Source organism: Seriola dumerili, unplaced genomic scaffold, assembly GCF_002260705.1.
Source record: "Seriola dumerili isolate Sdu_G_001 unplaced genomic scaffold, Sdu_1.0 BDQW01000200.1, whole genome shotgun sequence".
Lineage (NCBI taxonomy): Eukaryota > Metazoa > Chordata > Actinopteri > Carangiformes > Carangidae > Seriola > Seriola dumerili.
In genome coordinates, this window is record NW_019174455.1 from 1,390,107 (window position 1) to 1,462,195 (window position 72,089).

Below are 72,089 nucleotides of genomic sequence, written 5' to 3' on the forward strand. Positions count from 1 at the left end.
AGACAGGTCAAAACAAACACTCATTTGACTCAGGTTTGCTCCCAAGTCTCTTTATATGTTCTTTCCTCCTCTTTATATTATGTCCTCCACTAAATCACTAAGAAATCTTACTTTGCCTCTAGATTATGTTTAGATGTAAAAGAAGCTGTGAAGAAAAAAAATAACTTCAGATTTGAGCTCTTCTTATGAGTCAAAACATTATGACACCCCCTCATAACATGCTGCCATAGAACAGCAACACATTGATTACAAGTACTGACTGTTCACTTACCATGTTAACGGTTCAAGATTTCACTTTGTCCACAACTTTTATTCATGACCAAATACCTAACTAATATCAGCCTCAGTGCCTGTACAGCCTGACAGAGCGTCAGTCCATGTCAGAGATGGTCTGTGTGAATGCAGACACTCAAAATAACATGCACACATCAGCATGTATGTCTTCTGTCCTCGTCCATTTTGAAGTAAGTCCTTCACCTTGAAGTTAAAGCTTTAATATCATGCACAAATCTCTTAATGGTTTTGTAGAAAGCACGCATGTAGACATCAAATCGGACACAGTAAGTTGTTTTGAAAATTTTCACACAACTTAAAAAAAAATTGAAAACCTATTATTAATTTTACAGTGTGTATATTGCTGCAGAGAAATAATGAGCAAAAACTGACGGGTTGATTTCATATTTCATGGTGACTTTAACAATGAACACAATGGATTTGTCAGATCATTTGTATTAGGATCTTTTACAGCTGTGAGGAGAGGTGACGGCTCACAGATAGGTGTTAAATATCCAGCAGGAAAATGGGTTTGGGACCTGGCAGCTCACTTCAGGTCCATACACAGGTCAAGTGACAGTGGGGTGTCCCACAAGTTAACCCGGCTGTGAACAGGCTTTCTCCAGCGGACAAGGCCTCCATACATGGCAGGCAGGGGCCACTGTCAGCTGAGGGCCCTGCAGGAGCTCTGATGGAGGCTACTGTTTCTGCCACTGTCAGTGAGATGGATGAGGTCGGAAACACAGACAGAGGGAGTCTATTTAGGCCCGGTGACATCTTAGACTGTGTTTGATAGGTGAACACAAAATCTCACACCCCCCCAACTTCACTTTGTCCTGCACAATGAACATATGGTGTCCCCGAGCACTTAAACACATATGCAAAAGAAATTAGATCAGCAGCGATGATGACAACCAAATTAGATTTGTCACACTCTCACGTGGGAATACAGAGTGCTTTGCACACATGAGGCGGGGGGCAAACATGAATGCACACACACACACACACACACACACACACACACACACACACACACACACACACACACACACACACAACACTACACACACACACACACAAACGCACACATACAAATACACGCATACACACACACGTGCCATACAAAGGTTGGAATTGTGCACAAAGGAGTGAAGGGATGAAGCCATACTGTGCCACAGACAAGCAGCATGATGGATATGATGGATCAATCACCCTCTCCTTTTAATCAGGACATCAGTCACTGAATGGATGGGATGGGGTGATGGGTAAGGTGGGAGGAGGGTGAGTGTGAAGCGAGGTGGGGGTGGGGGCTAGAGGTTTTTTATAACCACAATTAACCCCTGATAGGAATCTTTATGTGCTGATGGAATGAGGATGGGGCATATTAAAATTGGTGACAAGCGCACACTGGTCCTGCAGGGTGGATTCAGTTAACACAGGGGGAGGTGAGAGAAGACCTTGTGGAGGGTCACAGAGAAGGTGAACTGGTTGGAGTTACTAATGGAAAATATAACAGCCGCTGTTTCTGTGTCTTTTCATACTAATGCAAAAAGGAGAAGAGATTCACATCATGGCATGTGCTGTGATATTTGAAGTCGAACATTTACAACAGCTGGCAGCTCACTGTAGTTTGAGCCCCATAATGTATAAACATAGGGAAATCAACCTAATCCTGTCCCCTATGCCTTACAACACACACCCACACACACACACACACACACACATACATACAGATGCAGTGTTTTCTCCACTACTGTGCTGAGACATAAATCAAGTCGTACGTGTAGGACGATGGCTGTACTCTGATCACCTGTATTGACAGCTCTGATTTCCCTCGTCTCCATTGTGAGACTGGTTGATTGTCAGTGCTGTAAATACTGACGTCATGTCCACAGAAATTTGGCAGATTTATAGCAATGTAGGGGGAGTGTAAACAAACATGGTGTGTATTTTAGAAAGATTCCAGTACTTTCAGAGTCCATATATTTAAATCAGACTCATTTTATGGAAAGGATTATATTTCCCAAAACACTGTATGACTGGCAGAGCAGAGTGAGCAGGGCTTTAAATCACATGTGGGTCTTCATGAGACAAAATAACATTCACAGAAAATTACATATTTGAATAAATATGAATATTTTAAAAAATGATTTTTCTGTGTCTGCACTTGGACTCATGACCTTAGTATTTAAGAAACATAGATTTCTGATAAGCAGAACGTTACCTTAGTATGTACATGTGTGTGCCAGATTTACTGGCAATTAGACTGAGAAGAGCATGAAATAAGAAAGCAAGGGGCTGCATTGGTGGGGATGCATAAAGCTTACCAGACGCTAAAACACTGCAGAGGTTGATTTTACTATAAGGAAAGATTTAACAGCTCCAGAAAGTTACAGTGTCAGTCATTGTCATGTTTGAGGGGAAATACTTTTAGAATAACAGGAAGTGTTTTTAAACAACCTTGTGGGTTTTTCAGACAGTGCCAATGAATTACTCCTCCGCACCAGCGACAGTCAGAGACAGAGGCATTATGTTTTCATGTTGTCTGTCCATCTGTCCCATTCTCATTACGATGATACTGTATCTCAGTAAGGTCTTGAGGGAATTTTGTCAAATTTGACACCAATTTGCACTTGGACATAAGGATGAAATGATAAGATTTCAGTGGTCAAAGGTCAAAGGTCACCTCACAAAACACATCTTTGGCCATAACTAAAAAATTAATTCACTAATTATGACACAATTTAACACAAATGTCTGATATGATAAAATAAGTGATAACATTTTATATCCAAAAGGTCGAAGGTCAACTTCACTGCGACGTCATAATGTTCTGTAAAAATTATGAAGTGCCGTAACTTAGGAAGGAGAGACTGTGACTACATTTCCTGCAACTTGTCTGGTTGGCGGAGGGATACAACCACAAGGAGGTAATTCTAGTTATTTTTTAGAGAATCCTATGGCTTCATCTCTGCATGTTAATGCATGAGAGACACAACCTGGTCCAACCACAACCCTGCATTGCACGGTGTACTGTGTACTTGAGTGCACAGGCTCAAAAGTGTAGGTTTTATTTACACATTTTTTTTAAAGGAAAAACACACAGATAATGTAGAAGTACTTTTTCAGCCCTGAGTTGCGTCTGCAGTCTTCCTCTCATGCTGCATCTAACAACAAGGTAGGACCATCACAAGAGAGACGGCATACAGCCTGAAAGGAAAAAAAAAAAAAAGTCAATTGCAATCACTCGCTCTTCTCACTGCTGCTGTGAACTCATGGTAACAGAAGGTGACTGATGAGCACATCAACATCTTAATCATTTTCTTTCCTGCTCTGTCTAGATTCTGTAGCTCGTCAGAGAAATCAGCCTGAAACTAGAGGACAAAGAGGGGACAAAGATGGGCTTTTGAAATGTGAGGGGGACATATATCCCCTTCCCCAGTGGAAATCAGGCCCATGCCTGGACTTAATTGAACACATGTGGGGGCTGGGATTTTGTTTTGGTGTGTTTGGCTGTCTGAACTCAACCACAGCTTACATAAACAGATCCTCTAACTTATCTCACAGCACTGAGAGGTGACACACAAACACATCTGCCCTGAACTCATGGAACCCCTTCTGATTCGTGTCTAATAAGAGACTGGATGGTGTGGGAGGATCAGCATGAGCTGAACTCATCCATTCATGCTAACCGTCACAGCCGTCAGTGCTTTGTGAGAATGACAGAGCAGCTTCTTTTGACTTAAAGCTGATGTAAATGAGAGCTAGCTCCACAAAGAGAGGCACAGACCTGACAATGCCTGAGGGGGCACAACACCTTGTTCACTCTGATGCACTTGCTGTTGCTCTAAAGATGTCAAACTAATAGATTGAGTCTGAAGCCTTCAGCGTTAGGTGCTTTCATCTTGGTATGAATAATTATCCCTCCTCTAACCTGGGAGTGAATGTGCTGCTAATGCCAGTCAGAATGAAGTGATTCCTGAATAGCAGCCAGAAAGTCCATATCTGAGAGGTGAGGCTGTTCCACCCTGAGAATCTACTGCGCTGATTAAACTGAGTCACGCTGTATTCCAGGGCAGTGAGCTGCACCTTCCTTTGCGTAATGCTAAGATGAGTGTTGAGGAAACAGTGTTTGAATACGACTGCATTTCTCTGGTTGTGCGGGCTCCTGAAGAACGGTCTTGTGAGTGATTGCTGGGTGTTGAGTAAGACCTTGGCTCCTTCCTATTCTCCGGTTCTGGAGCTTTCACATACTATGACCCCGGCGTTCAGGAAACATCCATTGTTACAGTGGAGACCAGCGAGCAAGGAGAGGGGATTGTGAACTGTGTGCATGCGGTGGCAGGCTGAGGCTTGTGATGGATGTGTCTCTCATCCTGTTTGTAGTTTCTCAGGAGTACTCTTTTTCCCATGCTGTGAATCGCATACACACACACACACACACACACACACACACACACACGCTGGCAGGCTCTCTCCGTGCACGCTGTGGGAGAAAAGCCTGCGCAAGAAGAAAGAGAGAAGGGAGATGAAAGAGTCGCAGGAGTAAATCTCATTCCCCTCAGACCAAAGGACACGCCAAAGACACACTCAGGAGGGCTGGAGGGTCTTTTAAGTCAAATTCTTTATTTCCCCATGTTTTGACATGAAACTGCAGCCGGTGTGCCGGCACACAGAGCAGCTCAGGTTCCTGTCAATCCGTTGCTCTTTCATACATCTTTTCAGTTGAGCAAACATGGACGTATCCTCCTGCACTCACTCACAGTTTTTAATTTCAGCTGATAATTGCTCCGATACCAAACCTCTGCTCATTCAGGTCTGAATGAGCAGAGAAGTAAGCGAGCTCCAAGACGAGAGGAGAAGCAGACTGCTCGTCTGAGGATGATGAGGACAGAGGCAACAGCTACACCAGATCAACTTACCTGCCGGCCACTACTTCAAACCCGACCCTTGACCTCTCTGTTTGGCCTGTCAGAATCCCCCGTCCTCCTCTCTGTCTTCTCATCAAGGCCCCTCAAGAAAGATGATCTTCGCCACTGACCACCGCTTGTCACATAGACGTGGTGGTGACAGCCAAGTTCCCACAGAGTCTTTTGTCACAGAGGTCATCTCTGAAGCTCCTCTAACACTTAATTACATCTCTAAAGAGGAAGGGGACATGGCTGTCACAGGCGAGGTGGACCCGAGCACTTCACCAGCCCTGACACCAACACCCTGTCAGGAGGGAGACATTAGGCATATGGCGGTCGTGGTGAATGGGAGCTCTTTTAAGGGTTAGTGGTTTTGAATTGAGTGTATCATCATGATGGCCACTTCTTGTGTAATGGTCATTATACGATGGACATCTGGTCGGTGGTTGAGCGGAGGTTGTCAAGGTCTGCAGCAGCAGAGAGTGTGACGGTAGAGGAAAGTGGCAGAAAGAACATCGCCTTTGATTAGAGCCTCATTAGACTTAGACTTCAATTCAATTCAATTTTTTCAATTCATCAGGATTTATTAACATGACATTTTCACTGTGTTGCCAAAGCAAAGTTACAGACATTGAATGGAATTTAATTATCAAAGAAAGAAAAAATGCCAATAACAATATTAATACAATACAATATACTATTAATAGAATTAATTGAATACATTGATAATCAAATAAATAAAAGGAAAAAAGTAAAGCAATAAAATTATATACATATACACATACATACATATATATATATGTATGTATATATACACACATATACACACATACCTACACATATGCATATATAAACATATACATACACATAGCCCTTTCTTGCACAGTAATCAAGACCAGCTTGACAAAACCAAACACATAAGTAGTAACATATACAGTTATTGCATGTGACAATTCAGTGTTCTGTACATGGAAGTTTGGATCATCAGTTCATATTCCCAAGCGGAGTACACACACACACACACACACACACACACACACACACACACACACACACACACTTTCTCTTTTCAAAAGACAGTTGTGAGCATTCTGGAGAAGACAATGTGATGATTGTAACTTCCTTTTCTTATTTTAGCCAAACAGAAATATCCTGAGCAAAATCACAAAAACTGCAACTTTCAAAAAAACCTTTCAGTCAACTTTATTTCATTTTTAACCTTGCAACTTTATAAGTCAGTGGATCAGACAACAACTCTGTAGACCAGCTGGTTTTCATTGCTGCTAAACTGGTACAAATATGCACCATGACATGGATGTGGCTCGACCACTGATATAAAATTATATAAAATGAATTTGATTTAAAAAATCAATTTTAATTGTCACCCCACATAATGTGCCGAGACAGCATCAGTGCAATTAGCTGCATGTTAACTAGTGCAGTTATTAACTTGTGTGATGGACCTGTGGAAAAACAACCCAAATCCTACATGTATCAGTTCTTCAGTATTCAAAATATAAGTCAGTCTTTACTGCTAACTAAGAGTGAGTCAAGGAAAGTGATGAAAAGCTGAGTGGGTGACAAGAGAGGACATGGTGTGTGATCCCAGAAGACATCACTGGTCAGTGCTGTAACCCAGGCAGACTCCCTGCAACTTCCCCCTCCACTGAGCTCCTAAACCACCTCCTCCACTCCTCTCCTCCTCCCCTACACATCCTCATTCTCTTCACTCTCCTAAAATCTCTACCTCCACCATCCTCCCCCTTTGTCTCCATCTCCACCTCACCCCTCCCATGAAAGAACTGTTCTCATCGGGTGGGGGATGGACCTTTCTGACAGAACCCCTGGGCCACATGACAATGTGACAATATAGCAGGGCTTCTTAAAAGAGATCCTGTGTTAAGTGTTTTTCCCCCTGAGGAGACACCACACCGGGCGCGGGGGGGGGGGGGGGGGGGGCTGGTCAGAGGACCTGGGAGAGGAGAACCAACTTTGAAAGTGATGGACTTTTTGATTCTTTAGGTCTGAGTTCTAAGTATGAATTTTGAAAACTTGTAGCCTACAAATGAGATGTTCTTAGAGTCTTACCAAGTCTGACTTACTGTATGCTGAAGAAACTTATTTAATGTCTTTGAGTCTCTGCGCGCAGTTTGAAATGATATTGACTATAGTGAGATTATTGATTATTTATTTGAATCATGGATGCCAGTGGGATCAGTAGAGGCTATCCTCACAAGTAGCAGTATACTTTGGAACTACAGTTTCCACTGCTGCAGTGGATGCATCTACGCAGGAAGTCATGTCATCTCGTGTAACAGTTCATAAGGAAATTAGTGACTTTACAAACCTAAATTACAGCATGTGGTTTAGATCAACCAGCTGTTTAATTCTCACTATTCTGACACTAAAGAACAGTCATGGACTGTGAATGCTGTGAATTACATGAATTTTAGCCCCAAATCACTGCCACTCCCAAACTAAATGAATTATTGTATATACCACTGAAGAATCACAGACATTAGTTACATTTAAAACTGTATATAAATATAACCCGTCTGAGTCTTCACTTGTTTGTTCATAAAACTGCTTCAAATGCTCAAACAAACTGGCTTCAGCAGTAGCAGATGCATCTGTACCTCTAGCACCAGCCAAGCTGAGCCGTGTCTATGGAGACGACATGCGGCGTGCTGTAAAACTGTCGTGAAAACGCCGCTCTCGTTCATCATTTGTAAACTGATTCTTTCAGTTCAGTGTTCACAAAAAAATATGCACATCACTGATTAGTTGGATCACAGCAGCAGGATGTCAGTTATTTCTGGTTCCACAACAGTTTTAAACTATGTCCTAAATTCCTTATACTGACCATACGCAGTCCACACGCATACTGTACTTGTTTTGACTCAATCCCACATACACCATTCGCCTGCTGGAATAATCACTAGAAATGTGTATTAATCCGCAGCTGAAAATAGTTCCCAATTACATAGTGTTTGAAGATCATAGGATCTTTTCCTCGTGCTCTCAGAGTCCCTTAAATGTTGTTTGGTGAACTCTAAGCAGACTGTGTGTCTTACTCAAAGTGTCTCCTGTCCGGTCTCTATCGTAAAGGCTGGACTGATGGAGAGCTGCTGAGATGGTCGTTCTTCCAGCAGCCTCTCCATCTCTGCAGAGGAACGTTGAAGCTCTGTTAGAGACTGTTGGGTTCTTGGTCACGTTCCCTAAACCAAGACCCTTCTTCCAACTCTAGGAAGTTCAGAGTCATTGAGGCCTCTGTGCTCCTGGGAACACCCAAAGCTTTAGAAATGGTTTTAATCTCTGAGTGTTCCCAGGGAATTCCTTGGTTTTTGTGAATTGCAGGACCAGGTGTGAGAATTTGTAAACTATGTTCAATCAGTTCAATTTGCCACAGGTGGACCTGAGTCCAGTTGGAGACACATCTCAAGAATAATAAAAGCAAAGAGGATTCATTTGACCACAGTTTGGAGCCACAGCAAAGGGTCTGAATACTTTTGTAAATGAGAGATTTCATTTTTTAAGTTTTGATAAATTGTCACTATGGATTATTGAATGTAGCTTGACGGACAAAATGGCGGTTCTATCAATTTAAAATTGAATCTACAACAGAACAGAGTGTGAAAAAAGTGACATGGTCTAAATACTTTCTGAAGCCACTGCATTTCCCAAGTGAAACAAGCTTATTCCCCCTGTGAAGCATGACTAACTGAACTTTGTGCTTAAAAGAAAAATCTCAATCAGGTTATCCTTGATCGCTTTTAACCCTTGTGTTGTCTTCACATTCTGTATTCTCCCCTTGTCCTCCTGGTCAAAAATGACCTGCCTTCACTAAACCCCTAAAATATAGAAGCTTAATTGAATTTTTAACACCAAATGTAGTTTGCATGAAGAAACAACCTGCCATTCATCACAATATCTGAGTTTTCCCTCTTCACAGTGCAGAAAGACTGCATTTATTCAGTGGACCCCACTCATTTTTATTACAACACTGCTGTCATAATTGTCTTCTTTACTAAAGTAGAGGTTTATTGTTAATATTATCATTTCTTAAGGTACTGCAGAGGTGGTAAACAATATTTTTTATCAAGAGATGATACTTGTATAGCCTAAGAAAGTAGCAGAAATGTAGTTTTGAATGCATTTCATTGGAGGCGTTCCCAATAACAGTCAGGGTTTTTTGCCAGTGAACAGTTATATATTCTTTTCTGTACAATTAGGAATTAAAGTACACAATATATATGTCCCCATTTTTTAACCATTGCTACCACCCAATAAGTGTGTAAACACAACAAACAATAATTATCCATAAAATATACAAATAAAATGTGAACAACATAAATTAATCAACTAATTAGCACATGTAGGGCAGTACACAACTGTGTGTGCATGGACTTTGCACATATATTTTTTCACATGTGCAGCACACAGTATGTGTTTTACAGTCCTTCATTGGTGGGCAGACCTGACAATTCTTACTTGCCCCAGCAAGTAAGGCTGGGGCAGCTGGATCCTCAGGTAGATCAGGAAAAGATCCAGCCCCCTGAACAGCTTGGGTGGTTCAGGTTATGGTTAGTATTAGGCTGTTCAGCAGTAAAACGTGCACTCATGGCTTCAGCACAGAGAGAACTCGGGGTACTGTCATCTGCAGCACCTTTCCAGCCTCTGAATGTCGAGGTATTAGTGAACAATTCTTTCAAGGAATCTTTATTTTTTGTCTGAAATTGTTTGAACTTGAGTCATGTCTGGGGTCGTGGAAAGATGATGCTGCACTTGCACGAGAAAGTTGTACTTCTGTCTAAGATCAATCAGTAGGACACAAACTCAATTGCTTGTGTGTGTGTGTGAGTGTGTCTGTTGTTTTCTAAATAAATTGACAGTGATTAACTCAGTGACCAAGTCTGTCATCATTTTGGCTAAAACATCTCCAAAGAACTTAGTGGTACTCCATTGACACTTTAAGCCTTGACTGACATGTGATTATTGGTGAAATATATAGATTGTTTCTCCTCAGATGATCTTTGGCATCCTTTCAAATACAGATTAGAGAAATTTGAAACCTGCTCTCTGGGCTCTTTGAATCCCTCTCTAACAGTCCCATCTTCCCCGCTCATGTTTTTGCCTCTCCTCCGACACTCACCCCAAACCACCCAGGAGCAAAGCAAACAAGCTCTGCAAATTCTCTCAGTTACGCATCCACTGCTTCTCCAATTCAGCTTATTTTTTCCCACCAGAGCAGCGCTGGAACTCTTTTCCTCTTCACCTCCATGAAACATTTTCTATTATTCATCAAAAGGGGCTTTAAGCAGTTCTCCCTTCCCGTTACACAAGCGAAAAACAAGACATCTCTGGCTCTTTAATGCCAATTCCTCTCATCTCCAGGAACAGGATTCGTGGATCATTAAAATAAAAGAAAAACCTCAAGTTACAGAATAAAATCTATTCTTTGGCTTTGAGCAGAGGTGTAAGAGGTGTGTGTGTGTGTGTGTGTGTGGGTAGGGGGGGGGGGGGGGGGGGTGTTTCCTGGATAGATGAACCAAGACCTTCCTTCAGTGTCTGGCAATAAAATCACATAATTTCTGTCTTTGCTTTATTCTGAGCAGATTTATGTTTATGTGGTGGCGCTCACACTCAATCTGACAATACAGGCTCACAGATGAATGTGCAGTTACTCAGCACAAAAGTCCTTTTCATCTGTGTGGGTATGAAGGCATTCATCTGACAACTGTTATCAGTTCAAAGCAGCTAAAAGTCTTCTTGATCTACAATCGAAGCTGCACGCAGCCCGTCTCCATGTGAACAAATTATTTCTTTCTTCTAAATTTAGACTCAGAGAAACTGTAAGCTGCAGGTAATAAAAAAAATAAACTAAATGACAAAAAAGTCTTTCTGAAGTTGGAGCACTTTCATTTTTATTTTGAGTGGTGTGACCTTTTTAAAGTTGAATCACTAAGCTATTGAGCTATGTGTTTTTAAATAAAGCAATGCCAGTTTATTCTGAGCACAGCACTCTGGGGAGAGTTCTCACAATGGCCTCATTTTGCCAGAGTAGGATGGCAATCTTTTTGTGTTGGACTGTGTCATTGTAATGTTGTGTTTTTTCTGTCTTCTGGTTGGTTATCTGATGCTCCTGTCACTACATTTACAAGCTCAGATGAAAGCATCATTTTAGTCCCTGATAGTGCATGAAAACAATATTTAAAAATGGACACAGGTCAAGTAGGGACAAGGATTGAAATCAGTGTCAAATTCTGCTCTGCTTGCTGTCAAAAGCTTCTTTTAAACAGAGATCCCGCCGTTAAGAAGACCCCTCGTTGTCATTTTGTTTACACTGAACCAAACAGAGTCTGCATATATCAACACAAACCCACTGTGTGATTTTAGATAACATGCTGACGTTCTGGAATCAGAGGCCTGATGTGTAACATGCTTGCTGTGTCTGTCCTGCCATAACGGCTCTCCCTTTTCAGGGGTGGACATTAACTAAGTAAATTTACATGAGTACTGTACATAAGTATATTTTCAGTATCTGTACTGTACTTGAGTATATTTTTTTTAGGAATGCACGACTTTGATTCAACCACATTTCTATGAAGTAGCTTTCAGTCAGAGCATTGAATGTTCTTTTATTCTATATAGTGATAGACCATGTTCACCACAGGAGAAAAACCAGTCACAGCCACCTCCACCACTGTCAGTCATGTTTGAACCTGTCTGTGTCCTGACCTGATGTGAAGTCCACGTTTGAAAGTTTAGGAATAAACCCCTCCTCCCCCCCCCCCCACACCCCCCCCCACCCCTTCGCAGAAACATTATTTATTTGCACAAATAGATGTTATTTAAAAAATGTTATGTTTATCCTTCATAACTCTGTCCTGGCTCAGTAGGATTGACAGTTAAAATGGATTTTAACCTGACCATGGCTGTATAACCTGGCGAACAAGTAAGAAACACACAATCTGTAAAGGTATGGATAGTCCACAGGACAGACTTGTGATTTTGGAATGTAGGCTATATAAAAATGTCTGCAGTAGGCACACGCCAATTCAAGTTTTTCAAGTTACCATTAACTACAAACATTTTATAACGGTTTGCTCCAAATCCTGTGGAAACAGCCACATATTTCCCAAAATATTGTTTACTGACTATTTCCCAAAATAATTTCTCTTGAGAAAGTTAACGACATGTTTGGGAACTGTATCCGAAGACCGCCGGAAAATACCGAGAGCCGCAATGCCTGCTGGGAAACTACAAACTCGACAAACCGCCATCTTTCTTTATAGCAAGTTATCAGAGCAAAACAGTTACCATATTCGAATGATTATTTCTCCAAAACAGAGGCGCTGAAGCAGTTCCATTTGGTCAGTTACTGTAAATAACAAGTTTTAAGAGGAGCTGGTGGGACGGAATTTCAGATATTATTAATATCCCAGCTATAAGACAGTTTGGTGTTAGCGCTCGACTAGTGGAGGTGGTTAACATGGGCCGCTCTCGGAGCCGCAGCTCGTCTCGGTCCAAACACTCCAAAAGCAGTAAGCACAGCAAGAAACGGAGCCGGTCTCGGTCGCGGTCCAGAGACAGGGAGAGGTCAAAGAAACGGTCCAAGTCCCGAGAATCGAAAAGGAGCCGGCGCAGAGAATCTCGTTCACGTTCTCGATCCACTACAACTTCGTCCCGTAGAGACAGAGCAGCTTCGCCGCCGGAGCGCATCGACATCTTCGGCAGGACGCTGAGCAAAAGAAATGCCCTGGACGAGAAGCAGAGGAAGGAGGAGGAGGAAAGAAAGGCAGAGATGGAAAGACAAAGGAAGATGTGAGTATATTTTAACTAAAGACTTAGTGCATAAAACGTTACATAACATTACCCGCATTGAACTTCAATATGAGCTAAGCTAAATGCTAGGGTGGCTGCATTCAGTTGTATAGATTACATTAGCTCTTTGCGCTAGCAAGCTAATGCTAACAAGCTACCCGCCGAAGCATGCTAACGTCAGCTAGACTCTGCAGGGCCCTAGCTACACAGGGGAGACTATTATCCCTGTCAGAACCGACAGTTTCCCACGGGGGCCAACTCACCTCTTCACTTTGATTGTACCTCAAGTTTTAGTTTTACTAAAAGTTTTTAATATGCTTATATCTGGTTATATTTACTAATATTTGGATCTTAATAGAAAAGACTCAACGATATTAAACTAATTCAAGTAATGATTTGTAACCTTACCAGGCAACACAACTTTGTTCAGGTTGTAATAATAATAATACATTTTATTTAAAGGCGCCTTTCTTGGCACTCAAGGACACCTTACAGAGTTACACAAATTGACATTAAAAACACAATAAGAAGAAGCAACAATAAAAATGAAATGTAAAAATAAAGACAATACAGGTTGTAATGTATTTGTTGTTTGAATACCTTCAAATGTAAAATAAAACAAGGAGTAAACCTAGTATATAGCTAGACTGTGTTTGGGTGTATGCAGGGTGTGATTTCTAATAAATTCATGTTACTTATAAATTTAGTGAAGAATTTCTCTCCTGGTCTGACCATGTGCCTGGTGCTTTCCTTATGTGCACATATGGGGGATGCGATCATACACAATAATAGTAGATTTTAAATGCCAATTTAACATGTCAGAATTAAGCCCCCCCTTAAACTTCCTTTCAGTACCATGGATAGTGCCACTTGGCCTAAACACTTATTGATAAACTTCAATAATTAATAGCAAATGTTCTCAAAATGCAATATAACAACATGCTGTCGACAAAAATAAATAGGCTATTGTCACAGGAGTGTAAACGCTGACAGAGAAAGCCTTTTTCCGTTTCTGTTGTTGTTTGCACTATAGACTGTTCCATGGTTGGACTGGCCATTTGGAAATCTGAAATGCCTGCTAGTGCAAATGAGACATTAAAGGGTTTCTGTCCACTGAAACCCTAGAGGTCCTTTAATTTGAAATGGCCACGGGTTAATACAAAATATAGATTTTTGTACGAAAAATACAAAATATTGATTTTGTATTAACACATAATGCAGTTTAATCCATAACCAAGTATACATATCAAACAGAGGGAATTAAAAAAAAAAAGGCCTGTTACCTTCTACAGGTGAGGTAATTAAAGGCCCATGTCCCCCCTTGAGGACATATACTAGAAAAAAACTGTTGTTGTTCTGCTCTAAACCACCTCAATGATTTTAATAGAAACTGTTTGCACCAAATCAGTTTGAAAGACCAATAGTCAATGGAAAAAATCCAACACTTTGCCAACTGACCAAAGGTGTGACCTCACTCCCTCAGTGGTTAGAAAATAATTTATAGTTTTGATAGTTTTATAAGTCATTTATCAAGCAACAGTGAGAGAAAACAATTTATACCATAAATATAACTTTTATCGTGTTTTGGGCGCTTGTTTGATTTAGATAAGGCAGTAGAGGCTTTTCTGAGGGATTGAGTAGATATCAAATATTAAAGACAAACTGAAAAAACATGACAAATGCACAAGTCTCTGTGGAATAGTAGTCGTTAGCAGACTTACATGGAGGAAAAAAAAATATATAAGAAATATGGGTGTAATGATTCTAAAACTGGGACTGAAACCGCAATACAAATATACATGATTACATGTACGTACATGACATGGTTATCAGGCGGTGCTAATAAAACTCAACACTGTCACCAATCTACATCTTAAAATACTTGAGTGGTTGCAACACATAATGACCACTGCCCTTTTGTTGTTGGACAGGGAAGCTGCAATTGTGTACGTGTGTGTGTGGTAGCCAGAGGCACACAGACACCTGAGATCTGAGGCACTGTCTCCACACCTGGCCTCCTGAGTGGCTCTTTGTTTTTTTTCCTTTCCTGTGTAATGGCCACAGGGCCACTTAAACAGGCACACAAATGTACATATCAAGATCCAGAGACTTGCTAGAGAAGGAAGGACTTGGTCCTGGGTTGAGTAAGGATGCTGGTTTCCTACTGGCTGACAGGATGAAATCAAATCCAGGGAATGTAGTTTGTGTGTTTACAGTTGTCAGAGGCAATTTGAGAACACACCTCCTAACTCCTAATAGCTTCCTGTTCATAGTACAGTTTTGGGGAAAACAAGAACAATTCAAAAGCATTTTGGGTAGGTACACAGGATGACAGGTGACCTACATTAACCTTCCAGTCTGCTGCTGAACTGGACAGGTTCATTCACTCACACATGGGTGGTAGGCTGGCATAGGAACTGAAATTTCCTCGCGTTTGGAATACTTCGACTGTGCTGTATGCACCCAGCCTTGGATTTAGACACAACATAGGTGATTTTACATACGTCATCTGTGAATGTCATGGTAAACATGGAGGTTAAAGATTTGCCCAGTCTGCTGAAAGCCCCTGTCCCCTACAGCTCTTCAAATTACCAGTTCATTGGGGCTGCATTTACTTTTACCACATCTCCTCTTTCAACATCTGTCATTGATCCTCTGGCAAATTAGCTCTGAAAAATGTCCCGTTGCCACACTTATAGTAAAAGTATACAGTATGTGCTTTATATATTATAGTTGTGATGTAATACATGCAGTGATGAATTCTAATTTAACATGAACTTTTCTAAAGGTTGAGTACTCATTGTTTTTTTGCCCTATAGCTCATTACCGTTGACAATTTCTTTTAATATTTATCATATGTTAGCATCTGCTCCATTTCATTTGTGCAGTACATTGGGAGAACAGTGTACATCAACAACACAATCAAAAATCAAACACATTTAGTCTGTATACACAATTATGTAGCATATGATGCCAGACAGAGCTAATCTAAATACAGATTTTACATTGGACAGGAGCTAGCTAAGGTTGATGTTCAGTTTTTCTCCTGCTCTGTGTTCTAGCCGGCAGCAGGAGATCGAGGAGAAGTTAATTGAGGAGGAGACGGCGCGGCGAGTGGAGGAGCTGGTGGCCAAGCGGGTCGAGGAGGAGCTCGAGAAGAGGAAGGACGAGATCGAGAGGGAGGTGCTGCGACGCGTCGAGGAGGCAAAGCGCATCATGGAGCGACAGCTTCTAGAGGAGCTAGAGAGGCAGCGGCAGGCTGAGCTGGCGGCGCAGAAGGCCAGAGAGGTAACGCTCGGTCGTTTGGAACGCAGCCCCTCCCTTCCCTCCATACCCCTGCACCCTCTCACCTCCCTGTCCCCATCTCCCTCCCAGTCACCTGCTCTGACTGGTGCCTACCTACAGGACATGCAGGGTTGGTGGAGGTGGAGGGACCCCCCACCCCTCCCTGTTTACTTTTCTGAATGTAACCCAGCCATGGTACAAGTTTCACTGCAGGGAGGGTAGATGCAGAGCCTGGAAGTTCATCCTACAGGGAAATAATGTATTTATTGGTCAATAAAGTATTACCAATAATTCATCCACACACAACGAACTAAATATAATATATTGAGCAAGTGGAACCATGTTAGTTTGAGAATCTCTTTACTAATAAGTACTGCCTGGAGCTGTAGCTGTAAAAATTGATCCTGGCGTCAGTGTTCTTTAATATGAAGTTTGTGTGTGTGTGTGTGTGGGTGTGTGTGTGTGTGGGTGTGTGTGTGTGTGTGTGTGTGTTAATAAATACATGGTCATTTCTCACAATTTCAAATACGAGAGATGAGAAACTTTATAGGACCACTTGTTACTCACTGCGGAGCAAGGCTACCAATTATTCAAAAATAATCCAACTTTATACAGAGTGTGCACACAGTAGAATCTGCTCCTCAGCTGGTGTTTCCATAGTATATTTATATTTAATTTCCTCGCAGCCTCTGCAAGGCTTCAACCGAGAAGCTAGAAGTACGGGACTTCTGGTTTTTAACTGCTTCATACTTGAAGCAGGTATGTGAATGTGGCCACTGTTAATTGTAGTGTCTCTAGGGGATTTCCTAATGTGCCGGTGAGAATTTGCCATGGCAGGGTTACAAAAACTGACTGACTCTCATTCTTTTTCATCTTTTTTTCTCTGATTCGGTTTGATCTTTTACTTTGATATTTGTATGTGTCTCTATTAATGTCTGTAAATAAGAGCTTTCTTTTTTTTAAGATGACGCTTGTATTTTCCAGTCACTGTCCATCACTGGTCATTTTTAAACATTTCCTGAATTCCTATAAATTGACAACTAGCTTAGATGAAGTTGTTTTTTTTAATGCACAAAACAGCCATGTTTTTATGTGTCAGTTCAGCCAACCTACGTTCTAGTAAGAAGGCCAATCCCTTACCGGCCTGTATAATACAGTTGTCAGAGGAACCGTCCCAGGATTCCTTGAAGCTAATAAAAGCCCCTTTGCTTCTTTTTCTTCCCCGTTTTTGGACAATAATGGTAGACATCTGTATGACAGACCCTGTCTCCCACCTCACCAGGCGTCATTAAGAAGAGGGGGTTTGTTTACACAACAGTAATAATGTATTATAGATGAGAGGGACAGCTAAAGCTCAGTGACCCTGACTTGCACAGGGTGCAGCCAGTGGCTTGGTACTAATAGGGTGAGAAATGTAGTCTGAGCGTGCCACCTTTACCTACTTGGACTTATTCGCTCACTTCTCTCCTGCCTTTGGCTCTGTTGCTACCTCACTGCTCTTTGTAAATCTCCCACTCTCAGTCCTAGACACTGTTTATCGATGCAGCTCGTAGCTTTAGCAAAGCTATTCTATAACCAAAAGGTCAAATTCAGCCTTTAAGTATTTAGTTGATTAACGGTCAACTACATGCCAAAAATGTAATCAACACAACACCAGTTTAGTCTTTAATGGGAGTTTTTTGAAATATGATTGGAAATTTCCTGTCTCTGTTACTCTCACGTTTCAGTCCAATTTTCTGTGTAGAACTGTTAATCACATTTGTTTAATTCACAGACAGTTTGCCCTGTCCAGCTTCTTTGCCACTCCCTTACTTTCTCTTTAACACTCCTTATTTTGAGAGTCTTCTGTTACATGGCATCTGCTTTGGGATACATAATGATGGACCACTACATTTCCTGTTTCCTGTTTGACAACATTAAGTATCTGTGGTCTAACTTTTATCTGTTAATATATATTCTTTCTAATTTTCATTATTTCATTCAGATAAAGAGCCTTTTCTCCCTAGAAAAACTAATGTACTGTGTTTTTTTTTACTCATGACTTGCTTCTCCTATAGGGCTGCTGCCAAGTTTGATATTGTTATTTGTAAATACATTTGTGTTGTTTTATTTTGGAAACACAACTCACCACCTTCCTAACTAGCACTTGACCTGAGCTGGCCTGCAGCCTTTCAGCTCACCTGTGACTTGTGTCCTGTACTGTAAGTGTACCGTGGTCCGGTCCTCCTCGAACACACACAGACACCTATTTGTACTGTCGTCACCTTCACTCTGGCATCGTCTCAGTGGGGACTGAACCTCTGTAAAGAAAAGGAAAATAAAAAAAAAAGCTGCAGGCACAGGCTAAGCAGTACAGAGATCAGAGTAATAAAGAGGAATACCACGGGCGCGGTATGGCAGAATCCCCCATACCTACTTACCCTCCCTCCCACCCCAGGAGCGCTTCTCTGTCTCTGCAGGGGCCACACAGTCCGGACGAGACAGTAAATATTCAACCGTTAAATGCCGAATGGTTTCACCAGTTGTGTAGGTACACAGGCAAGGAAAATGCGTAGGTATACGTGCATTGGTGAGCCAAAACTATTCCCTCCTTTATTTGTATCCTTTTTTCTTGCTTATAATGATGTTAAAAACAGCAACTGTATTTTCTTCTAGATTGTATTGTCTCTCAGTTTATATCTGTCTTCTGTTTATGAGTGTGATGAGTGGGTTTCCCCCCTTTGAATTCTTGTGTAAATTTTAATGTCTTTCACAGAAATGCAGAGAGTGCCCTAGGTGTGGCTTAGCTTTTAATTTTTCCAGGAGGGTATTAACAGCAGTAGAGGTAGGGGGAAAATATAGCGGGTCCATTTTTCACCCACAGTTTCTTTATGCTTTTTGCCTCCACTATGTATTTTTAAAACAAGTCAGGCTGCAAAGAATGCCACAGTGTGGTCATGTGCGAGAGGCTAAACAAAGTTCTCTGTGGTGTGATGAGTTAGGTGTGTGTGTGTGTGTGTGTGTGTGTGTATGTATGTGTGTGCTGGTGGTGAGTGTGTCTGACAATTAGAGGGCAAGCGTGTGTACGTATGTACATAAAGTGCTTTGTGGCTGTAGCCTCTTCGTGCACTAACATGGCACTGTGTCACCCGTTTAGGAGGAAGAAAAATCTAAGCGGGAGGAGCTGGAAAAAATCCTGGAGGAGAATAACCGCAAGATCGCCGAGGCTCAGGCCAAGCTGGTACGCCCTGCTCTGTGAACAGCAGCTTTCTGGACATTTCTCCCATTTGTCAAACTCATAACCCTCAGTGTAATTGTTTTTGCATGCTGCGTTGATCACAGACCAAATGAGTAGCACTATTCATCCTTTCTGAACACAAATACGTCAGTGGTTTATACAGCATTATAACAACGATACGGTCGCTTCCTCACTTGATTTACTTTTCATTTTTATATCATATTTATATACAACATTTTTTTTGGGTGTAATTAATTTTGCTGATCACATCCAGTGATTAATAACGTCACTCATTAAGTGCAGTAAGAAAACTATACATAAAAAAAGAAAAGCAGACTCTAACGCTGGATCTTAAGGGGGGGTAAAGAAAATGCTGGCGGCTTGTGGGCTCTTGGTTTGAAGGACATTGTTCTCTGTCCTTGTCTGACCTTACTGTTTATGCCTTGCATTTGCTTCTCTGTTTTCTGACAGGCTGAAGAGCAGTTGCGAATTGTGGAGGAGCAGAGAAAGATTCATGAGGAACGCATGAAGCTGGAGCAGGACCGTCAGAAGCAGCAGAAGGAGGAGCAGAAAATAATCCTTGGCAAGGGCAAGTCCAGGCCCAAGCTCTCCTTCTCCCTCAAGGCTACTGAATGACACTGCTCCCCCTTCGTCCACATGTCATGCCCTGCCTTCATCCCCATCCAGCTCTCCCTCCTCATCATCCGACCCCCATCCTCCTCCTCTGTGGAACGCTCGCTTCGTTTTGGAAGTGCTGAAGGAAGGCCGAGGAAAGGGGTGCAAACCAAACTTGCTCGTCCTCATGAAGGCCCCTGTCCCTCTCTGGGCTTGAAGAGGAGGCAGCTCTTCGCCCTCAAAGGACCTGACTGCTCCCTCCATCCTTCCCATCCCGACCGCACAGATGACTTGTTTGCTTTTTTTTTCAGTTTTATTTTCATTTTTAGGGAACTCGAACTTTTGATGTAGAATGCTATAACATGTCCCTTGCCCTGTAAGTCTTAACTCTGGTGTAACAGCGAGCAACTGCGCACCTGTGCTCTTCTTACATGTCTCTGCAGCCAGCAAACTACAATAGAATGCCAGTCCCTGATATAGAAGAGTATTGTCTAGTTTGTCTAGTTCAGCTTACTGTAAAAGCTCATGTGCAGCCTGGGAGTTGGCGTGTGGTTTTCCTGTGTTTTTTTTTTTTTTTTTTTTTTTATATATAAATAAGATCCTTAAAGTGGCCCACGCAGTGGTAACAAATCACAGCACGGCCTTTAAAAGCACAGTGAACTTCCCATCCAGCTGACAGGTTTGTGTCTTCCACCTTACTTCCTGTGCCCATACGTTCTGCTCACCATGATAAATCTACAGCTTCATCTCTGTCTGCTGTGTATATTCTTTTTTTAAATGACATAGCAGCATGTTGTCCGGAGAGGAAACGTAAAGCTGTTGTTAGATTCAGAGTTGCTGCAGTGTGAGTGAACCCAGTCTTGACTCCCAAGCTGCCCATGACTGAACCACAAACCTTCAACAGGATACGTGTCTCATCTATGATAAGGGGGCCTGTGGGTAATGGGGGAGAGAGGACATTTCCTGTATGATGTAATGTTATTAGCCTTGCTGTGATGTGCTGACTCCCACTCCCCACTGCTCCCCAAGTTAAGATTTTGTTATGAAATTGATCCACACTTGGAAAACAAAAAATGACAGTCATGGTAAATACTTGAGCTTTGTTTTATCAGACTCTTTGGGAAAAACGGTGAATTGCACGAAAACTCCCGACCATATACTTGATGTTCTGTCCCTGAGTTTTGTTGTAGTAAATTAACCAGGCAATGCGCCGCACTTGGTAAGTCTTGATTCGTAGTGGATGGACAAGTTCAGGTAAGATCAGGTTTGGGGTTGGTGTGAGTGTAAGTGTGTGCGTGTGTGCGTGTTTGTGTGTAAGAGAGAGAGAGAGAGAGAGTGAATGAGTATGTGTGTGACTGACTGAGGCTGACCTCAGGTGGGTATAATGACTTTTGTTTTGTCGTGGGATTTTGAATTTGTCATGTAATTTCCCCCCCAATTGTCAAGGGACTGAACAGTTGAGTAAATTCATCGAATGCCTAAACTGCTCTGTGTGTGTGTATCAAGTTCTTCATTCACTGATCAGCTATTCACTGAGGGTTTAACTACAATAACTGAAAGTTAGAGGAAGTGGAGAGATAACACACCTGAACCCGGTTCACCAGACACACCTGAAGTTGTCTTTTTGACCTGGTTAGTGACTACATTGAATGGTTCTAGTCTTTTGGTCAGCGGGCTGGTGCTGACCAGCGTCCACTCTCTGACCCTGAGCCGTGCAGGAGCGTCATCGGCGTCTGGTTAGAGTCCTCAGGTGCAGTTGGAGACTTGTTCCGCCGCTGAAAAAAGACTGAAATCATCTTAAACCCGCCGTGGGTTGTTGAAACACGGCCTCCTCTCCTGGATTAAAGTCGACAATTACCTCAGCAAACACACGGCTTTCAGTCTGCCGACCGACCTGCAGTCTTGATTTAATGGGAAAAAACCCGACTCTGCAGAGTCCGGATCTAAATGTGGATTGGTTAAGGTGCAGCTGAAGATATTAATGTGAGGAGTTATTAATCTCAGATCACCACACTAACTGTCCCTTAGTAAATATGAGCCGCATTTGACTTTTTAAATAACCGTCACTCCGCCGTCCGTGAGACCGGCGGAAAAGAAGCTGGAAGTCCCGCACCCGGGGACTCACCGACCCCGCGGAGCCCGAGCCGCTCCGGTGCGCTGCTGAATAAACAGAACTGCACCGCGGCCCGTGTTCTCTCTGTCCCACCGCTGTCAGTCCCTCTCAGCGGCTCAGCTCAGTCCAGTCGTGTAAATAAAACCAAGGGTTTTAGTTTTAAAATACAGCGGCCTGTGAAAAGTTTTCTCTCTCCCACAAACGAAGAGAAACAGCTGAAATCTGAGTCTGGTGTTTGAGAATTAAAGAAAAAAAAATGAAGAAAGGGTCAACTATTTTTGAGGTAGGCTTCCGCAATTATAACAATAATTAATAATGTTATTTTTAAATGTAGCAACTGAAAGTCATTCAAACTTTCAGTTCTTGGATATTTGTGCGCTTAACTTGAAGTGAATTAACAAAGTTAGTAACGAGGAGAACTCACATTGAATCAAAAAGTCCTTTCCTGTTTCGAAGTGTCAAGCCCAAAGAATTAGCAGGTAAGTGATTGTGTGTGTGTGTGTGTGTGTGTGTCGGCCGCGCTGGTCTTCAGCAGGAAAGATCCCGCAGCAGTTGTTGCCTGTCGGACGGGTCGTTTGAGCCTCGCGCAGGCAGGGAGGAAGAGATTTAAAAATAAAGAAACTCGAGCTGCTGCTTCGCTGTCATCCACAGTTTTCACTAAAAATAATTCAAGGACACAACAAAACTGTAAAACTTCACATGCAATTAAAATACAGAGACTCTGAGCTCCACGACCCACAGTCCACACAGTTAAGACACTTTAAATGAGACTTCAAGAATAAGCATGTAGGAATATTTCAAAGTGAATAGGCCATATATATATTTATACTAACGGGTTTTTCGGCCATTCCTATTATTTGAGAGGACTAAAAGTCAGTTTAAACTATCCTACCGTTCAAATCCCTGAAAACTTATTCCACACCGTCTACTCAAGTCTGTAGGCTAATAAACCCAGAGATTTCCCGCCGGTCTGCAGCCAGTAAAAAGTGAAATATTAACTTCATAAATATTTGGTGAAAGTCGGAGCCGCACATGCCAGTCTTGTTAAACTAATAGCCCGCCTTTAACCCGGGTTTGGATGAATTAAATTAATCTAATGTCCTCGCAGCTGCAATAAACATCGAGTGTGTGGTGAAAGCCTGCGCCCGGTTCTGTGTTTATTCCAGGGCCGCGGAGGAGAAAGGTGAGCCCGGACTCCTCACTTATCTCCCCGGTGTTACATCAGCTTGATTATCGGCTAAGCAAACAGCCACGAACCGCAGCGGCTGCCTTCAAAACGCACTGATCGAATTAAGTCGTTAAAAAGTGCCAAAACTTCACACAATGGGAGAGCTGTAATCTACATCTGACAGAGGTGTGTGTGTGTGTGTGTGTGTGTGTGTGTGTGTGTGTGTGTGTGTGTGTGTGTGTGCGTGCGTGTGTGTGTGCGTCCTCGTCAAATTAGAGACCACTAACTAAAAATTCAGTGTTTGCAAGAGGTGTGAATGTGTGTCATTCCAATTAGGCTTTGAAGGAACTTTACTGCAGGCCTGAGGTAGTCACCTTTCATCAGCTCAGTGGAGCCATTAAACTACAATATACAGCCCAGTCATGTCAATAATAATATTTAAAGTTCATGTTGTAAAAATACACTTGAAAATAAAAATGCCAAACCTTTTCCAGCTACTAGAAGTTTAAAGAGAAGGCAAATTTACATTTAAAACTGCCTCTATATTAGGAAAAAATATTCACTATAAATACTATAATGTTCTAACTTATTTGTCATAAATTAAAATACTTTAGTTTGTGATGCTGAAGTTTGATTTCGATGTAAAACTGAAGATATTTGCAGTGTTTCCGGTGACTCTCCTCGGCTGTCTCTTAGGAGGATTTTCCGCTAGTGGGCGCTCTTGCCTTTCGAAAGAACTTGAGCCGCTCTATATTGCACTCAATAGAGACACATGCAGCTCTGTGGCTCTATACCGTCCTGTGTATGAGCCTTATGGGAGCAAACGTTGTCTCGTTGTTTTCATTACGGGCCAACCACACTAACTATAACCCGCCAGAAGCGCGTTTCGTTGTCTGAGGGTTACTGTTGTGTTTTGTAATGTTTTTCATGAAGGGCAAAACTGGTTAGAATTTACATAAAGTCTGTAGTTAAGCTGCTGCCGCCTTTTACAGCTGTTTATCACTGATAGACATTAGTTTTAATTGTAGTGTCATTCACCTTTGTTATCGCTTTTTGTCTTAATATTACTCCTGATTATGGCTGTGGAGGCTAATATCATGTATCACACTTTTATTACGTCATAATTAGACAAAAATGACATTTATTGATGTTATAATCTAATTAATCCATCTGCCGATTAACAAAAGTAGGATTGGGGTGTGTGTGTGTGTGTGTGTGTGTGTGTGTGTGTGTGTGTGTGTCTGTGTGTGTGTGTCGTTCTGCTCACCACTAGTCACCGTACTGAACCAGTTGCCCCCTTTGACTGACAGCAGAGCTCCTATTGACTTTCCCGCCGAGGGACCAATCAGCGGCGGCGAGGGGCGGGGCCTGGGCATAACCAACTCCACCAAATATTCACAGTCGCGGTCCCTTGCAGTTACTTTCCATCCAGGTTTCGGAGCATCGCTGAGGCTTCATCTCTCTGCCTGTCTGCGGGCGTCTGGGACGGATCTGCAGGATTCAGCCGCAGCACTTGTTTTGGGGCCTATAGTATGAGAATTTTCATTCCAGCTCCTTTGATTTCTTTCATTCTCATATTTGATCATTTTCTTAATTTTGACCATCCGACCTCATTGTTTAGCCTCTCTCATTTTTCGGCTGCTGTCATCCACAGTTTGTTGCTCACCACCACCAGCACCAGCTGAAAGGGGAATATCTCACCATTCCACCACCAGCCATCACTGTCCTTTTCTCTGCTGCTGCTGCCGCCGCTGCTCTGGATTTTGGCGTTGGTACTGTCGGACTTTAACGCAGGGGGATTTATATTTGTATTGATTTCCATCTGCCGCCCGGTCCACAGCGGACACCGCCACTTTTTCTCACTGAGGGATGTATCACAGCGGGGTGAAGTCTGCGCTCTGAGCAGGGGAGAATATTAACGCACTGTCTGCTGAATGAACTACTGCCGTGCGCCTTTGGTTTTTGTAGCAGGTCTCTCATCTGGAGATGCTCTGACCGGGGTTTGTGGTCCGTGCGCATCCCACTGGCTCGGGATATAAAGTGAAGAAATCAGCCCTTTGTGGAGAGCTTGTCGTCTAATTTTTTTGACGCACAGATTTGGTTCTTTTGAGACGGATTGTGCACCCGCTCGGAGGCGCGCAGGGTTCACCATGGGGGATTCGATGTGGAGATATTATTTTGGAGTTTTGTTTATTGCCTTCAAAGTGGACTTGTGCCGGGCGCTCATCCTGGAGTCCATCTACTGGAACACAACAAATACCAAGTAAGTGGAACACAAGTCGCGCTGATTAGTACTGGCTCCCGTAGTGCCGTACGCCCTCCGCGTGTGGAGACTGTTTCACACCAGACTCCGTTGAAAAATCAGGCAATTTAATGTTTCTTCTTCGCCGCCGATGGTTTGCGTGCGTAAAATATCAGGAGTTAACACAAGGTAGCTGAGCACACAGTGAGCACAACAAAGAGCTCTCAGAGAAGCGTGGTTTCAAATTTGAATTTATTTTCCTCTGTTACGCTCTCAGTCTTTTTCCACCATGCACAGTGGCGATCTGTTGGACTCGCGTCTGGAAAGTCAGATTTTGTCTAAAGAAACACAGATCGGTTGCTCATCTGTTTCCCGACTTTCCCTGCGAACCTTAATGAGTCGTAAAAATCTAAAATCAATCAACCACCCGCTCCGGAGCTGAACACCACACGTTTTCAACTGAGTTCAGGTTTTTATTTCTGAGAAGTATCGGGCTTTGACCGCACGGGAGAATACACACAAACCGTTCAAGCCATCGCACTCACCCAAAAACACCTGTCAAGATAAAGAGAAACTAGTCGGCTCTTGCGTCATTAGTTTACTGTTTAACTGGTAAATTGACTGTTTGTGTCCTGTCGCCGTGGGGGAATATTTACGCGCAGTGGACGGCGATGGGCCGCTCGGCCGTGCGTTATGATGGCACTCAGCAGCACACAAACCCGCCTCAGAGCAGGCGGCTCGGCGGTTATGTGGGATTCATCTATTATTTGTTGTTATTGGCATATTTCTGCGGAGTTGGTGAAATATGTGTCAGGCTTTGGTTGTGCGCAGGGGGGGTAAAATTAAATTTTGAAGGTAATTTTACGCTTCGCTTCCTCGGTCAATAATAACTTCGGCTCGGCGTATTACTATTCATATTTGTAACAGGTCTGAGTACGTTTTACGGAGCAGACATTTGAGGCTGGGTCGAGCTCATTAGCAGGCCCCTCTGTTCCCCCGCTGCTCTGTTTGCACAGGCTCAAATTTAGGATGTTTTTATCCTCACTGATGAAGATAATATTAAAGAGAGAAACAGAGGAGAAATGAATCCTAGTTGTGCTTCAACATGACGAGGCGGAGGCTTCATGGAGCTGGCGGGACGCTCCACCGGGCCTCTGCCGTGTCCACATTCTGTGGGGGAGACAATAACATAATTCACTAAGTAAATCTGGATTTTTTTAAAAAGCAAATTATACTGGGAAATGGTTAGAGGGATGAAAACTTTTAATAGACCGCCGTGCGCGCCTCCGACCCGCTGCTCTCCAAACCGTTTCCAACCACGTCGTGCTGCTGTCAGACGCCCGAATATAAAGCGTCACAACAGTGGAGCTGGGTGCGTTTGGATGTGGGGGTTTCAGGATGTCCCGGACACGGTGTGTGTGTGTTTTTTCATGAACAGGCTACATTAGCTGTGACCTTCTGCGGGTGATCATCAGGGTGAAAGGAACAAACACAGGCCTTGTACCTTAATTCTCCTTTCCTGCCTTGTTCTTCTATCACATCCACTGATCTGAGATAGGCTAATGCAGACCATCCGTTGGCTTCATGTCCCTGCAGGCCCAGAAAAGGCGGTTAAACTCTTTTCTTCAAAAAAAAAAAAAAAGGTGTCTTTCTCCTCCTCTACACCCCTGGTCGCAGCCCGGCGGGGGGCGCCGCTCTTTGTGGCCGTTTCGTCACGGCCAAACTCCAAGTCACTCAATAATTCAGCTTTTGGCTCCGGTACAGCCAGAAAGCCCCTCTCCTTCTCTGTCTGCTGTTTGTCCTCAGTGGAGGACGTACAATAGAGACGTTATGATGGTCTCACAGGCGTCTCCTGCTTCTAACTGCTGAAAATGAGCAGTAACCTGTGGCGCGCAGAATCATGGGCTTTGTGTTGTGAGTGTCCCTGTATATTTGCTGCGTCGTCTGTCGGACTCAGCTCCAGTTTTCCTCATGCTGCACCTTCGGCCTTCAGCCCCTCCACCGCCACGGCCTTCTGTGCGTCGCCTTTACATCCAGGCTGTGCGCCTAATGACGCACCAGATTACAGCCCGCTTTAGCTCATTTAGAGATAGAGGAGAAAACGCATTTTTACAGGTTAATATCTGTGCACTATATAATATAGTGTAGACCCCCGTCTGTAGCCTGTAGCGCCATTTGATGACCGTTTGACCTCAGTGGAGAGACTGTGACACACAAACACTCAAATGGTTTTAGCAGGAGACATTTGCTTGAGTCTGATGTGCAGAGAGACTTCACAGTAGCAGATCACATCAGAAATAAACCCCGCAGAGATCATATATGTTTGAAGAATGTCCGCACACAGCAGGATACTCAGTCTTTTTCTATATAGGGACCAACAAGTCATTTTGTGCTCCACCTTTCTCATAGACCCGGAGCAGAATCCCTTCTCCATTTTGCATCTGCAGTCTCTGCAAAATTAGTCTGTCATTTCATTTGGCGACTCACTTCTGATTTTGGAAAGAGGGGAAAAAAAACAACAACAACAAAAAAAAACACATCCACCCTCAGAGTCTAAGCTTCAGGCTGCCACAAATGCGTCGGGCATTCCGCAGAATTAGCTGTGCATGTGCGCATTCTTTACGTTCTGTCTGGGTGAGGAGTTCAGAGAGAAAAGGCCACGGAGTGATATCATTGTGTGCTCAGACACCTCCGCCTTTGTGAGCTAAGTTTGTTTTAGCTGCTGAATGAGAACAATAACTTCATCTAATCCTCTGAACATATTTCGATTTCCCTCATTACTCATTACTCACCAAGGAGATGATGATGATGATGATGATGATGATGATAATGATGATGATGAAGAGCAGACAAATTAGTAGAATTTAAAAACTTTGAGACCTCTCATGTTTCACACTCGGGGTTTGTCTAATCAATAAGTTTCCTGTGAGCATCAGCTGAATCAGTGACACACACACTTCTACCCTCCTCAGGCCTGTGTATCACTTATTCCTCCTCGCTCACAGAGAACCTCAAAGTGGGAATATTTATTCAGCAGGTCAGCAATATGCTCAACAGACCCAAGACGCTGCTGCCTCTGCGCCGCTCCTTTAGTTTGTGTTAGTCCTCCTCTTTGAGTATTCAAGGAAGGATGAATGTTGGAAATGTGAAGGCTCGGGGCCAGTCTAATGCCTTTGTGTGTGCGGGCTGGGGGAGAGGATAAAGAAATAGCTAGGCACTCTCTCTCTCTCTCTCTCTCTCTCGCTCTCTCTCTGTGTCTCACTCTGTGTGAGTGTGTGTTCATGAAGTGTGTGTGCATCTGTTAAAAAAAAAAAAAAAAAAGCAGCCCCTCCACGGAGCCTGTGGCCATGTCAATTAAATGTCATTATTGTTTGCGCTTTACTAGTTTACGGCCCTTATGCATGAAACTCCAGAGGAAAAAAAAAAAGAGAATGACCCTTCCACCCCCCACTTACCCCAATCTCCCCAACACACACACATGGACAAGTCAGATCACACCACACACACACCTCCTTCTCCTGGTAATCCATTTTGTAGTTGGGAGGGAGAAACAAAAGAGAGGCCTGCTTTACATGGTTTATGTAAAAGGAGCGCTCCCGCTCCTCCACTGCAGTTCATTAAGAGATTACATAGAAGCCCAAAGGCCCTTTGTGACCGGGCATTGACGGGGGCACCTCTGTGGGTACTTTTGTGAATGTAGGGGGGGGGTTAGAGAGAGAGGGAGGAAGTGGGAGAGAGGGGGTGGGCATAGAGATGCAGGTCCATCATGAATGACTGATGAGGCCTTGTGCTGAATTTTGTAACGATGCCCTCCCTCTTCCTCCGACCATCCCTCCCTCCAAAGTCCCCGCAGTGCTTCTAATTTTGTCGTTTTCTTTTCTTCAGTTCTTTCTGGAGCCGAGAGAGAGAAAGATCAGTTGTTTTAATTTAGCTACATCGACCGGCGACAAGGCTGAGGGAGAAATGGAAGGAGGGAAAGTGAAATATCCTGCCATGTTCGACAGAGAGTTCACACTGCTGGGGTTAGAGAGGTTGATGTGGCTCCTTCCTGATTACTGCCAAGAGAAAAGTTTATGATTAAAATAGTGTAATAAAAGAACAGGGAATGAAAGAATAGGAAAAAAGCGAGAGAAATGAAACAGAGAGGGAGAGAAGAAAGCATCGGGGCCCCTTAGGGTGAGGAGGATAATTATGTCTAGGCCTGCTCAGATCCCATAGGCCTGGATTACAGGATGAAAGGTAGGGCCGAAGGCACGGAGCACAGGCAGAACCAGAGAGAGGACAAAGAGGGGATAGGGTGACAGTCAGCGTAAAGACCTCCGTCCCCTCAGCCGACAGAGGGCGAAAGCCGGGGCGCTGCCAAGAATTGTGGGTGGATTAACCCTTACTATGCCCCAGCTTGGCCTTTTTGTCTGCCACCATAATGAATCCTTGCATTGCAGCTGGGATTCAGAGTCAAACAGTTGCTCTTGATCTGCAGTAAATATTCACCCTCCCCTCACTTCACTCTGTTTTCTCATAACTTCAGGGCCACAGGGAGAGAATGGAGGGGGGGGGTTCGGACAGGAGGATTACACCGGGGCGGCCACTGTGGCTCTGTTTTGTCCCCCACACACACAAATCCAACAATCCAGAGGTTTAAACACAAAGTCTGAGAGAGAGAAGAGGGAGAGGAATGAAGGGTCATATAGAGATATGCAGTGACAGGAGGAGAAACACAGAGAGAGAGAGAGAGAGAGAGAGAGAGAGAGAGAGAGAGAGAGAGAGAAAAGGCAGTGAAGGACAGGGTATCTAACTTTCTTTTTTTACTGGTGACAGATGCAGTCATTATAACTCCAGGAAGTAGGTCCACAGTCCTCCTCCTCCTTTTCCCCTTCCTTCTCCTTTTTTTTTTTACTTTGCTCTGTTTGCCCCAAACATTTCCTTTCTCCTCCCCAAACCCCTCCACACACACACACACACACACACCCACACCCACACACACACACACACACCTAAACTAAAAAAAGACACAAGACCTAAAGGCGAAGAAAGGGGGTTAGAAGACAAGCGAGAAACCAGATGCCATGTGACAGACTGACTCGACTCCCTGTGAGTGTCACCTGTGTGTCTGCATCAGCAGTGACTGTCATTCATTTCACTTCCACTTGGTTTTAAAGGTGCCCTCAACCTGAAACACACACCTCTGTATTTCACAAAAAGATCATTTCATAGCTGCGTGTTGCTGTGTTGTAAGTTAGACTTTCAGCTCCCTCTGGATTGTATCATCCACTTCAATGCAACACAATTAAACATCCACTAAAGAGCAACTGCAGACAAAAGTCGTTCCTTTCTAAGAAAAGCTGAGCGCTTTGTGTTGCTGTCGGATTTTGCCGTGTTGTTATGAAAAACGGTAAAAGCTTTTTTTTGTAGCTCTGACAGAGACGTGGAGATTATGAGGAGAGAGTTTAGGCAGCTGTGACTGTTCTCACCTTCCCACCAAATGGCCTGATGGTGTGGTTAGAGATGAGAGAGATGAGGCAGGCTGATGGAGCTGACACAGCGTGGTCAGAGCAGTTGGTGTGTGTTTGTAGAGGAAGAGGAGGAGGAGGAGGAGGGCAGACAGAGGGACAAACAGTGATCAGAAAAAGGAAGAAGAGCAGTGCTAATGTATGTGTCTCTGTCTCCTGCTGTCCCTCGCCCTCCCTGGTGCTCCTGCCACCTCCTGTGATTATACATTCTGCAGGGTTACACTTTTCCACAAGTGTTGCCCTCATGGGGAAGAACAAATGGTGCATGACACGACCGAAAAGAAGTGCTACAGCAGGCCCGCCACTCACTGTGATTTTCTTTTCATTTTCTTTTTTTTAAATCTATTTTTTCAAGTCTTCTTCAATAGTATTGTCTATAAAATTAAACAATGCCCATCCCGTGTCTTGTTTTATCTAATGATTAAATCAAACTCCACAGATATTTAGTTTACACTGGTCTGAAACAGAGAACAGCAGCCAATCCTGATATATTTTTATTATTTGATTTATTTTTGTTTGATAAATGACTTGACGATTTACGATTTACGATTACTGGATTTTTATTCAGCTGATCGATGAATCTTCACCTCTGTTTTTTAGTGTAACTAACGTGAAGTTTTACAGCATTCTTGCTTCAAAATAATGTCTTTGTCAACTCACTGACATTTGTGGAGTCAAACGGTCACATGATTGTTTTTATTACCTTTGAAATCAGCAGGAATTTTCACATCTACACACCCAAATAGTTTTAACATTGTTAGCAGCCGCAACAACGAGGCGTGTGTGTGTGTGTGTGTGTGTGTGTGTGTGTGTGTGTGTGTGTGTGTGTGTGCGTGCTACTGTAGGTGGTTTTGAGGACTTTGAGGCAGGTGTGTTGACAGGTGTCACGGCTGATCCCATCTCAGGATGGTCTCTATAGTTTATGATTACAACACACACACACATACATGTCACTAAACACAGCTTCACTTACTTTTGTTATCTAGTCATGTATTTCACCCAAATGTTTCACTTTCAGATATATCTAACATCCACGTCCCTAAATTCACTTAATGACTTTTTGGAAAACAGGTGGGGTGAAGGGCCTTGAACCAAGGTGGGGGTCTGTGAGATGGGGGGGGGGAGTCAGATGCATTTACAATCATGAGTTGCCGGGGCAAGCTTTTATTTGTTTCCTGCCCCCTCCATCCTCTCTCCCTCCTTTCACTCCTCCTCTCTGTCTCAGCCTCTGTGTAACCTTGTGCACTTGGTGTTTTGTTCTAATGGCTGCCATCGAGCCAGGTGTCTGGTATCTGACACACACATTTACCCATTGCAAAACACAGGCAGGGGAGGAGACAGAGCACAGGAGGGAGGTGCAGAACTAATTAATGAGTGTCCGACTCAACAAAGTCTCTGTATTCATCACTTCTGTCATTCCTTCAGTGTTTTCCTCCAGAACAGTTCATATTTTACCTTAATCAGCCTCTTGGCAGCTTATCTTTAAACCCACATTCAAACAATTTCATCCTAATTTTTATTGAATGCTTTCATTATACAGCACTTTGCTGTAAATCAGCTGATAAAATACAAGAGAGTGCTGTGTGTTAGTGCTGATTTTGTGGCCCTGGTTAAAGCAGATCTCATCAATATGTTACTGAACCTTAAAAAACACACAAAACACTTGTGTGTGTGTGTGTGTGTGTGTGTGCGGGTGTGTGTGCGTGTGGCATTAACATTGTGTTGGTTTAATCACGTTTGATCTCTTGCTAGCAGCCAACTTCCTGCAGAGATAACATTCATGCTATGAGAGCAGTTCTGATGTCCTGGTTGATAGTATTATCAGGGAGGTAAAATCTGTCATCAGAAATGATTCATCTGTTGTACAGCATGTATGTGTATGTACAGTAGGTGTGGGCCTGTGTCTGTATGTGTTATTGTGTCGGGGGCCTGACATCCTAAAGCTAATTGTAGCTGTGTGAATGTGGTGTATACGCTTCTTGTCTGAGGGTGAGATTGACTGATATTAATCTCAAATCTGTATGTTAAATCTGCATCTGGATTCAGGACATGTTTAGCCCACAATAGCATAAAGACAGGCAGCAGGGGCGACAGCTAGCTTGGCTCTAAAGCAGTTTTATTTACACGCTGTATCTAATGTACCTGGACATGAATAGAAATGTAAATGTTGGTTTTAGGGTAAAAAACAAATGAGATAAAACATGTTAATTACATATGTTTGAACATGGACAGAGCCAGGCTGACTGTTTTTTCATACCTTATAAATCTGTAAAGTGAGCCCCTGTTTTAAGAGGACAGTAGCATCATACAGCCATCAACACATGGATCCTGACGAGCAGAGCATGATGGGACAAGACGATAAGGACGCAGAGCTGTAGGACAGGGATCTTTGTGTTGTCGCTGTGGAAGCAGAGTAATGAAGCACATCCAGATCAACCTCTTTAAATCAGTAATGGCCACCACGAGATACGGCACACACATGTACACAGTCATTTAAAATAAGCACATGAATAAATGCATGCTTTCACCCCTGTATATACACATGAACAAGTGCTTCCAGCCACACACACACACACACACACACACACACACACACACACACACACACACACACACACACACACACACACAAGGTTAATGCATACATCCAGCTCCTCAGTATTTTGTATAGAAGTGAAGCCCTTGAGGACCTTTCCTCTCTGTGCTCCACTTTTCCCCCTTATCCCTTCCTCCTCCAGACACGCGCACACACACACACACACACACACACACACACATATGATAAGATGATGCCAGATGGCGCTACAATGCATAGGCATACATACCTATCCTCTCTCTCCCTCTCTCTCTCTCCGTCTGTCCGTCACTGGACACACTGTACCACCGCTGAGTGTGTCCCCAGGGGGCAGAAAAAATATTTGCTCGGCCTAGTTAGTCGCTTTGTATGTGCATGTGTTTGTGTCTGTCTGTGTGTACGTGTGTGCATGTGCTCATGCCTATAGCAAAGACGATGATGCGCGCTAGAAATAACATATGTGTCTGTATCTGTACGTTTGAAAGACAAAGAGGGAATGTGACAGACGTGTAGAGGAACAGAAGTGAGAGCACAAAATATAAATATATTTTTATTTTGTTTTAGCACACAATAAAAATAATACTATATTTTTGTTTTCTGCTCTCTGTTAATTATGAATCGGCTTTGCCTTGTCACCGGTCTCCTGTGAGGAGGCTCCCCTGCCACCCTGCAGTGGCTGTCTTTGTAGTTTAAAGAAAACGACAAAAACAAAAGCCTGATGCTGGGGTTCAGTCCTCGCCGAGAGAGCAGGAGACTGTGCTGTTTTCTGTCTCATTGCTTTTCAAATCCACGTCTCCTCTCCTGAGCGTTCTTCCAGGAAAAGGGGTCAGAGTTCACCTTGGATCCAGAGCCCGCCCGCACTTTAAGACATTTGTATTTACAGTTTTTGCTTCTGGAGGGTGAGCCAGAAATACTCTGAAACAATAACTGAAAAAACTATGCAAGTTCATTAATAGCTCATTTGATCATTTATTAATCATGTCAGTCATTAATCAAGCAACATGTTGAGCCTGTATGTCATTGTAAATCACACATCTTTATCTATATATAGATAATATCTATGTGAACTTTTCACTCAGTAAAACTGTGACAGACATTTTTTAATAGTTTGTGACATTTCATATCAATTAGCTGTTAACCTGAAAAACAACCTGACAGATTCATCATTCATCATTCATCATTCGTCATGACTGCAGCACTAGAACCAATGAATTCCTAAAATACATTCACTGCAGCTCACACTAGGGTTGCAACTGCTGATTACTTTTTCTGTTGATTAATCTTTTTTCATTTAATCAGTTTAGTTTGTGAAATTTCACAGTGGAGAAAAAATGGCCATTAGAATTCCCATTAGTCTGAGGTGACATTGTAAAATACTTTATTTTATCTGATCAACAGTCCAAAGCTCAAAGATATTCACTTCACTGTCACATGAGAAAAACAGCAAATGATCAGCTTGGTAATGTTCCGCAAAATGATGCAGATTCATTTTCTGTCAATCGAATAATTGACTAATCATTTTATTGTTCAGCTCCAGTTCACATGGGTCAAACCCAGTTTTTTGCCTCCCCCCCCACCCGGTCCATCCGCACACACCAGAGCCACACAATACCACAGGTGCATATGATCCACATGTTAAACATAAATACTGACCAGATGTTTGCATTATTTTCATTAGTCAATATTTACAGTTCATCCCTGTCTCTGTGCTCATGTCAGTTTTCACAATGTGCCATAAAAAGCCTCCTGGGTGTCCATGGTTAACATTTCAAATTGCATTCGAGCGTGGGGCAAATTCATTTAGCAGCTACGAGGTTTCACCTCTAACTCCAGCTCCAGCTGTGAGTGTGTGTGAGAGAGCGTGTGCAATCACAGGAATGCTGCAGGGGCTCTCAGCACTCGGAGACTAAATGGCAACATTATTTTACTTTTGGGAAGAATTTAGGGAAATTCAACTACTCTCCCAGACAAACCCCTCCAGGCTCTCTGGCTGTGTGTGTGTGTGTGTGTGTGTGTGTGAGTGTGTGTGTGTGTGTGTGTGTGTCTCTGCTGCTGTTCCTGTTGTTGTAAAATTAACGAATCTTGGCTTTTATTTATTGTTAATTTTCTGTTAATTTTGTATTCTAAAACTGTTCTGCCATTTCCCTCGCATCCGCCGCGTCACCTCTGTTCATTTATCCAGTTAAATTTTCCCTCATTCCATCGCTGCCACAACAATGAAGAAAGCTCTGTGATTTCATCTTCAGATAATGGGAGTTGTTTTTCTTCACACACAGTCACACACACATATATACACACATTATCCTTCATCTAAAATTAATGGACACAATCAGTAATTATCACAGCAATAATTGAGCTGACTCTCTTTTTCTCTTTGTGAGATATAGAGAGGCTCAACAGCAAACACTCCAACTTACAGTGCACAGTGAATGAGTCTTCATCCCTTTCTCTGCAGCTGACTAACACTCCTCCCTCTCTCCTGTTGTTCCTGCCTCTCCTTTCAGATTCGTGCTAGGCCAAGGCGTGGTGCTGTACCCCCAGATCGGGGATAAATTGGACATTGTATGCCCGCGCGTGGATGGCGGGGCGGGTGACAGTGTGGAGTATTACAAGGTGTACATGGTCCCCAGGGAGCAGCTGGAGAGCTGCACCATCACCAAGGCCGACACGCCGCTCCTCAACTGTGTGAAGCCTGACCAGGACGTCAAGTTCACCCTCAAGTTTCAGGAGTTCAGCCCCAACTTGTGGGGTCTGGAGTTCTTCAGGGGGAAGGACTACTACATCATCTGTGAGTACTTGTTCACTCCGTCCCTGAAGGGATAATAAATTAGGACTTGCATAATTTAAGGGGTAAAACAGCCTTGAACAGTTCAGCAAGGTTGAAAAACCAGCTGTTTCTGACATACCGCGAGTTTCAGAGTCACTTGTGTGGTTGTGTGTTCGTCTTATTTTAGTCAATAACTGGCCAGACACAGCTGGTGCAGTGTTACACTGACATGCTCCCACACAGCTACAGTGGAGTTTAAACTCAACATTAGTTTGGTAGTTTGACACCGTTGCTCTCTTCATGTTCATGTGTATGTAACTGTTGAATGCAGTTTCATGCCCCTTGCTAAGTGTTGAGGGAAACTGGGAAATGTAGGATATGAATGAAGCTGAGGTTGAGGTGAAAGATGACTCTGCAATCATCACAGACAGATAATCTAAAAGAGATCTTCGTCAGATCATGAAACCCCCTCTCTCCGCACCTTTCTGACATTTTCCTTAAGTCTCCTCAGCGTTCAGACCCTGTACAGCTCGTCCTCAGCCTCCGTCCTTTTGTCTTAGAGGTGATTCACCTTCACCGTTCAGTCCCATGGTGCAGGTGTGGCCGCTCCTCTTTGCCGATTACCTGTGATGTACTAATGCCATCCTGGGAGGAAGTTGTGATGGGGTTTAGCGACGGCCCCCTGGTTAGAAACATTGGAGGTGGACTGAACCATCTGTGTGGCGCTGATGGGGGTTGTGCCGCAGATAGGACCATCTGTGAGGCTCTGCCACAGCCATCTGTGAGCTGTCACAGTAGGGGAAGGCCATATTTCTGAGTGAGTAGAAGGAAGGGGAAGAAAGGAGAGAGAAGAGAGGAGTAGAAATGCTGCATCCTTTCCAAACCGTACATTGTGGTAGAGGAAGTTAAATTTTGCAAATCACATGTGGAGGGTAACAGCTAATTATACTGCACTGTCTGCACTGTAAATCCCTCTTTAAACGGCCAGCAGTAGCCGAGTCCTACGAATTAAAATTTTCTCCAGAGCTTCACAGCACCCAGAGGTCCCACAGAAAGATCTGTTAAACAAAACACTTCCACCGACACAATGTGCGTCTTCACTTCTGCAGAAGTTCATTTCACCGAACAGGCAAATGTGGCTGCTCTGTCACTAATGTGTCATGGCTGCAGGGTATTTGCATGGTGGGGCATGTCTTGCTGTGTTAGAGTCTAACAGATAATTTTGTGGTTTTACAGGTCAGACATTTATTCTGGGAAATAAACTGTAGCAAATAAAGCAGGTTAAATGCTTGACAGTGTCTCACAGGCAACACTGCACTGCACGTTTAGCTTTATATATTATGTTTGGTGGCAGATAAGATCTGTGAGAATACCTGATTGGGGTGGATGCCTACATGTGCATGAGCATCCACACCCACAGAAGAAAATCAGACCATTAGATGTGGTTTGTGTGTGTGTGTGCTCAGGAACTACAAAGGATTTTGACTGAAGAGACATAGACACGATCAGCCGCCCCTCACCTCCTCCTCCTCCTCCTCGCCTCCCTCCACCCAAACGCAGTGGTTAATTATTGATGAGCTGATGCTGGTGTTTACTTCCCCCGGTTCTCCCAGTGATGTGCCTGCGCTCCTGCAGCTGAATGTGATGACAGTGTGGGGGAACAGAATCTGGAAGATGGGGTTAAGTTCAGGTTAATGAAGAACATGGGTGAGAAACTGCAGCGTAGACGATCGCAGGTACATATAGGTGAAAATATGGTGCGGACGGAACGGTAGATACATGTGTGTGAGTGCAAACATACACATGTACGCACGTTATCCCTGAGGAGGCTGCAGCTGCAGCTTGGAGCAGCTTCTCTGTGCACGCACAGCTGTATCAGAGCAGCAGCAGTCCTCTTCACTTCATCTACCCATGTATTTCTATCCGTGTCTCTCTACCACAGCCTGTACAGGCGGGAATATTCAAAATATTCAATTTCACACTACCTCATGCCAGAACCCCTCCTCTGCATGAACCTGCTGAGTCAACAAGTTGGAGCAGTTGGAGCAGTTGGAGCAGTTGGAGCGATGGGAAAGTTCAATTTGGAACTTTAGAAAGAGGGTTTGGAAAATCCAATTTTGCAGTTTTTGCAAATTCCCCTCCACCAACATCCCCGAGCCTCCGACCCCCACCCTCCTGCTGCCGTCACACCGCCTCCCTCTGCACCTACCCAAAATGCTAGTGTGTTCTCCATTGGAGTGTGTCATGTTCTGCTGTTAATTGCCTCTTCTTGGCTAGCTCTGGCCCCAGTTCTGCAGCTCTAACAGCCCACTTCTATGATGTGTGCTTAGTGCTGCTGCTTTTTTTTTTCTTTTTTTTTTTAATTGGCTGCTTGGAGAAGCTCCAGCGTTGCATGAGTAAACACCAGGAGTAAAGCACAAATAAACATCCGAGAAAAGAAAGACAGAAGGAGGGAAAGGCACAGAGGTGTGCGTGGGCCCACTCACATTCATGCTTGCTGTTACCTTGTAGTGTTGGAGGGAGCCACCGTGAATCTTTACTTGTGGGTGCACTTATGGGCATGAATAGATACACATACACTTGGTCTGTGTACCTCCACATGAAAGCATCTCCATATCGTAATCTGTGTGTCTGACCCCACGCCTCCCCTCCAGTGCTGTTGTCCAAGATCCATCAGAGTGTGACGCTGCCTCAGAAAGTTCACAGCGAGGATTTTATTAGCCTTTTGGAGCGAGCACTCGATATGTAATTAATTAACCGGCGTTTAATCCTCCATTTCTTCTCACAATTGCCAAGGCCCCCACATCAGCGCTACGGATCTGAGTCTCAACCAATTGGATTAGCGCTGCCTTGTGTTGAGTATTGTGCCAACGCTAGACCTAGATTAGATGCTAACCCCCACAACTCAACAACACCCTGTTTCAGTCAAACAACTGTGACAAAGGCCTCAGCATTTGACTAGCAAAGTCTGACAGGTGGTAGATCTGTTTCCTGTGCAGCTCAAATAGTTAATTCCATGCTAGTGTGCATCATATGGCCTGCTTGTATATACATTGTATATATATATATATATATATATATATATATATGTATGTATATGTGTGTGTGTGTGGGCAGCTTCCCATGTTATTCTTGTTTGCTTGCATGCATAGAAGGGGCAGCTGTATCGTGCAGATTTCTGTCACCATGCTTACGTGTGCACAATTTTTTATTTGTGCAGGCACATGTGTGTGTATGTGTGTGTGTGTGTGTGTGTGTCCTTTTTATAGTGGCCATGCACAATGCTGCTCCAGTTGAGAGCAGATGAGTTTGATGTGATTGTTTGTGGCAGCATGGCCTGCAGTCGAGAACCTAGTGAGCTAGATGATTACATGAGCTAAAGAGGGAGAGAGAGAGAGGTCGAGGGAGATTGGGAAAAGCAGAAAGAGGGAGAGGGAGTGAGGAGAGAGAGCTGAATGAGGAGGGAAAAGGGGCAGCGAGAGTGACAAAAAAACGAAAGACAGCTAATGAGGGAGGGAGGGAGAAAGAGAGGGAGAGGGAAAGAGAGCTAAAGAGAGAGGGAACAGTAAGCAGAGGGAAGCGGAGGCATAGCAACGAGAGAGAGATGAGCTGAAGAGGGCAAGAGAAGGACAAGGCTGAATTCACAGTCAGAGCAGACATGCACAGCAGAATTTCATCAAGACTTTAATCACCTTTTCCTTCAGTCACAACAGAAGATAGTCCCGTCTCCTCCCTGCCGCTCTCACTGTTCTGTGAGTGTAGTGTGAGCTCCGAGGAGGGATCCCTCGCATTAACGTCGACATGAATTTAAAATGTGTTTTCAGGTTTCTGCCTGATTGAGATGATCTGCTCTTTATTTACTCCAGGTTCATAGTAACAATTCAGTTCAATCAGTGACAGCATTATTATTATGGAATGAAAACTCATTCATCAGCAGCATGTGAGTATGGGAGATGTGTGAGGGGGATAAAAGCTAAAAGTAGCTCAACTTCCGTTTTTAAACCTAAAATTGTGATTTTCACTTTTCACAACTGAGGGTTAAACATGTCACCTACACTTTTCTAGATGGAAATGATGGATTTCAAATGTGTGTGTGCTTTTGAGTGCAGTGCTGACTGGTAGCTGGTATTTGGCTGACTCAGCTTGGCCCGGCCTGTGTGTGAGGGTCACTGGCTGGGTCCCTATATGCGAAGGCCCCTGTTACAGGCATTAACCGGTCCATAACACTGGCACTGTGGTAATGGTCATCTACGGCAATCATGCTCAGAGTTTAGATGATAGCTGCCTTTGTCTCTCCTCTTCCTGTCTCTCTGTCTTTTCTGGGACACATCCTCATTCTCTCCATCTGATCATTCTCTCCCCTCCTGTTTGTCTGTCTGTCTGTCTGTGTTGCTCTGTTCCAGTATTTATGAACCACCCAGCATTATCTTTCAGCAGTGCATTGTGTATTAATTATACCCACAGAATTTGGCAATGTCAGCGAAGCAGCTTTCACACAGGGCTACAGATAGTTCAGAGACACTGCCCTACTTCATGTTAAATGAAACTACAACTTTAGCTCCCAGCTAAACTGTTGCTATGAACCATGAGCGTCACTCTTTGAACGCTACGTTAGCTGACCTAGCCGTTGCTACTTTCCAACCAGCTGTGAATGCGAGCAGAGCTCTCTGCAGCGCTGCAGGTTTTTCTGGCTGTCTGCTGGTTACATTAGGAGAGAGGAAGAAGCAGAGTTAACTGCTCAGTCTTTATCTGGATTACAGCTCACAATTGACTGTCTCGTTAAACACTGGCTGATTTTCCAGCCTCTTGATTTGATAAACAGGGGAAAATTAAGTTAAGGAGGGTAAATTGAGTTAAGGAGGGTGGGGGGTGGGTGTTTGTGTGGTGTGTTTACAGCACGGGGGTGGGATTGCGGTTGCAGTGCTGCATGCTCGGTGTATGACTGCTAATTTTAAGAGGAGGCTCTAACACAAACACACACAAAGTGACGACACGTCTCTGACACATTTCATCCATTTGTTTGAGACAGTGTGTCACATGTATGAGGTTGGAGGTGTGTGTGTGTGTGTGTGTGTGTGTGTGTGTGTGTGTGTTTGAAAGTAGTAAGAAAACAGACTGTATTTCATAGTGAAGATGGACTGAATGGTGAAAATCATATTTAGCTTTTCTTCCTGTTGTTTCTCTGTGTGTTTGCAGAAGGTCACACACAAGACGAAGTAGTGGCTTAATCTTCCATTTTATTCCTTCCTCTCCTACCCACCCCCACCCCCCACCCCCCTGTCTATGAGTCTTATCTTGGTGCTGTAAAGCCAGCGGCAGTCCGTTTGTGAGGGTCCTGTATGAAGCAGGCCTATCCCAACCGAGGGCGGGCAGGGCGGTCGCTAGCTCTGGGTCAGTAGGACTGGTGGGCCGCTGCCCGGCCCGGCAGGCTCCCCGCCCCTCCACGCGTGGCCGTCCGGCCCGCGACCCCCCGCCTGAGACCCACCCCCCCACCCCCTCCTTCGACTGTGTTCCCCCAGCATTATGGATTAGCTGGTTAACTCTAGCCAGCTAGTCTGTCAGCCAGTCCAGCCTGGCCTTGTCTGGCTGGGCCAAGGAGGGCCAAGTCATTCAGCCAGCCTTAGCAGATTTGACAATCAAATTCTGTTTAAATCCAAGTCAGGCTTGCCTGGACTGCAGCCTTGGCATAGAGAGTGTGTGTTTTGCTCTGCATTTAAAGTGGAAGAGAATTTAAACATTTAAACTGAGTCCAGATTGAAGTATTTTTCCTGATGTATTTTAAATGTCAGGGAAATATTACAGGCGAGTTTGAAGCAGATCTGTTTTTTGAGGCGTGACAAGAAGAATGATTCTTTTTTTAATCTTCAGTCTGGATCGGTGTGGATGTGTTAAATGGTTTAATAGGGCAAAGGGAAAGAGGGGAAGAAGAGGAGGCGACACAAGTGGTGATGCGTGCACCATATGACACCCAAATACACCTTCTGTGGAGGTCAGAGTTCACGAGACCTCTCAAGCACAAGAGCATTTGAGCGTGCATGCACCTCAACATTCAAACACACCGTCACCATGCCGATCACTCAGCAAAGTAAACATGTTAAGATGGTTAATAATGTCCCACAGGATTGTAAAATTCACGTGTGATTCGCTAACAGGTTTATGAAATGAACACATGCACGCACATCTGCGTACACACACACGCACAGGAGCACAAGCCTTTAAGGAGCTTTGTCTATAATGTGCTTTTCAGTCCCCACTGCCATAGGTCAGCGAGAGAAAGAGACAGGGGGAGAGGAGGCGAGATGGAGGGTGAGAAGGAGGGAGGGTAGCAGGAAGTCCTTGTTAACATGCTCTTTGTGTCCACTCCCATCACCGTCTTATTGAAGCTGGGGGGGGGTTCGTATCAAAATGATTGGTGGCTTAGAGGGAGGAAAAGGAAGAAAAAAAAAGGAGGAGAAAGAGAAAGTGGCAAACCATACAGAGCTTCATTTTTCAAAGCTGTTCGAATCGGGATCTGGAGGTGATGGAAAAGCTTCAGGTGCAGGACGAGTGTGGGAGGGGTGTAAGTTTGTTCAGGGGCAAAGGATTTTAGGGAAGAAGGTGGTGGCCACGAGGTGGCCATCCTAGAGAGGAGGAAACTGGGGATGATGGGGTGTTGTTCAGAGAGGGGGAAGAGGAGGCTGAAGGGGAAGCGAAGGGGAGGGGAGTCGGTGTGGTGGGAGCAGTCATAGTGAATGTGGGCCACTGTGCACTGGCGGGAAGCCAAGCCGCTAAGCCCTGGCAGCTCGTTAGCCTCTGTGTTACCGACCTGATAGACCACAAGCCCTACTACCCCCTCCTCCCATCTCCCTCCCTCCCTCCCTCCTCGCCTGTTCCCTGTCCCACTCATGATCTGAGCTCGCTGCAGTTCTGCCCCGCAGCCTCCAGGGGCAGCACAGATAAAAGCAGACAGGCACAGAGGCGGAGGAGCAGCTAATGGGCTTGAAAACATCCAGCTGATGGAGCGCTGGCAGGGCGGCCTGCTCTGTGTGTGTGGGCCACATCTGTATGAGTGTGACACAAACAGACATTTATTTTATCAAAAGGCCAGTTTCCATTTTTAAAATCTGCTCGTAGAGCCTATTTATTTCCTCCTTCCTCATGTGGGACGCCCCCCCCCCAACCCCCCCTCACCACCACCACCAGATCTGCTGCTGTCCCTCACACACAGTGTTGAGTGGTGCATGCCTGTTTTCTCCTGTTTGAACATTTTTTAGATCCTTTAAGCTCTTTTCATCTCAGGACTATCGAGGAATTTATCACCTCCCTCTGTTCCCATAATTCCTCTGCGTCTCCTGGAAAGGTGCCCATTTCTTTTGAAACCATTTCTCCTGTTTACATCCCTGAATGTTCTCATGGTGATGCTGATTTGGCTTTTAGATCTGAGTATTTCAGGGCTTTTAAAATCTTTCATAACTGGCTACCACTCTCTGTAGCGTCGTTAGCAGTTTACCAAGATGGCCACTGTCATCGTAGCCATCGTCGTCTCCTCCGCTCAGTCTCTCCCCTCTCCTCACTCCCCTTAACTGCCTCCTTCATGAGGCCCATCAGCACAGTTAGAGATATTACAGTCACAATTACTCAAGCTAATTGACTTTGGGGATGTGAAATATTCTGCTGGAGTGGAACGACTGACGGGATGAACGGGTGAATTGTGAATTTATTAAAGCGTATGAGTCATTTCCTTCCTCAGTGGAGGGCTTTCACTGCCTCTGTTGTCTTTGGGAACTGCCTGTTTTTCTGAGATAGGCTTCAGGGATGTATGGCAGCACAATTTCTCCATCACATCTTTTTTGTACCACAGCAGTCGCTTTCAAACAGCGATCCCGCTACATTGCTGTTAAGCAGACCCCTCATCATTGTGCCTTTGCTTGTTTACACTGAACCAAACAAAGCCAGCGGATCTCCACCCCCGTGTGTTTTTAGACGATGGAATCAGAGGTGTGACGTGAAACACAACAGTGTTGGCGTCTGTCCCGCCATGACTACCTCTGCTGCTGGCAAAAGCGGAACAACAATGCCCCCCCCCCCCCATTCCCTTTATACAGAATGGCGAGGTATATAAGGGGCTGGTGACAGTTATTCTAACCTCGTCCCTCTCTCTCTTTTCTGCTGTAGCTACTTCGAACGGCACCATGGAGGGCATCGACAACCAGGAGGGGGGAGTGTGCAAAACCAAGTCCATGAAAATCATCATGAAAGTGGGACAAAGTGAGTATTGTTTTAATGTGAGCAGACGGCCACAATGCAGCTTATACTTTGTGCAAAATTGTGTGAGACTCTGAAAATACCTTAATAAGGTCATAGGAGACTTTGCACAATACAGCTCCATCGTCTCCATGACACCTGGGGCTGTGAGGGGGCAGCAGATTTAATCTAGCGGAAGCCTAATGCACTGAAACATGCGCACACACACACACACACACACACACACACACACACACACACACACACACACACACACACACACACACACACACACACACACACACACACACACACACACACACACTTCCCTCAAACACAGCTGTATCTGCTTGCACGCACACACACACACACACAGGAAATATCTGCTGATATATGCTCTTTCAGCTAGAAGACTTTTCACACATGCAAGTCCAATTCAGATGAACAGAAACACATAAAGCTCAGGATCCATGATCCTGCATGTGTGACACTGTAGACTCGATCACACAGTCACAATTATACCCATAATTATAAATCAGTTGCCACTCAGATTGGTAATGTCCTGGGCTCGGCCCTCTTGTCAACACCAGCATCAGTGCTACTGAGAATGGGACTGAATGGAAGCTGCTGTAAAAGAACAGGTGCTGAACAGGCTGGAAATTGGTTCTGCTGATTAATGGCACTGACTATCAGTCCCAGTATTGGTATGAGTTGCTTATAAACCAGTGGATTTATTATATGAAGTGCACAATCAAGTGTGGTTCTAGTACGGTTGAGCTTCACAGTGCACAGCCTGAGAGCACTAGTGATAAGAAGAGCAGATGCTCAGTGATTGTTTTGTTCTGCACTGACATACATCTCAGCAGCTTTTACAACCATATGGAGCCACTGCAGAACCAACACCAATCATTAGCCACTCTTTATGGTTGATTACAATAATATCTGAGTCATGAAGAGCCAGTTTGTTTTACATGGATCCAGTTGAACAAGTCAAAGAAGGTTTGGCTGCGTGATGAGTTGCTTGGTGCACGGCTGAAGCATTTAGAGGTTCAAGAGATTTTCCAAATTGTCTTCTGAGACACATTTTCGGTGATCAGAGGACAGATTTAAAATTGAAGAGTGTATGAATTGATCAATGATAGCTCAAAGAATTCTGCCAAGCCTGTCTTAGTACAATACTCACATGCCCGTACACATGCTCTTATTGTTCCTCCTGTCCATACTAGCTGTGAAGTCAAGAGTCACTTGTGCTGTTCAAACTTCAATCAATCAAAAAGGACAATCAAGTAAGAAAGCTGACAGTGAGATGCAATAAAATAGATTCAAAAAGCTATGATAACATTAGCAAACAAAAACAAACGAACAGATAAAATAGAATTAAATACAATTTAGAACATAATTACATTAAAGTAACTGAACAAAATAGAGTGACTAATTACTAAAAAACATATTTAATTAAAAGCCAGGCTGAAGGACAAAATCCTAGTTTGATGCAAGAATGCATGAAAGGTTCAGCTGAAGTCAACATGAGGCTCAAAAAGTGAGATGAATTATGAGTTAGACCTGTTGAATATCTTCCAAAATGACAATTGTTGGACAAGTTTTAGTTTGTTTTTCATATAAAATTCCTTCTGTCTGACAAAACAACACGAAAACCAGGATGAACAGGCCTACCTGGTTGACCTGAAAAAATTTGAAGCTATTGCTTAACATGAAACAACACACACACACACACACACACACACACACACACACACACACACACACACACACACACACACACACACACACACACACTGCTGTGAAAAAGAATTGCCCATTAATTCCTGTGTCTTACCTGCGTTCTTCCAGATCCCTCTGACCCTATTTCACCCAAAGACAACCCCACCAGAGTGCCCTACTCTCCCAAGCACTCAGACGGCAAGGAAAACTACAACCAAAATGACGTGCTGGAGAAGCCAGGTGAGATCACAGACTCTGAGCTGAAATCCGGGGATGGTGGTAATTGAGTGGAGGATTTATCGAAATAATTTGGCATTTGGGCGCACGACCATTCAGCCGGCCAAGAGCAGATTGCGTGGAGTGAGGGTGTGTGTGGCTGCAAGAGACACTGAGGTGTGTGTGTGTGTGTGTGTGTGTGAAAGCGAAGGAAAGAAAGGTCAGAGATTCATCAGCCAGTAATTGAATGTTGCCCATAAAACTGATAAGCATCTCTGGCCTCTCAAGGACTTACTATAAGGTATCTCCACACTGGCCCCATTCCAGACTGAACCCACCTCTTAAGTGACATTTTCAGGAAAATGATCTGATCTCAGTCTGCCATCTTTTTAATGACACACACTTGTTCCTGTGCCAAATCACAACACAGACAGACACGCAACTACGTGCACGCCGCCCTTATCTCTGCCATTACACTGCAGTTAAAAATCTCCCAAGAAGAAAATCTGAATCAGGCAATTTCCGCAATGAGCTGTGTGCAGAAAAAAGAAACAGGAAGGGCCTGAGAACAAAAACAAACTGACCTATATAAACAGTCCTCTGCTCCTTCCCCCTGTGTCCTGCTTCACTGTGGGTGTGGCCTCGCCTGACACTTTGTGCTTTCACTCCCAAATCTGACGAGGAGCACGCTGCTCTTTAAATCATGCTGGCACAGGTTTTTTTTGCAGACATCAGCATTTTGTTTTCTTTGTTTTCCTGTTCTTTTTTATGTGTCATCCATCTGGGCCGCGAGCAGGAGCATATAGGTGCTACGGCCAGAGTGTCTGAGGCAGCATAATCCCCTTGTTAAACAATGGAAGGGTCCTTGCTTTTGGGCTGAGCAGCAGACAGGGACACAGAGACACAGGGAACATGCTCCCATCCTGGGGAGAACAGAAAAACAACCGCCCCCACAGCTTGGCTTTCATAATTGATGTCTCATGATAACATCAAATATTTCTCTCTTAGTTTCCTCCATATGGGGACGTTATTTAGAAAATAAACTTTTTCTTTGTCTTTCAAAATGCATTTTATCAAAGTGCCATTTGCCTGAATCTCCCAAGCTGCTCTCTGTCCTATCAGGCTGCGCTCGCCCTAGTTTCAAGGTTGCAGTCTCAACCAGCTGAATTTGAATAATGGTACTTCATACAAAAGGCTGCTATAGGCCGAGAACAGGCCGGCTTCACTCAGTGTGAAGCCGGCCTGTTCTCCACACCTTCACTGTGACATGACGAAAAGATGATGAAGAATATAAAAAATTTTTTCTCTCTTTTAACCCCCAACAACTCTCCATAGTCAGAAGGGGATTGGCTTGCTCCTCACCTCGCCTTCGAATGTGTTCGTCACAGCTGTAAACATCTGCTTTCAGTCAGACCACAGATAGAATAGAAAAAAATAGAATAAACCTGCTGTTTCATCATTTCACTCACTCCTTCTTCCCTCTGTCTTTCAGATGTAGCACCGAGAGAAAGCAACGACAACAACAACGGTGGAAAGTCCTCCAGCATCATCGGCTCTGACGTGGCCATCTTCGTCGGCATCGCCTCAGGCAGTGTCATTTTCATCATCATCATCATCATGCTGGTCCTGCTGCTGCTCAAGTACCGACGGCGGCACCGCAAGCACTCGCCGCAGCACGCCGCCACGCTGTCTCTAAGCACCCTGGCCACGCCCAAGCGGAGCGGAGGCGGCGGGAACAATAACGGCTCGGAGCCCAGCGACATCATCATCCCGCTCAGGACTGCTGACAGCGTCTTCTGCCCGCACTACGAGAAGGTCAGCGGCGATTACGGCCACCCGGTCTACATAGTTCAGGAGATGCCGCCTCAGAGCCCGGCCAACATCTATTACAAAGTCTGAGGGGGAGGCGGGAGACAAACTGGAACAGTCCCCGGGCAGAGCAGGTTTCTGGTTCTGGCACCGCCGGCACGCCCGCAAACAAACACTCTCTTTCTCTCTCTCTGTCTCTCTCACTCTGTCAACTCCTCCTCCTCTTCTCTGCTGTTTTGTCACTATTCTTGTCTTTGATACCTTGCCGTCTGATGTGGTCACAGTTGGCGCGGATGGGTTGAGTGCAGGGCCAGAGGGAAGCCTGCTGCTGTCACTGCTGCTGCTCTCTGGGAGTTCTGGGAAGTGGAGAGAACAATCTCTTCTTTCCCCGGTGTCGCTGCCTGTTTTTTGGGGAAAACTGAGTGTTGTTGAATCCGAAAGTTTGACAGATGCACAGCGTGTTGTTTCTTTGGGAAGGACAAACGGACGTATGGATGTGAAGGTTTCCTGGGGCGAAAGGAGGAAAAGGAAATTTTTGACCTCACCTTAAAGAGAGACTACTGCTTGGAAAAAGAGAGGGAAAGGGACAAAAAATGAGTGAGGAGGAGAGGTAAAGGAGGAAATGGGCTAACCATGAACTCACAAAATGGCTGCCCTCCCTTGATGCTCACTAACCAGAGAGACTCTGTGGATTTACCCGCCGGACGAGGAAGAAGGAGAGAGATTCTCACACCAGTCCTCTCCGGGACTCTCCTGACTGACTCTCTGAGATCACCCATTCACCCTGCCACCCACATGCTCACCATCACATGCACACACATTCACCCACACGTGCAGACACACACTGTCTCGCCGGTCAATGTGAACGCTTTGGGTTGAAGTGTGGATCGCACCATTTCTCCTCATTCCCAGATGTTTTCAGCCGACCGCTGTCTGCGCCCGGCTGAAAACTTGTGATGTTACTTGAAGGTTTTAAAGACAGAAAAACAGTTTTTTTTTTAACTGTCAACATTTACCTTTTATCTTGTTTTTGGTCATATCTGGTTTTCATACGTGGTTTTCTTTTCCTTTAGTGACATGTCATGTGTGATGTTCAAACACGAGTTACCCAACAGTGGCGAGACCGTGAAAAGAGGGAGTGAAGACTTTTGTAATTTTGCACCCTACCCCCCTGAGAGGGCGCAAAAACCGTCTGTCCAGGTGGCTCCTGGGAAGAGTGGAGGACTTTCATAAACATAGAGCAGCACTTTTAACCCCTTCTTGGTACCTCCACTCCTCGCAGCGATCCATATGGGACACAGTCATAGCTGGAGATGGGAGAGCAGCTGTATCCTGTCAGATTTAGTAGCAAAGAGCTCACCTCAATGTCTCTGGAACCTGAGCTTTTCACACAGGAAAGTGTTAGGGGCAATAAAAAAATCCAATTCGCCTTACTGCCATTGTTTTGCATCAGGTGAAGAAGAGGCCCGAGGTCTAGTCGAGGTTAGCGCAGCTGGCTGAAACAGCTCCAGGTACTGTAATGTAGGAGTCCATTGATGATTAAGGTTGCCCAAAATCAGTGTGACTGGTGCTCTCCTATTCTCGTTAAAAAAAAAAAAAAAAAAGCACAGGGACATTACTTACATTTTCACTGTTTCTCAGTCTCCATTAGCATTTCCATATTGTGAGGTTTTGATTTACTTCTTTTTTTTGTTACAAAATAGATGTACATTTAAAAAAAAGGACATTGCAAAGATGAAAAATAAAAAAAATAAAAAAATAAAAAGCAGAATTTATTTATGATAGACACATAGAGCACAGGTGTTGTCAGGCGGTATGGAGAGGAAGAAGAAGAAGTAATGTTAATATATTATGGTATAAGTGCACATTATGCAATCTAGGTTTATGATTATTTGATATCTCTCAACCCACTGATACCATATTTCATGAGCTGTCGTCCACAGACACAGGGCTCGGTCCTGGGAAGGAGGACCAAGGGAGGGCGACCTGGGCCCCCCCCCGGCCCCCCAGGGGAGTAGAGTTATCTGACCCAAAATAGCTCACATTGGTGTACACAAGGGCAGAGTAGCTGTGTCTCCCACACTCACTCTGTGTAGCATCTCCCAAAGGATATTTCCCATGAACACCCAGTGCCCCCAATTCTCCTCATACACACCTTTCATATTCTCTGTGCATGTGTGTGTACGCGTGTGTGTGTGCGCGCGCGTGTGTGTTGAGCAAGACTATATTTCAGTGATTTCACATTCATTAATATCTTTGGCTTAGGATCACGATTGTGACTGAGGCCGGTCACGTGCATTTATCAGGCCATCATCAACGTCATGTGTTCATGAAGAACATCAAATTTCACCGAAAAGCCAAGCCTTGTATGATCTGAGGTTTGTGCCTCCAAGAGGCTACAAAATCTGCAAATATGCAATTCTTATTTATTTTTTTAATCAATTATGAGAAAAAAAACACCTATGGAAAGTGTTCTTAACCACTGAAAGACGTAACAACAAACAAATGACACAAAACTAGCAAAGTACTTCACACAAGCCTGCTGTTAGTTTTTCTTTCCTGCATTATTTGTAGTATTATTTGAACCTTTTCTTTTTGAACTATGTGCCGTAGTACAAAGGTAAACTGTGAAAAATGAAACCATTACAAATCATATATACGTATACCACACCTGAACAGGTATTTAAGAAAAGGTGAAAAGAGACACACTTATACAACAAAGAAATGTCTGTTTAGTTGCTGTCTGTCTGCGGCAGAAAATGACAATCTTATTAGTTTCTTTGAATCTGACGTCCTTTTCTTAGCAGCCACTCGACTAACGCTCTCCCAACAGTGACCAGGACTGGTTCAACCTGTTATGAAACGTCATAGCAATGCTGTGGGAGTCTTAGCACACGGGCTAGGAGAAGCACCTCAGGCTACTGTAAATGCCTTGCTCGTATGGTCAGCCCTTGGTCACTTGACACAGTAATTTTGCACCGTACTTCTGTAGGTAAGAAACTGTAAATACATTAATGTTTGTATTGTATATGGATCCTGGGTTGTTACAATAGCCTTATTCACCTTTTTAGGGAAGTAAATGGGAAAAAAAGTCCAGAAAAAACAGAATACACTTCAGTAAAACAGAGCATACTACTTTTTTGGTAAATAGCTGATGTACATATTGACCACAACCCAATAAAAACATTTTTTTATAAACTCTTAAAGTAAGATGTTTTGTATAAAATTTGAATTTTTTGCTATGTATTTTAGCTAGCGCGCGATGGAAAGCCCATGTCCTCCCCACTCCCTCCCCTTTTGCACTGTTTCCATGGTAATTTGGTTTAAAAAAAAAAAAATGAGAGAAAAGTTGCCAAACCGACTGCTGCATATTTGTGCCATAAGTGTGTACCATAAATATTTATTGAATTAGTTTCTTTTTTTTCTTCTTTGTTCTGTTTATGATTTAATTTCAGTCCAGTTTGTAAGTAACACAGTATTATATTTGCATTGTTTGTTCGTCTACACCTGGTTTTCTTTAGTTACGTCATGGTTACTGGGTGGCTGTAGCCCTCTTCTTCCCTTCCTTGCAGTATGAGATGGCCAGGCTGTGAAAAATGGTTTTAACTTTAAAAATTTCAAACAAGTTCAAAGTGAGGATAAATGACACACATTCCACCAGTCTGTTACAAACTGAAAATGTTTTTCAATAAAATGTTTTTCCTATGGACGCGCTGTCTGTCTGTATTGCTTTGTTGCTCTGCTTTCATACACAATGACTGAATATAATTATAATTATATTATTATTGTTATTATTATTACAATAACCTGAGAGTGACAGAGTTTATATTTACTTATGTAAGATATTATTTATCTCAGTTTAGAAGCACTGACAGTATGATCTATGTTTTCAGAAGCACAACTTTAGTAAGATTTGAAATAAGACACCAACAATCCAGAGCTTTCATTTTCTATCTAGAAAAATGTACTAGATGTTAAAACATACAGTATATGGAGACACAAATATTACACAACATGTAATAAGATTTTTGGAATGTTGCTGCAGGGATTGTCTCACATTCTTGAGGTCGTACACTGATGTTGGGTGATAAGGTCTGGCTCATGTCGGTGTTCCAGTTCATCCTGAAGGTGGCACAGTCCATTTCTTATGGAGGAATTTGTCAAAACTTTTGACAATGTCAGTCACTGCTGTCATGAGTGTGAAGATGCCCAGAGACCAATGGGAAGTGTGGGTGGGCTAACGGTCTTACAACATTCATTTAACTAATCAAAAGAAACACAATACTTTCATTCAGGAGAGACTCATAAGAGGAACAAGAGAAATTTAAGTAAAATTAAATTTATTGTGAACAGAAGGAATAGACTTTGGTGCTTAGACCCCAACAGGAAGTGGATCACCATGGAAACGATCCGTAGGTTTAAGGTCCTTCCAATTAGAGGAATCTTCTCCCGGAGACGAGACACTGGTTGTGGTGATGATGGTGATGAGGAGTGGAGCTCGAGGATGGAACGTCTTCATGAGAGGGAAACCTCTGATTGGATGGTTTGATTAGAGATGGTCAGGCTCAACAGTAGAGGTGGTGTAGGGTGATGCTGAATGACATCAAAGAGTTTGATAGCTTACAGGTGATTGGCTGAAGGACACCATGTCAGGTTGTGATTGGATGAAGATGAGAATGAGCGGGTGGAGCTTAGAGAGAGCGGGAAACGGTGCTTGTGACGTAGAAGGCAGGTGCAAAGAGACGTGGGGCTTTCAGACAAGACAGGATCTGTTGCAGAGGTCAGAGCAAACATAGGCAGAGTTTTTCAAAGTTGTGGTTGGACACATCACTTTGAAGCTGGAAGCTCTCGCTGTGTTTAGTCTGTTGTTGCCAGCAACAAAGATGTATCTTTCCAGTGCTAAGAAACAAGTGTTAGCACTAGCCCCTCTAACAAGAAGAAGGAGGGGAGCAGCAAGGAAGAGGCTGGGGAAGGAGCTCCGTTTCCACAGCGACCGGTTTCAGGTCTACTTTCTGTGTATTTTCCGTGCCTGGTTGGATGCCTCGTTTCTATTGGCCTCGTGCGTGTTCGTCATAGCGCACAGTGGTCAAAGTTAAACTAAACTGAACTTTGACAGTAGTGCGGTGCAAGCCATTGGAAATAATGGGTTTCAGTCTAGAAGCCACAACAGTCTTCCTGACTGAACTTTCGCCAAGCCTCATGAGCAACAGAATGATAACGCTTGCAAATCTATGTGAAACTCTGGCAGGTCTATGTGAGAGCAGTGCTCATAAATACTTGTGTGAAACAGGCTACTGGTTCTAGTCCACTCCTTGTCTTTCTTGCATCTCATTTCCTTGCCTTCTATAGTCTCCCAGATAAGTACATATATATACCTACTCCCAGATAACCCATCATTATGTTTTCACAGACATTTGTTAATTGAAAGCAGGTCGAGCCCAAACAATGACAAACAGCCTCAGACCACAGGAAGTGGACGGTGATGTCCACATAGTCTTGGCCATGTATTGTACAACACAAGAGATTAATGAGTCTCACAACACAGTGAGTACAGAAGACACAGAGTTGCAAAGGTGTGTCTGCTGTATGTAGGTGGCCCAGGGTGGGTGCTGTGTGTGGGGTGGGTGATGTAATATTGAGACAGAGAATTAAGAATCATATCAGTGGGATGATGGCTGCTCTCTGACACAGAACCAGTACAGTGTCAAACAGTCACTAAGCTGGTGAGTCAGTCTTGTTGTTTTGTCGGCCAATATATCCAGGCAACCAGCCTGGATAACCAGCCAGGCTGCCAGTGAGTCAGGAGGAGAACCTTCCAAAATACAGCCAGGCAAAGACAGAGCCAGCGCCAGACACACATCCCCTCCACTATATCTGGCTAATACCAGTCAGTCAGCCACCAAATCAGCTCATATAGCCCATCAGCTGGCCACCACAGCTCCCTGTGTTCAGCCAGAGCGTCTGCAGGCCAGGGTTTCAAGCAACAGGCAAGATTGTAGCTGTGACAGCCAAGCACCCAGCTCGCCAAACGTCTTGGCCAAGTCTAGATTAGGGTGCTCAGATTCTTGGCTTTATTTTAGCATCGACACCAGTTCACTGGGGTTTGTCTTCGCTTTAGAAAAAGGTTGAATTTGAGATGAAAACCTCACAACAAGGTCTGAGGTGTCGAGCTCTCAGAAGAGCTCCCTTATAGTGAGACTAGAAAGTATTTTAGTTTCTTTTTTTCGTTAGAATTGAAGTATTGTTTGTTTAACAGTCGGCCCTCAGGCCTCACAACTCCTCATGTGGCTGTGTCAGTTGATCAGGAAGGGGATCACAGTAATCTCCTCGTTATGGATGAATGAACTGAATATTCATTGCCATTCAAAACAGAAAACAGCCAGATGCAGGTATATAGAAATGAAATGAAAAACAAATGTTACCATGGTAACAGTCAATGATACCTGCGCTGACTAGAACCCAACAACAAAAAACAGGAAGCCATTTTTTTCCAAATCATATTTTTCTTTGTATTGTTTCACTCTTCAAGTAAACATCCTTGTCACTGTTGAATTCTTCCAAAAGACCAACACATTCAGCTACTGAGCTGACCGGTGAGCCATTTTTTTTTAATATTGAAAAAGGTCTTAATTTACCCAGAATTCATTGTACAACAAGTCAAGAACTAAACTGCTCTGTGCAACAGATGAATTTAGGCTACACTTAAAAAGAGCAAGTTAACTTTAGTTGCCGTTTTGGAACAACTTCATAAAACAAAGTAAAGACACAAAATTTGAGGTAAACTTAACAGGTGGATATAAAGTCAACATAACTTGAAACTAATATTTGTATTTACTTAGTTTTTTCAAGGCAATCGTTTTCCTAGATGTTTTTAAGTAAGATCACATTTGACAGTCTATCTGAAGTCTGACTATTTGTATAAGACATAATCAAAGTCTATCTTTGTGCACCAGCTGCTGGTTTGTTCAGAGGTCACAACATTTGTTCACAGGAACCTTTAAACCTCACAGATATTTATACATGATATATCTTGTTTGTTCAGTCTGAACACTTCAATTTTTGTACCAAGTAAATAAAAGCTGCAGTATAAATATGTAGCTTCATATTTATCATACAGAGTGGTATCGATCTTCACATGTACAAGACAGTGCATACACGTATTTCCCAACATGTCAGACTCTTCCTGTCGGGCTTTATGGTGTTTACTGGACATCTGTGTTGCACATCAGTGCAACACAGGATTGCAGCTCTTCTGTCATTGTGGTGACTCCAATATGTGACATTCAGCTTGGAACAATGAGGCCATAACTGTAGAACACTGCCTTGTTAGTCCTGAAAGAAGCAACGTGACTAAAATCTACAGTAAAGAAAACCCTAATGGAGCACAAAACCTCAGAGCTGAGAAACATTTGCCTTCTTTTTTCTTCTTTTTCATCATTGTCTAATACACCGTTCTCCTCTCTGCCACATCCACAGCAAGTATTAAAGATATTAAAGCCACTGGTTATATATTCATCATTTCTAACCACATTGTCTCTCACAGCTCTCTGTTTATGAGGCAGCAGCAGAAAATGAAAAAATCTGCACAGCGCTGGAGCTCAGCCCTCGACTGTTTATCAGGGAAAAAGCAGGAAACAAAAAGAGAAAACAATTGTGAAGCTTCCATCACTCGCTTCTCTTCTCGATTGGAGGGGATGGGAGTGGGGGGGGGGGGGGGGTCCTCGTGTTTTTCCTATTTAACGTTTCCGTTTTATCTTTTCTGCTTTTATGCCTTGCGCTGCGGAGAGAGGCGACGAGGCGTTGCGGGTATGTAATGGGTTTTTCGTTTTGAGGAGGCTGAGGAGTTTATCATCGGGGAGTAGTCAGGTTTTTAGGCCCTTAACCTCTCTCCACATGTCTGTAATTTAGCATTGTTCAGAACCCAAGGGCCAGTGTCTTAAATGCCCAGGAGGCTCCTGTGTCAACGTTGATTATGTGTGTGGTAGGAAGACGACTGCGAGGACTTTGCTTGGAGTTGTTTGAGTAGGATGAAATCTCTCTGGAGGCTGCTTTGAATGCAGAACTGTGTGTCTGTGTTTATATGTGTGTGTGTATGCATACTTTACATATCTTGTTTTATGGGTGTAAAATAAAGGAAAAAGCCACTGAGAACACAGCATTCATTTTGCATACCAACATAACAACTTCAAAATAGTCATGTTGACCACTGAGGAAAATTCCTGTGTGATCAGAAGAGCGCGCTGCGGCAGACAGGCAACGTGAGCCCAGCCCTGGACTCATCTGCACAGATAAGCTCCACTGAGTGAGTTAATTAGTCAGTCATGCGTACAGTTGTGTCATGTGAGTGTGGAATTTCATCCTGGTTTCTGTTATGTGGAGGGAGTAAACAAATAATCAAAAGGATGTGTCAACATCTTATAATAAGAAGATAATCCACAGAGAAACTCCTCAACCTCCTCACATGGGAGAGGCAGTATCTGTCACATCAGAGAGAACCTGTTCATATTACACATATGTCAGTCAAACTGCTGCATTCTTTCATGTTACATGTTCGTTTGAACATATAGCATTGGAGAAGCGCATTTTAAATACAGATAATATAGACAGAGGGTGATTCAGTTCAAAAGGAGAGAGCAAAGTCACAAGCAACATTCAGAGGGTCCGAGGAAATAAACTGCTGGTACCACAACAGTGACATATTTGTCAATACACATCCAACACTTACAGAGCAACATTAGGGTTCACTCTGAGTTTCAGGCCGGCTGTGCTGCGCTGAGCAGGCAGCGTACAGTGGGTTTATCTGAATGTTTTCCCTGGAAACACCAGGGTTTCCCACACTTAGACTTAATTGGACCTGTCACCCAGGTTACCACGGAGTATTCGGGCCACAGTGAGGAAAAAAAATCTGAAATTTCGAGAATAATATACAGTACCAGAATAAAGTCATAATTTTGAGAATTAAAAAATAATATTTCAAGAAAAAGGATCATAATATTATGAGAATAAAGTTGTCGTTGTTGTGTGTTTTACAGGGAAATATCAGAAGCTTTAAAATGAGGAACATGGAGCATCCTGTGAAGTTCTACTTTAGCAGAGGTTTCACTAATAAGGAGACACTTTTTTAGCTCATCAGCTTCATCATCATCATCATCATCATCATCATCATCATCATCATCATCATCATCAGTTCTATTGTTAGACAGACAAACAGCAGCTGCCAGAAGCAGCTCAGACTGACACTGATTGTCCTTTCACCTGTTTGATTGGTTGATGTAATATTCCTAAAAATTATGTTTTTCTCTCAAAAGATTTTACATTTTTAATCTTGTAATATCATGACTGTAATATTGTAATATTATGACTTAATTCTTGAAACTTTTCCTCAGTGTGGCCCTTATACTCCATCAAATATATCTGCCAACTCATTTTGACATTTTATTTGTATGTTTTTTAATCCATCAGAACGATGCAATCCACGATCCATTAACTATTCTCTGCTCGCTCCCCTGTATGTCTCCGTTCTGCTAACGCACAAGGACAAAGAGAAAGAGAGAAAGAGGGAGACATGGTATTATGTTAGAAGACGCAGGCACAGTGGACCCTTACACCAAAATACTTAGAAATAGATCCTCACTAAGTAGTTCAACATTACATGTTGTCATTTGATTCAAAAATACTGATTAACGCTGCTTTAAATAGATTGGGAAAATAGAACGTCATTCCATCTGTAAGTAGCATAAGAAGCTGTGTCCGTGCTCATTTTGAACTTGACGTGTCATGAGATCTGACATCAAATGACAAGTTGCAGCAAGGTCAGAGTGAATATAAAAACAGTTTTTAAAGTTGTCATTTTAATAAACAAGATGCTATTTGATTTCCTTTTCTTATTAAAATGATGTCTTACCAATGTTATGCTTTTCTATGTAATCTTTTTTTTTTCAAACTCATTTTAATTATTTATTTATTTCATCTATTATTTAATCTATTATTATATTATTATTCCATCCTATTTTACTTCCCTGTCTTTAACATGTTTTTATGTTCATTTTATGTCTTTTCTTTTCATGTGAAGCACTTGGTTTCCAGTTTACACATAAATCTTCATAAAAACACAGGTCACAAATATACAGTTGTACTTTAACATTACTCAGACAGAAGGAGAAGTAATGTAATTGTCAGGACTCTGTAGCTGCGTTTCCACTGCAGGAACTTTCTCCAGGAACCAGGAATCTTTTGAGGAACTATGTGTTTCCACTGCAGGATCCAGGGTCTAAATTTAGTTGCGGGGTAGTTGATTGACCCCCAAAAAGGTACCTGGTCAGGAGGTAGTACTTTCCAAAGGTTCAGGAACTTTGGGGGGTGTGGTCTGCAGTGCTGAACATTTCTGACTGGTCGAGTACTCGCTGCATTTTATTTTTTAAAAATCCATTTTCCACATTTTCCACACTGTGAAACAGGTCCGGGAGAAGGTAAAAAAACTGAAACAGGACTTCAACAAAATAAAGGACCACAACAACCTGAGTGGCTAGGGTTGCCACCCATCACATATAATACGGGATCATCCTGTATTTAAAAATAAAATGAAGCGTCCTGTATTGAATACATATGGGATGCAATTTGTCCCGTATTTTCGTTCATGTTATGTTCTCAAAGTGCTCTGAATAATGTAATGTCAAGTAATAATTTTGCATAATCTTCCCGGGACTTTAGGCCGCGGTGGAAACGCAGACAACAATGAACCACAGGAACCTTATAGTTCCTTGGTATTGATATAGTATTCCCAGCAGCAGGACTGTGACTGAGTCAAAGTAAGGAACATGGAGCTCTATGGCACACAGGAACATATCAGGCTTTCAATACAAACATGATACTTATTACTAAATTTCTGTAATGTACATGAATCACTACATAATCACTATGAATCAGTATAATCCACTGATAGCACACAGTTTCAGTAGAAGTGTTGGGCCATTACAAACGTCACTGCTCTTACTCATGAGCTCTGGGTGGTGACCTTGTTGACATGCAGCTGTGGTGTGTAAACACAGCCAACAGCTTCAAGTACTCACCGAGCAGCCCAACCACATATGTACACACACACCTCTCAAACGTGTTTCAGCTCCCAGCATGGACACCCTCCCTCACCTGTTGCTCTGCCCTGGTATTGCACACCCAGCTTCACCCTCTCTATTGTGTGGATGAATGGAAGGTGTTTGCGTCTGTGGCTCACAGTCTTAATCAGAGGAACAAGGAACAAAAGGGGAAGTTTTGAAATCAATAAATCCCTTCACTCTGACTCTTCAACTGAATTTTCCTCTTCCTACTCACTGTTTACATTTTTGTCTGTACAATAACATTCCACAAACCAGAATCATCATCTTCTTTCTTCTGTTTGTCAGCTCTTACTGAGACAGTCCAAAGTCCAAGCCTAACATAGTGAACCTGTGAAAGAAATGTCACCTTAGTGTTGCGATAACAAATAATAAAAGAGAGTCTAATACAGTATATAAAATAAATCACCCTACTTTAAGACACTGAAAATTGAAACATACATGGAGACTTACGTATATGTATACATATTTCTGTATGAACATTTACTTCCTGGTTTGTGGTCATGGTTTAAAGAGAATGCAATGCACTGAAAATGAGAGACAGTTGAGTCATGTGGTGTCTAAGTCACATGCTTTGTTGACACAACCATCCTCCTCACCCTCCTCACCCTCCTCACCCTCCTCACCCTCCTCATCTCCTGCTCTATTCACATTGTAACGGAAAAACAAGACTCTTGAGTCTCTGAGTATCAGGTGAAGTGACTTTTTCACAGACCTGCAGGCTATATTGCAGTGAATGGGTATTGCAAATCTATAGCACTGTTATGCTATTCTGAGAAACAACAGAGTTTAGAGTCGTTGTTCTCATGTTACAGCCACAACAGCTTGTCAGGTAAAAGTGAACATGGGCTGTTTCAGGCATTTGTGCGTTTTGTGGTCAGGACAGCCTCAGACTATTCCTTCACTGAAAAGCAGTTCCAGTTAAAATCATTAAGAGGTCTGTGGACCAAGTTGTTTTTAGAAAAGACAAATCAATTCACCTTCATTGTGTTTGGGTGGAGGCAGAAATCTTAAAGAAATGTGTCAAAAAACCTCAGCAGATAAAACCTGTAAGGCTACATACATCCTGCTTTGGGTGAAGTGACCCTTTAGGCAACAGCCTACACATTGTGTAGGGTAAATGTGTGCGCATTAACCTGTCTGACCTCATGGGTCTTACCAGCTGAGGGCGGGACGTTAAAATGAGGAGAGCTAAAGCCTTGTTACCATCACATGTCAATCAAGCTCACTGGCAACATATCAAGGGGTGCATCAGTGCAGGAAGCCCTCCCTCCCACTGACCACGACGACCCGGGAGCTGTCAGTCATCTCGTTGTCATGGGACCGTCCTTCCCTTGAACTGCTCAGCTACCTTTGTTGCCAGAATCACATCAGCATCATTAGAACCATGTCACTCCCACCATAATGGACCCCTGAGGAGCCACTGCACTGTTTGAAGTTCACTGTGCTCTGTTGCTGTCCCAGTGGTGAGACACATCCCATAAACACTCACACTCACATTGTTGTTGTAGAGATTTTAACATTTTATAAAACCTCTTTGAAGCTAAAAATTCAGTCATCAGACAGAAAACAAGAACAGTTCTCTCACTTCCTGGAAAGATAACGTTTTAGCAACATAAGATCTTTCACAAACTGATACCAATAATAGACCAAGTTCTAGTTCTGCATTAATTCTGTTCTTTTTGTAAAATGTTTTTTATTGCCTTTAAAAAACAAATTAAACACAGCTGAATTACAGCTGGGCGATATATCAAATTTTACGATTATGAAAACAAGATAATTGTGATAAAACGACGATTGTGCTGCATTCTGTTTCACAACAAATTTAACTCCCCCTACAAAAACCAACCCCCCATCCACTTCCGGGTTAGATTAGCAATGTACGTTCCAGTGCATCCTCTTGTGCAGGTTGCCAGTTCAGAGCCTTTCTAGATATAGTCTGGAGGTACATGCCCTATTTTGCTGCTATTCCACGTGCATATCCTTGACTTATATCATGTATAACCAGAAAAGCTAAAGTTGCAATGCTTTTTGTTTTGAAATCTATTTTTGTTATTTCATGACATTAGCTTTACTATCAACAAGCTGCTGCCAGGGGTTGATATGTTGTAGTTGATTAAATTTATTTTTATTTATTCTTATATTTTATCTTTATCTGTTTATATTTTGATATTATATATTTATTTATTTATATTTATTATTTATTTATCTCATTAAATCATTTCAAAATTAGTTTTTCCATTGATTTGTATTTAAAGTTCAAGAATGTCCACTGTTAAAAAGATATTGTTTTTTTTAATTTCAATAAATGCGTGGTGCTTCCAAAGTCAATACGTAATGGTATTAAATAATTGTGATCTCAATACTGATTAAAATAATTGTGATTAGGATTTTTGCTGTAAAAAAACAGCCGGGATTTTACAACATCTATAAAAGGTCTTGACATTTTGGGATGTATGCATTTCACTTTCATGCAGAGAGGTCCATGAGGTAGATCTGACGTTATGCTCACAACAGGACTGCAGGAAGTCACTGTGTCTGGAGGGAAATAATTTAACCACATCGCTCACCATAGAATCATTTGGATTAAAAAATGAGATCTAATGTGTTCATTGGGAAGTGAACTTTAGAGGTGCTCAGTGTATTGGAAGCTGTCCTCCTCTTCCCTGCAGTTCCTGAGCAGCTGGAATTCCAGAGCAGCTCGGGGGACTGTCCATAACAAGAGGTGTAGCCCTCAGCATCCATACACGGCCCAGACCTGAACCAGGTTTATACTTAGTTTGTTTGAAACAAAGTCTCTAAATCTAGAGACAATGAGCTAAGGTGGCTACACTGCAGCTGTAAACACCCCCCAAATAGAACCTATGAACCTGTTTGATCCAGAAACTCCAACTCAAAGACGAGGCACTCAGATGACCAGTGGTGGAAATATGGTCTGTCAGTCAGTCAGTCAGTCAGGGACATTGCAGATTATAGGGCTAGCCCATCTGTTGCAGTCGAGCCAAAAACCACATTTGTATAAATGCTAAACCATTTAATAGTTGAAGGGTCCCTTTTTGAGACCAGGGCCACAAGATTCAGTACTAATGAATGACCCCTCTTAACTGATATTATACTTGTGGTATTACTAGTGGTGCAGATTCCTACACAAATTTGCCATTAGAAAATGACACAATTACCCCAATGAGGCTTATGGGCGCCCTTGAGGTCTGGGTCACTGGAACAGTTACCCTTGCTGCTTGGGTGGTGATCCAGCATTGGTAACAGTAATGCACCGTTGACAAGAAATGTACATTCACTGTGCTGCTTTAACTATTTCAAGCAACTGTCAAGTGCCTGCAAGTTGATTGTCACACTGGGCTCACATGAAAAGAAAAGCAGTGGCTGCCTGAAAAAGTAGGAAGTGGTCTGCAGTTATTTCATATGCATGACTTTCAGTCAATGAGCTAAAAGAGCTGAAATTTAACTGACGAGAACATTGTGTTTGAGGGTGATGGCTTTAATGGAACCATTGTACAATCCATGTGACCATATGTTATTACAGGGAGTGGAGGACAATCTGAAGAGTAATGTGATGGCATTGTTTAAAGATTTTTTGTGAGTTGCAGCTGAAATTGAATGTGACCACTGCAGTGCGGTTTTGTAGGGAAAAAAAAGAAAAATTGGATGTCAGTGTAAAGTGTCTGAAATACCTCCTCACCCCATCACGCTTCCAAAGCTAATGTCCATCAGCTGAGAGGAACAGAGAGGATCATCTCACAGCAGTGAGAAAGGAGGACTCTCATTCAAGCCACGGCCCGACTCCCAGCTTTTACTTTCCTGCTTCTTCCAACCTCTTCTCCCCTCTCATTTCCAAAAGTGGATTGACCTTCTTACTCCAGTCAGCACCACACTCACTCCCTATTCTTCTATCCATGGCTGAAAACTCATCTCTTCAAAGAGTACCTCATGCTACCATTCACACATATAATCACATCCCTTCACCTACATTTTCCTCCTCCACTAAGTCTAATACAATCGTGACAAAAGAGAAAATCGTGACAAAAGAGAAAATCCCTCCCACCTCCTCTTCACTTTTTACTTCTTACCACCTACTTCTTCCAATTCTTTTCTCATCACCTGCCTCTGAAATCACCACTGGATGTTGACAGTTTGCTATTGCTTTGAAACCTTTATTCCTAGTTACATGTTGTCATGTTGTACTTGGAAATAAAACTTATTGTGTCTTCTCTCGGATAATAAGTTTCTTCAGTCTGGTGTCTGAAAGGTAAAGTGGGAGATGAAGTTGCAGCTTTAAAACCAAACATGTTACAAATAATAAAATGAACATGAGGACATATAATATTTAATAGACATTATATTGTCATGCTGTCGTGGTTGGAGCAAACAGACCTAATGATCAATTTAGGTCAAAGCTAATCAATTTTCCATTGTTCCTCGGGTTTGGGCTCCACCTACCATATTAACAGCAGGAATCTCCTTAGATGCAGCTTGACTGCACTGTGAATAAAAGTTCTTTTCAATTCAATGCATTTATTGTCATTGCCCAGTGTACAATGAAATTAAGTGTCTCCAGTGCTACATACAGTAACATAACTACAGACAGGTAGACATATTACAGCCTATATAAATCAATATAAAATAACAACAATAAATAGTATAAAACTGAGGTATAAAAGCAGAATAAGTGCATGTACTGATTATTCAAGAGTTTAGCTCTCTAATAGCACTTGAATAAAAACTTGTCAGGAATCTGGAAGTGTGAGTACAGAATAAAAGAGAATTAAAGTTAGGAATACTCCAAATATCAGGGCAACTCACTGCAATGTATGTTTTTAATTTGGAAACTGAAATGTTCAGAAGTTTCATCAACTTTGTTCAAATAACTCACTTTTCGTTGTTTGAGATGTGCACACCAAGAATTCTATATTTCTGTGACTCATGACATACGTGCTTGTAAGAGCACGTATGTCAACAAGTAGCTATGATACAAGCTGCAGTTTTTTTATACTGGAGAATCAAAAATGATATCCACTAGGGTGGCAGACAAGAGTCAAAACGTGATTAAAACCTTCAGATTTAGCAGAATGTAAACACACAGCAGCACTCAGAGGTTACCTCATTATTAATAATATCATGGCAGAAATAAGGCAGCAGTTACAAGCTTGATTAGTTATGAATCTGCTTCATTAATGTGGAAAGAAGACAAAGAAGAAAGAAGAGAGACTGGAGGGACAACCAAGCATTGGACCCTGGACATGTCACCAGTCTATCACAGGGATGAATAATGATTGTGGATACATCCCAGGATGGTGTTTCGGGTCTTTCAACGTCATACACCCTCGCTCAGGCGACCCAGCCAGAGTTGATCATGCTCTGGCTTGTGTCCCAGCAGCATTGGCCCACGTGGAACTCCTCCTGAGCCACAGCCATCTGGAGGATCTCTCTGGGGCTTCCATGGTGGACTTGATGGCTTTCTTTTTAGCTGCCCTGGTGATGCCAAGCAGGGTGTAGGCCTTGCTCAGTGAGTGCCCAGCAAAACCTCTACACCCCACTTCAATGGGCTCACAGCGTGCATTCCAGCCTCTCCTCCGGCACTGCTCCACCAGGTCCTGGTATTTGGTCCACTTCTATTTGTTGGCCTCCTCCATGCAGTCCTCCCAGGGAACTGTCAGCTCAATGAGCAGCACCTGCCTTGAAGAGGCTGACGATAGTACCACACCTGGCCTCAACGTTGTTGTCACAACATGGTCCGGGAACTTGAGCTGCCTCCCCAAGTCATCTCGCAGCTCCCAGTCCAAGGCAGAGGTGAGCAATCTGACAGCTGGTCTGGGCTGTGCCTTCGGTGCTCTCCTGGGGCACAGAGTACATGCTGGAGAGTCACTCTTGCCCCAGACATGAAGGTTTGCTGGACTAGGCAGGACGTCGTACTTGGCTTGAACCATTAACTTGATCTGCTGGGGTTCTGCCCGCCTGATGTCATTCCAAGAGATTCTCTTCTCCAACGTGCCCTCCCACCTTGTCCATGCTCCTTGCTGCCGCAGGCCCACCATCCTACTGGTCTGTTGCTCCTTGACACCTGCCTGCACCTCCTCCAGGACAAAATGGCATCTGTCCTTGCTGTGGGCCTTATCCTATCATGGTTGTGGGAAGATTCCCAGCCCCGCCCGTCCAATTGCTACTGTGCCCACCAGAGCCCTGTGTCTCAGCCGAGACTCTGCTGTGTCCAAGCCTTCTTGGGGCCTACACTTCCTGCCTGTCCGCACATCAATGCCTGCTGCTGCCTGCTGCTGCCACTTTTGGGTCCTTGGAGTCCTGGTCTTGGAGTCCCGGTGGAGTAGTGCCTCTCTTGTGCGTGAGACCCCGAACTCCTCGTCGAGGCAGCTGGAAGGGAGCTGAAGGTAAATCATGGTTGTTAACTTTCTGAATTAACTCACCTTGAACTTAAGAAAAAAAGTTAGTTGCAGCCAATAACTTGCGATAGTTAGAATGACCACCGCAACAAAACATTTTTTGTTGGGGATCACAATGATCAGTTTGAACATCATGGCTGCTTCAAATGACTAAAGACACAAGAAATCAGGTTTTTAATGTCCAGTGGTCCAAAGTGATAAAACATTTTACTTGGGATGAGTAAAACTAATTTTTTATCAAGCCAAAAAAGCTAATAAAGAAAATAATTATTACCATCTCATGTAATGAAATGGACTGTTCTGTATTCTAATTAACTCATTCTTTTGAGTCTGTGTCAGAATTCTTCCAAACACCCAAAAATGGTTTGGGTTTTTGTCCAGGTTCATTCTCACCTCATCCCTCTTTTCTTTTAACCCAGTCATTTATGGCTCTACCAGTCAGTTCTCTGTCTCTGTCTCTGAGATCATGGACATCTTTTGTCAGTCTTATCAGCCCACTGTGGTTTTGTCATTAACTGATGTTCAGTGATGCATGACAGCACAAAGGTACAGATCCTCATCTTTCTGAGGGTTCTGCTGGGGATGTTGAAAAAGAGACATTGATAAATCATCTGGGTTTCATTTGCATTGTTGTAATGGCAGAGTGTGTGTGTGTGTGTGTGTGTGTGTGTGTGTGTGTGTGTGTGTGTGTGGGGGGGGGGGGCGTTTGCTTACACAACTATAAATGGATGATTTAGCTCTTTTGTTTCAGAGAGCGAAGCCTCATTGTCAGGTTTGGTTCATTGTGGTGGTGATAGACAAATGAGGAGCAAGTCCAAAAACAATAGCGTCGTTTTCTTTCCTCACTGGCACAGATGTGTGTGATGATAGTGTCTCACATGCACACACATACATGACAAGCGAGATGCAGCATCACAAGCAGAGTACTTGAGATGGCGGACAGATACTCCCTGAAGATACCACAGCCAGCTTACCTGTTAGGGACAAAGCTTTTTTGTTGGAACCTTGTTACTCACCTCCACTTTGTGTCCCCATGTCAGCCTCATTGTATCCTGTTCACACGGAGTGACTATCAATCACAACAAATGCACCCTCGGGGCTAGAGCCAGCCGGCCGACTGTAAAGAGTTCAGTGAGAAGATATGACATCTTATTCAAAAACAGTAAAGTGCCAACCATAAAGTCAGGAGTTAGTTATGAGCTCTGGAGTGACTTAAGTCATTAAACAATTTTTCCATAGGATTGTTTTAACTGTTCAATTTATCAGCTTTGTTGCTCCTTTATAGTTAAAGTTATCTTGAATGTACCACAGTTCAGAACCTGAGACAGAAGTAAAGAAGCTGGAAATTATTCAAGATTTAAAAAAAAAAGAGAAAGAACTGATTAAGAACCAGCCCAGCAGTCCGGTGACAGGGAGACATGCTACAAACAAGCTACAGGCTACAAACTCAGAGAAAACACAGAAAACTGTTTAAGTCTAAGACATATTAAAGACATAATCTAAATCCAACCAAATTCAAATCACAAGATTGAAACCTGCTATAAAACAGTAGACAGATCTTTAAATACAGACTGACACTATAAAACAACTGTATGAATGTATTGTTTGTAGACACAGATAATAGTCAGATATGTTCAGTTGTGATTAGCTGAGAAACACAAAATGCTGATTTTATATACTGTTCATTTATTTGTGAAGTTTAAACAAATGAATCCCACGTCAGTAAGTTCTGTCATATTCCAAACACTAAAGAGCAGATTGTGTTTCTGAGACAGAGACAGGTAGGTCTGTCGTTTATGACAGCCCTTTTCAATCTGTGATGGAGTAGGTGAGGAAAAGTACCACACAATTTACCCACACTTTACGCTACCATGACAACCCTGATCAAGACAGTTTGTGGGTCAACAGTGTGAATTCATGTCATGATTAATCAAAACTGAACTTGATGTGAAAGATTCATGCAGATTTACTCTCACTGATGCATCCTATTCATTTAAAATGGTTTGCTTTTGCTTTTGTGACTGAACCTTTTAGCAGTACTGCTAACATGCTAACATGCTAACTCAAGTGTTTAGAGTATGTTACACACTGCACCTACACTTCAGATAGTCTTTTTCTTCAATTTCCATTTTATCACTGGCTAGCTCTTTAGCATTAAATAACTGCAGCTTTAGTCTTCATTGAAATGTGATGGAGAGTGATGAGACCATGTTACTTAGAGCAACAACGAATGTGTTAAATAACTTTTGTTGGTCAAGACTGTAGAACAGTGTGACTTCACTGTCCAGTCATGTCTGTTCAGGAACCCAGATGGTTTTAGTTGAAACCATTTTTTATGATTTTTTTTAATTGAATTGTTTTTGTTGTGTGTCAAGTTTTGTTGTTAATGTGTTGTGTATTGGCACAATATGAACTGAATAAATTGCAATGAATCAAATTAAATACAACCAATTTTTAAGTTGGTTGTAAAGCTGGGGCTTTTTTTCTTGTCATGGTGCTAATTCTGTGTTGACATAAAGAAAGAAAAGCAGAAATAAACCCAGAAACTCGAAACAAACAACGGACACAACAGGAAGCTACGGGAAAATAAATAAAAGGACTGCAAAGGACAAAAAAGGTAAAGAGGAGGATGAAAGAGGAGACATGGATTCATCTTCATCATCATGGATTTATCTTTGTCTCATTGTGTGCATACCATATATGTATGAATAACTTTACATACAGTTCTCTTTCCAGTGCTGGAGGCTGTATCTTCTCTAATGAGCGCTTGAAGAAGTATAGTCATTACATTATTTGCTCATATATGTAGCTCACTATAAATATCATCCTCAGTGTTGTGTGGCCTATCTCAGTGACGGTAAGCCCATAGAGTAATGTGTCTAATATGTCAAAATCCCCAGAGCCTGTGCAGGGAAAGATCACTTCCCCCGACTGTGCGACATTAAAGTGAAAATAATCCAGGCTAAAACTGGGTTCGCATACATTACTCTGTTGAGCTCAGTCTGTTTTATTAAGTACATAAACAACTCTCCCTGCTCTCGAGCTGCAGTCCACAGGACCCAAAGTTCATTTGTGATATCACCCATGAGATGAAACGTGGAGCTGCTCCGCTGAGAATCATTTGGAGGCAGACTGGAGTGTTGTGGTGTGTTTACACCGAGGCGTTTGGGGTTTATTCAAAGACCAAAGCTCCTCCAAATAACCGCTCCCAGGCGGCTGTAAATATGGCTTTCAGTCGTTCTCTAGGAAAACTGTGAGTGTTTTGTCCAAGCCAATAAGGGAAACAATGCCAGACAAATAGGGGCTGATGGGTAAAAGGACACAGATGATGTGGGATGACAGGTGTGTGATTTTGTTTGTGACTGTTTCTTTGTGACTCAAAATATAAATTGTGTTTCTAAGCTCTGGCTCTTTTCCACAGATGAAAAGACGCTGTTCGCCTCAAGTTGCATTTTTATTAAAGATCTAACAGATTCTGGTCATAAAATGTGCTTGGATGAACAATAAATGCTGTCTGGGCAACATAACATCGACCACAAAGTCTCAGTTACTGTGAGTGCAGCAGCTCGAGGTTTTGATGCCACTGCCAGAAACAGTATGGTTTATAACAACCCAAGTTTATAGCGTAACTTGGATTCTTCAATTATGATAACATTATATTCACTAAAGTAATTACTGAGGTCTGGGATTGCAGCAATGTTGCTAAAAATAAGTCTGAAGTGGCAACAAACATGAGCCCTGAGAGGATGACTGGATATATTTTAAATTCAGCCTGATTAGCTATCAGTTTATTTAGGGGTAAGACTGAAAATTAGTACCCTTGAAATGTTGCTTATATAGTCTTTGCACAAGAAAACCATGTGAACATACAAATACAGCGTGTATGGTCAGGTGAAAGGTAGTCTATAAACTGTAATCAGTGTTTACAATTGATCATCTGCCTTTGTTTTCTCCTCCTCGCTGCTCAGGGCATCTGCGCCCACACAGTATGCTCCTTAACCACTCCTCTACCGGGTCGCCTAACTCATGATGGGATCATGGATGTGCAGCAGTTGCTAGGTAATAAGGTACATTTTCATATTTCTGCTTCCAATTAAATGAAAGTGTAGGCCATTCGCCAGTCGTCAGTGTTGTACCCATTTTCATATGTTGATGCACACAGGATTGGACATAACCAGAATGGAAACCGAACAGCAGAAAGAAACAAATTAGGTTTTACTTGAAACTATGATATTCTAAATTAGATGAGCATTTTCACAAAAAAATGAGAACGCCCTGGAAACAATATTAATTTTCCGAAACAGTCACTCAAAAAGAGAACAATCTTGGGAAATCCTGATGGGTGGCAACCCCTGTCTGCGACAGTCTGACAGTCTGACTGCTTGTTTTTTTGCCCATTGGACCTTTTTAGTGACGTGTTTAGAGATCAAGGTTTTTTTTTTACAAAGCTTTAACTGACTTCCGTAAACACAGCATTGTCATACTGCCACTTGATTGTTGCAGCAAACAGTTGCCTATTTCTACATAAGCAGATACAGAGAAACATTAGCATTCATTTGGAGTCATGTTTCTGAGAACTAATGTTCGCTCTTCACTCTCTACCGACTCTTGTGAAAAATGTCTGTCTGCTGTTTTTTGCTAAGCAGGTATTGTACTGGAGCCTTTAGAAAACTGTGAACTGAAAACTGTGAACTTCTAAGAATGTATCTTAAGTTTTTTTGGCTGGACTGCAGTTGGGCCATCCCTGACAGACTGAGTGACTGACTGATAGAGGTGAGTGATCAAGTTACACCATTGGTCCAAGTCAACCAGCAGTCCCTTGTTGACCATACTTACTAGACATACACTAGGTTTTGACCTGGTCTTGTTTCACAGTGATTCAGCAGCAGCAGTGATGAATGGACCTCTCTGTGTGGACACTCTGGGCAGATATGCATCAAAATGGGATTATGCAACATCCACTCTATGTTGGCTCCTATACCTATGTGCCCTCACAGACTTGGTTCTGCATCTACCTGAGGCATCACTGTCAATTGCGTATCTGTTCCCTCTCACTATTGCAAGGTAAAAAGATGTCTTCTTTCTTTAATCTGCTTGTCACAGCAGTGCAGTGTCAGTACAAGTTTATTCAGTGTTTGATATCTGAAACAAATATGAGTGAAATGACAGAAAAATAAGGATAAAAATACAAAAACAACACACACAGAGGGGGAGAAAAATGTGTGTGTGTATGTGTGTGGGGGGGGGTACTCAGGTGAGATTAATCTACCCCAGGGGATAGAAACACAAACACACAACACAAAGCTCAACAAAACAAGAACAAATGTAAGAATTAAAATAACAAATATAAACACAGGCAAACTGTTTTTAATAAGGAAACATCATTTATGACAAACAGCTCTCACATGTTGCCAAGTTAATGCTCCTAAGACATGATTGTCCATCAGATGGTACCTGGTGGGAGGCTTTGTTCACAGCAGGCTGTGAAAAAGACTGTGAACCTGAAAATGGGTGCAGAGGATGTCTGTGTGTGTGTGTGTGTGTGAGTGTGTGTGTGTGTGTGTGCGTGTGTGTGTGTGCATGTGCATGTGTGTAGTGGAACATTCCCCATCTACAATGAGTCCGTCAAGTGTCTGAGAGGTCAGTGTCTGACAGTCTGTGGCCATGGCTGAATGAGCTCCACCACTGATCCTCTCTCGACTCCTGACCAGCCCTGGTGCATTCAAATCTGTGCTGGACACACACACACACACACACACGCACACACACACTTTACAACTGAGACCTCATACGTGGACCAGCAAGTAATTGATGTGTTTAAGTGTATTTTCAGTGTGTATGTGTGTATGAGAGAGAGAGATCTGCAGAGAGACCTAGATGATTATATACAGTGGGTCGTTTGTCTCTACCCTCTAATACAACCCACACAAGCGTCTCCAGACCTTCGTCGCCACGGTGACAATGATGAACACGCTGACCTACCAGACCTCTGTCATCATGAACACATGGTTGAGCTTACGGAGCTGTCAGGGTTTGGTTAGGTTTAGGAACAGATCATGGTGTCTGTTTAAGAGCTTCCTTAAGGTTAGAGGACTT

At 43.1% G+C, this 72,089-nt stretch overlaps 2 protein-coding genes across 2 annotated transcripts; both read left to right on the forward strand.

Moving 5' to 3' along the window:
- Positions 1–12,472: 12,472 nt before the first annotated feature.
- arglu1 (arginine and glutamate rich 1) lies at positions 12,473–21,598 on the forward strand. Its single transcript, XM_022753947.1, has 4 exons — positions 12,473–13,007; positions 16,070–16,295; positions 19,429–19,512; positions 19,981–21,598. The coding sequence occupies exons 1-4, from the start codon at positions 12,676–12,678 to the stop codon at positions 20,143–20,145; spliced, it is 807 nt and encodes a 268-aa protein (XP_022609668.1). The 5' UTR covers positions 12,473–12,675; the 3' UTR covers positions 20,146–21,598.
- Positions 21,599–24,846: 3,248 nt separating this feature from the next.
- efnb2 (ephrin B2) lies at positions 24,847–52,178 on the forward strand. The gene is made up of 6 exons (XM_022753936.1): positions 24,847–24,935; positions 25,060–25,668; positions 36,237–36,520; positions 44,654–44,746; positions 46,574–46,684; positions 48,153–52,178. The coding sequence occupies exons 2-6, from the start codon at positions 25,556–25,558 to the stop codon at positions 48,557–48,559; spliced, it is 1,008 nt and encodes a 335-aa protein (XP_022609657.1). The 5' UTR covers positions 24,847–24,935; positions 25,060–25,555; the 3' UTR covers positions 48,560–52,178.
- The last annotated feature ends 19,911 nt before the right edge of the window (positions 52,179–72,089 follow it).

Excerpts from the sequence above, each read along its gene's own strand:
- efnb2 (XM_022753936.1), top strand. The coding sequence starts at position 25,556 with ATGGGGGATTCGATGTGGAGATATTATTTTGGAGTTTTGTTTATTGCC. Across the intron at positions 25,669-36,236 it reads TGGAACACAACAAATACCAA|ATTCGTGCTAGGCCAAGGCG; the intron begins GTAAGTGGAACA and ends CTCTCCTTTCAG. Across the intron at positions 44,747-46,573 it reads CATCATGAAAGTGGGACAAA|ATCCCTCTGACCCTATTTCA; the intron begins GTGAGTATTGTT and ends GCGTTCTTCCAG.
- arglu1 (XM_022753947.1), top strand. The coding sequence starts at position 12,676 with ATGGGCCGCTCTCGGAGCCGCAGCTCGTCTCGGTCCAAACACTCCAAA. Across the intron at positions 13,008-16,069 it reads ATGGAAAGACAAAGGAAGAT|CCGGCAGCAGGAGATCGAGG; the intron begins GTGAGTATATTT and ends TCTGTGTTCTAG. Across the intron at positions 19,513-19,980 it reads CCGAGGCTCAGGCCAAGCTG|GCTGAAGAGCAGTTGCGAAT; the intron begins GTACGCCCTGCT and ends GTTTTCTGACAG.